Genomic DNA, 58,166 nt, shown 5'->3' with positions numbered 1-58,166 from the left:
CCACAGTGCTTTCATCTGTCGTTTCTCATCGACTCTTCATTGAGGTGGGAGGCAAGGTGGGAGGGCGAGTTTGAAGTCTCCACTTAAAAACAGACAAAACCAAGGCTCAGCACAGTCTAGTCCTCTGGGATGGACCCTTTGGTGGCGTAGCGTTTCTCGTCACTGGGCAACGCTCTACCACAGATAGAGCCATTGAGAAGGGGACTTCCTTGAAAGAGATTCATCCCTGCTGTGGTTTTACTTCCCATCCTACCCTCCCAGCAGCAGGACCATGTGGTTGAGAACAGACTGTGATTACAGACCTGCTCCCAGAAAGAGGGTGTTTTGACATTCCAAGTGGGACCAGGAGGGATAAGTGATGACAGGACAGAGTGGATCCAGGAAATAATGTTTTCCTATCCATTGCCTAAAGGAAATTAGAAAACAAGTGTGTACGAATCACTTCACTCCTGTAAATAAGTTTACTACATAGATGGGATAAGAAATATCACGGCAGTCTGCAGAAATAACAAGGACAAAGCCCCAAGCAAAGGATAGAGCTTTTATTCTTAGGCAGGCTTAGAGTTCCTCTTTGAACATAACTAAGTAAACATTTGTCTTAAACCATGTCTTTAAAATGGTGAATGGGAAGGATTGTGCCAAGAATGCCATTTTAAACAAATTCAGACTTCTCGAGTCATTTAGAAATAACTTAAAAAGCTTCAGACTATTATAATAACTGCCATGAGAGTAGGATTCATATTTAATTGTCTGCGCAAATTATCTGTGTATATGAGACTTCTGTTTACTTTTTCTTTTAAAAGAAATGTACAGGACTTCCCTGATGGCGCAGTGGTTAAGAATCCGCCTGCCAAAGCAGGGAACACAGGTGCGAGCCCTGGTCCGGGAAGATCCCACATGTCGCGGAGCACCTAAGCCCGTGAGCCACAACTACTGAGCCTGCGCTCTAGAGCCCGCGAGCCACAACTACTGAGCCCGTGCGCCACAACGACTGAAGCCCGCATGCCTAGAGCCCGTGCTCCGCAACAAGAGAAGCCACCGCAATGAGAAGCCCGCACACCACAACGAAGAGGAGTCCCCGCTCGCCGCAACTAGAGAAAGCCTGCATGCAGCAACGAAGACCCAACGCAGCCATAAATAAATAAATAAGCAAATAAATAAATAAAAATAATAAAAAGAAATGTGCAGTGGAGCTAAGAAAGTTACATTAGACCGTTTTGTGTAGGGCAAAGAACCCTGAGGGCGTCATTGTGTAAAGGATATTCATAATGTTGACCAAGTCAGAGAAAAATGAGTTAAATCATACACACACAGGCAGGTGTCATAAATTTTAGAAAGATTTCCATGTAGAACGATTAAAAGCGTTATTTCTGAAAATATTAGCAAAAGGTCAATAAATGTGGATTGAATGCAGAAAAATTATTTACAACAATAAATAAATATCCGAAGACTAAAACACTAACATGTAAATGGTTATCTCTAACATATAACAATATATTCCAATAGTCCCGTTATAGACTGGCTTTTGGGAATTTGGAGCTTATTTTCCCAAATAAGTAGTGCTGTAGACATCAGTTATGCTCTCACAAAAGTTTAGATAAAACAGCATGTAGATAAAACCCTGTGCACCTGCAGTGAAAATCAGTAGAAATCCTGGCACAGAAGTACAAAAGGAAAACAATAAAATTGGGTTAGAAATGCTATATTGGTTTGCATGCTAGTTTTCGAGGATTAGAGAACTACTGAAAAAAGAGATTACTTCTGGGGGGATTCTGAGTGAGGTATCTGGGCTTTCAAATAACTGAAGTGCTGGTGGCACCCATGTGATTTCACTTTAATACTTATGGCCTTCTCTTTTCTTGATACACTTATATCTCTGGATTATTGTGAGTCAAATCAGCAGTGATTATTGTCATTTTTAAGTTCACAAATGGTATGAAGAGGGTGAGGGGATAAAGGACAGTGTTGCTTTTTTTTTTTTTTTTAACTGAGGTATAATTGATTTACAATGTTGTGTTAAGGACAGTGTGTCTTTTAAGGTAAAAGGCAAATGATGAAAGATAGGGGCCTGTTGCAGGGACGTAAAGAGGGAGCTTGTGCAGCCTTGTGAAAGGGTGTGAGATGGCATAACTTAATGGTAAGCAGTGAGGGGCAGGAAAAGGCAGTGAGTCATGGTTGCCCTGAGATGCCTCATCACACGTGTCCTTCCGCCTTAACTCCTGGGTTCTGGTCAGCGTCTTCAGGGGTGGTGGATTCTAGGGGTGGGGTGGTGTAGGGGAGGGTGGAGCAAGAAGGAGGTAGGGTGCATCCGGCCACTGTACATACAGAACATCTGTAAACGGAACCCTCGTAACTTGAGGACTACCTGTATCGTGTATATTTCAATCTCATCCACGCCACCCCATTTCCCCCCCCACATGCTTTCCCAATTTCTGATAATTGTGAGTCTCTGCAATAGAACCATAATTATTATCCATCACATCCCCTCCTGAGAAATTAAGAAAAATGTAGCTTGAGGCATTACAAAAGGACCAGAAGAAAACAGTGACCAGATAGTCTGTTTACCTAGACTGCGTGTTTCTGGAATGTGAATAAGCTCATGCACACTCGGTAAACAGAGGGACCGTATCAGTATAAAGTGAAGCCCTATTGTTTCATATACAAGTTTTCTCCGTTTACTGTTTTGAGCTGCTAAAGCACCGGCGCCTGCAAGCAAAGCACACCAATGAAGCTGAACTCAGCAAGGTGCGAGGCAATCCAGAACAGTACTCGCCCCTTCTTTCCCCGTAAGCTCCGCTGGCCACATGCTCTATTTTGGAAAGGCTTATGCACACTTGTCCCTAATCTTTGTGTATTAGCCCATGTCTCCCTAACTCTATAGCCTCAAGCTTTCCTCACAGCCCTTCCATCAAGCTACCTTCCCCTTTTATTTAAAAAAATTCCCCCGGTTTTACTGAGATATAATTGACATATAGTATTGTATTAGTTTCAGGTGTACAACATGATTGATAATATGTATATATTGTGAAATGACCACCACAATTACTTAACACCATCACCTCACATAGTTAACAATTTTTTTTCTTGTGATGCAGGCTTTTAAGATCCACTCTCTTAACAACTTTCAAACATATAACACAGTATTAACTATAGTCATCATGCTGTACGTTACATTCCCAGAATGTCTTATAACTGAAAGTTTGTACCTTTGGACCACTTTCACTATTTTTAGAAGAAACCTCTAGAGAAGGGATTTGTGGCCACACATTCACTAATCCCCACTACCCAGTGCAGAATAAACATTTACCAGAATGGTATTGAAATATTTACTGCTCTCTCTGCAGTTCTCCCCACCCTTCCACCTTTAGGCTTTTGCACCAGCTCTATCCGGAATATCCTTGGCTGGTAGGGCAGTGCCACAGATCCAATTCTTATTCTCCTTCGAATACCACCCCCGCCCCAACCCCCCTTTGCAAAATCTTCAGGATTTGATCGCAGCCGCTGCAGCTCTTTATCGGTATCTCTCCATTATCTCTCCATCTCTCGGTCGTATCTCACATTATATCGACAACACACGTCAGTTCCCTTGCTAGAGCGCCCAGCTCGGGAAATGCAAAAATCTAGTCTGATGTTTATTCCCCCTACACCCAGGCCAGCGCTCAGCTGATTAAGTGCATGTGGAAGAATAAAGAACATGCAAAGCCGAGGGATCCAGCGTGTGTTCTACGGTTCAACAACCTGGATTTCCCACAGGGTCGTTTCAAAAGGAGTTTCTGTGGACTTGGGAGGGGGCGGGGGCGGCCTGAACTCCGCTGCCAGGCTGCCTCCAAGGAGGCCAGAACGAGGGGTCAAACCTCGGACCTACTCCCGCTCCCGCCCCAAGTCTCCGTATGTCCACCCGGGCTGGCTGGGAGCACAAAAGGAGGGCAACACCAAAAATGCGAGGGTAGGGAGACGTGGTGCCTGCAACTGGCCGCCAGGCCTTCTTGGGCCCCACAGGCCGAGACTGGCATCGCGTAACCCGGTACCCCACGCCTTCATCCTGGGGGCCTCAGAGCCACGCCTCACCGTGCAGCCCCGCAGACAGGAGCTCAGAGAACTGACCCCCTGGGCCGCGGTCGACTGCGGCACACAAAGGCCGGAAGTAAGTCGGCGTCAGCCTGGCGAGGCGTCCTCTCTAGGACCCAGGAGGCCCCACACCTCAGTGGTTCGCCAGAATCGCAGGTGGCGGGAGAGGACCAGGGCCAGACCCGGCAAGACCTCGTCTCCCAGGGCGTGTGCCCCACTCCAGGGGCAGCAAAGTGAATCGAAAGAAACAACTTGGAAATCAAATCCAGAACTTTTATGTGCAAGAGAAACTCCCCTTAAATGTATTCAGGCCTGTTTCAGCTAAGAGTTTGGAGCACAGTGGGTTATCATCCTAGCTCCCCGCAGAGGAGGAGGAAACAACATGGAGAAAGTTCTCCGTGGCTCAGGGCTCAGGGCCTCTCACTGACAGAGTGTCTCAGAACCCGGATCTGTGCCACCACAGTCAGTGCACTTTCTGCTGCCCGGGGCTGCCTCTCATCAGAAAGACTCAGTAGGGACAGGAGAGTGTCTTCAGTAAATGGTGCTGGGAAACTGGATTACCACCTGCAGAAGAATGAAACTGGACCCCTGTCTTCTACCACTCACAAAAACTAACTTGAAATGGATTAAAGACTTAAATATAAGACCTGAAACCATGAAACTAATGAAGAAAACACAAGGAAAAAGCTCCATGACTTTGGTCTTGGCAACAATTTTTTGAAGATGACAACAAAAGCACAAGCAACAAAAGCAAAGATAAATAAGTAGGATTGCATCAAAATAAAGAACTGCTCAGGGGAAAAAAATCTGCAAAATGAAAAGGCAGCCTATGGAAAGAGAAAATATTTGCAAACCATCTATCTAATAAAGAGCTACTATCCAAAATGTATAAGAAACTTATACAACTTAACATCAAAAACCTAATAATCTGTTTATTGTATAATGAACAGAGGACCTGAATAGACGTTTTTCCAAGGAAGACATACCAATTGCCAACAGGTACTTGAAGAGATGCTCAGTACCACCAATCATCCAGAAAGTGCAAATCAAAACGACAATGAGGAGTGTCCCTGGTGGCGCAGTGGTTAAGAGTTCGCCTGCCAATGCAGGGGATATGGGTTTGAGCCCTGGTCCGGGAAGATCCCACATGCCGCAGAGCAGCTAAGCCCGTGAGCCACAAATACTGAGCCTGCACTCTAGAGTTCGCGAGCCACAATTACTGAGCCTGTGTGCCACAACTACTGAAGCCCGCAAGCCTAGAGCCCGTGCTCCGCAACAAGAGAAGCCACTGCAGTGAGAAGCCTGCGCACAACGAAGAGCAGCCCCCACTCGCCGCAACTAGAGAAAACCCGCGCGCAGCAATGAAGACCCAATGCAGCCAAAAAAAAAAAAAAAAAAAAGACAATGAGATATCACCTCACATTTGTTATAATGGCTGTTATCAAAAAGACAAGAGATAACAAAAGCTGGTGAGGATGTAGAGAAAAGGGAACCTGGTGCATTATTGGTGGGAATATAAATTGGTACGACTATGGAGAACAGTATGGAGGTTTTTCAAAAAATTAAAAATAGAACTACGATATGACCCAGCAATCCCACTTCTGGGTAGATATCCAGAGGAAATGAAATCAGGATCTTAAAGAGATATCTGCATTCCTGTTCATTGCAGCATTATTTGCCATAGTAAAAATACCGAAACAACCTAAGTGTCCATCTAGGGATAAATGGATAAAGACGATGCGATATCTATCTTCTTCTGGTATATGGGATTATTCAGCCATGAGAAAGAAGGACATCCTGCCATTTTTGACAACATAGAGGGATCTTGAGGGCATTATGTTAAGTGAAGTAAGTCAGACAAGAAGCCTCTGCGTCCAACAGCCAGTTCTGGATTAAGCCAAGCTCTTCTGTTCCTTAGTAGAATGTCCTCAGGTTCATCCACGTTGCAGCATGAGTAAGGATTTCCTTCCTTTCTAAAGTTGAATAATGTTCCATTGTTTGGATAGATCACATTTTGTTTATCTGTTCACCCTTTGATGGACACTTGGGTTGTTTCCACCTCATCTTGACATTTAAGAGAGAAATGACGTGAACTTACCTGTGTTGTCAGAGCATCGAGCATGTTAGGAAAGGAGACAGACTTGTGAGGACTGTGAATAATTGATGGAGGTGCAGCAAGACAGGAGCAGTCTGCGGGAGAAAAGGGCCCGAGTCGGAGCATAATTTGGTGACATCTAGGCTGCCGGGGCTGAAAGGGAAGGGACAGGAACCTTAGCTTGGAAGGTTGGGAGGAGAAACCCAGAGGAGAAGGATCAGGAGGTAGAAGAGGAGGAGGACGGTGAAGATGGAAAGTAGTTTTGGTTTTCTTTGGGGGTGGGATGGAGTGGGGAAGATCATGCTGGAACTGGGACTCGTGATTCTGAGACGTCTTCAGGACATCCAAGTGGCAATGCTGGGGAATAGATGTGAAAACGGAGTGAGATGATCCCATAATTATAAAAGGAATCAACAAATACAGTGGAAGAGAGATGCCCTCCTCTCTCCTCTCACCCAGGGCTCCCGGCCAAAGCCCTGCAGGTTCTTAAAAGCTGCTGGGAGAACCTCTCCGAGCCCGTTAGCTGGACACACAGTGCCCTCTCCTGGCGATAAGTTGAACCTGCAACTGAGCCTGCATCCTAGGGCGGAAATGCCTTTCCCGCTGAGCATCCTGAAAGCCGCAGCTGCGGTCCATTAGCCTAAGAAAGAACTGTGACTGACCCGCACTACGGGTTTTAAGACCCCGCACGTGAGGATTGCGTGCTCAAGGGTCCAGAGAAGCTAACCGCCCCCTCAGGAGGTGCCGTGAGCCTCGGAGGCAGCTGCGGGACAGCAAAGTGGAAATGGGAGACCAATACGGAAGGTTCACGCCTAACTTAAAGGAGTCCGATGCTTTTGCTGTAAACCCCGTTGTTTATTTGAAAGCATTCACACACCGGGAACCTCACAAAGAGGAGAAAGACCCAGGGCGGTGAGAGCTCCTTCATCCCTGTGGTCCCTTGAGGGCGGCAAGGGCAATGTTGTAATTCCATCATTTTTCTCTGCCTGGCCCCTGCCGCAGACCCCGTCTCCTAATCCCACCTTCTTCCGAGGCCTGGGACTTAACACAGAGGGGCCTGGCCTCTTCTGTGTGTCGGGCATCTGAGCAGCTCCCAGGAGCTCCAAATCCCATCCTCTCCCCCATCAGGAAAAGTGCTGCAACCACCCAGCCCCGGCCGGATCCCCGGCATCTGAGTTTTGAGGTGCCCAGAGCTGGCTGCATGGCTTGGGGGTTTGGAGGAGAGGAAGGAAGGGGGAGAAGGCAGCACAACAGAACCCAGGAAACAGTCTAGACTGAGCTTTTCTCGTAAATTCTGAGAACTCTCCCCTGTCCTGTTATCCACAACATACCACGATTTTTTCCTGATTGGGAGGCCTCCCGTGCCTTAGACTAAACACTCCCCTGGTTCTCAGAGCTCCGGGTCTCCCAGTGAATTCTCTGCACAGATGCAGCCCAAGCATTCGTTCCTCCTTCCCCTCTTCCCAGGACAGCATCCTGCCCCGTGCTCCCGGCCACGAGGGCACGCACCCACACTGGGAACCCAGCCTCCTCCCTCCCAGCCATGGACCCCAGGCTCTCCGTCACGTGTGAGCCTGAAACCACGTAATCCACGGCCCACTGGGGACATGGAGTGTGCACAGGCAGGAAGGGTGACATCTTGCCAAGGAGCTGGACTTGTTGATAAAGCAAGATTTAGAGGCTCTGGCTCTGTTTACAGAGCAGAGAGAGGGACCCTCCCCCGCTTAGGGTGGGGAAAGGCAAAATCAAGGTCAGCGATGGGGTGGCGTTGGGGGTACTCACAGCGGTGGCTCCGGGGACAGATTTTTAAAATATGTAAACGTTGCAAAACTGTCACATGGCTTCACTAAGGGCCTTTCACAAGCCTGGTGACCATGGGGAGAGAGGGTGAGAGATGTGAGAAGGAATGCCAGTGAGGGGCGGCTACGTGGTGAACTGCCCCGTCCTGGGCACCCTCCCCTGGCTGCTCTCTGCCCGTGTCACTCACCTGGAGGCCCCAGCAAGGGCTTGTCCACAGGTAGAAGCGCAGAGAAAAGAGCCTTCTGGCCAGAGCCCACCTGAACCCCAGCTCTCCCCCGGGCCCTGCTTCCAGCCACAGCTGTGTCTGTCTCTTCGCTTTCCATTCCCCCTCGGAGGAAAGACCAGCAGCTGGAGGCAGTCCTCCTCCTGCCTGCGTTTGAGAAGCAGCAGAAACATGGTTTCCTGAGCAAGGGGTGGGGCTGGAGAATCACTCCGAAGCCAGTGTGGAGGCAAGGAGGTGATGCCTGGGAGGAGCGCCCTAGGCGAGGCTCTGATCATAGCAATGGCAGGTCTTAGAGCCCAGGGCATGGAGGGGCCCTGGGCGGCAGGAAGGAATGCAGCCCCCGGTTACCTTCCTAACTTTCCTCTGTGTCACCTCTTTGTCCCTGCTGTCTACCACTGTTCAATTCTTAGGCCTTCCAGAAAAAAGCCCTGTGAGCACTGACTATCTCCAGTTCTTGCCGCACCATCACTGCTCAAGCCACTGCAACCTGGCAGCGTTTGGTCCTCTTAACCAGCGGGGTGGAGAGGAAGATGGGAGATGCCTGACAGCTGGAGTCAGGAGAGCTGGGAGAGCCCTGACCCTGGTTCCTAAAGAGAATTGGCACCGAAGAATGTTCCTGAATACAGCTCTGCAAGATTGCAGGTGCTGCAAAGGCAGGGGCTGTGCCTGTGACGCTGACCATCATGTCCTAAGCTGCATGTCTCACACGCGGTACATTTGAAGTAACAAGAAAACACAGTAACTAGGAAACAGAAGATGAGATGAAAGCAATCAATTTAACTGTGTCAGAAATCACAACATATTTAAATAGGTTAATTTCCTATATTAAAATGCAGATGTTTAGGACTTAATTCTCCATTTCTTGGAATCCTTAAGAAGACATACTGTTACCCAGAAGGCCTTTATAGTTTTGCAGTGTGTAAAATAAGCATCAGCCCAGAGCAGAGAAGCAGAAGTTTGCAATCCAAGGGCAATGTGATGAGCTGAGTTGTGTTCCCCCAAATTCATGTGTTGAAGCCCTAACTCCCAGTACCTCAGGATAAGACTGTACTTAGAGATAGGGCCTTTAAAGAGGTAATTGAGTTAAAATGAGGCCATTAGGGTGGGCTCTAATCCAATTTGTCTGGTGCCCTTATAAGAAGAGGAAAGTTGGACACACAGGAGACACCAGGGTGTGCGTGCACAGGGGGACAACTGCGTGACAACACAGGGAGAAGATGGCCGTCTGCAAGCCAAGGAGAGAGGCCTCAGGAGAAACCAACCCTGCCAACACCTGATCTCAGCTTTCTCGCCTCCAGAACTGGGAGAAATAAATTTGTTTTCTAAGCCACCCATTGTGTGGTGTTCTGTTACGGCGGCCCTAGGAAACTAATACAGTCATGTACAAGAACGTTGGGTGCTGACAGGTTATGGGCAGGTTACCAAAGGCATCTGCTACAGGGACCAACTCATTTCATCAGATTCTCAAGGGGGCGATGATCTCCCAAAGTTAGAGTCACAGCGTAGAGATTTCATAACTCAGGGTGGAGATAGAGAAAGGTAGAAAGTGCCCCTCACCCCAGCTTCCGAAGCTGCTCACCCTGACTCATTTGCCCGGCGGGAAGAGAACCCACTAGAAGGTAGTGTGTGGGGCAGAGGCTCATCTCCTATAAACAACCAAGGAGCTGCAATGTGAGGATGTGAGAAAATTTGGGAAGTAACTGCATAAAGGAAAACCCTAGGGGCCTTGAGTCATCGGGCTGATGCTGTGCTGTGTACTTCAGAGTTATGATGAACTTTAACCTCCATATGGGGAAGAGGAAAATAAAATAAAATGAGGCTACCTGGGAGGGGGGGTTGTCTTCTTTCCTTCTGCCCCTTCTGGGGCAGCCGGGGGCATGAGGAGATATCTGCCAAGGGGGCTTCAGGGAAAAATTCAGTTGGGTCTCTTCAGTTTGGGCCACTTTGTTTAAGAATGATCGATAGCAGTTATTAACCTTGCCGGTAGAAAGTATTTCCACTTCCTGGAGCTCTCCTGCTGTCGGGGATATTAATCCAGCCACCTAGGCTGAAGATACAAATTTGAGGGCTTTCAGCAGATTGATGGCTTCAAATCCATGGAAATGGAGTGAAAATCCTAGGAGAGGGTGGGCACAGAAAATAGAAGAAAGTCCATGCATTAATCGTGAAAGACAAACCGAGTTATCAAAAAAAAAAACCCTTCTGCATCTCAAAGGCTTAAAATAAAGGTGTGTTTCTCACTTACTTCACAATTAGTGACCGAGACGTATGGCCCCGCCTAGATGTCAGGGGCCTGGGGACTGAGGCCATCCTGTGTATCCAGGAGGACAATGGATTGGCTTGGTGGACACACAGCATCATCTCTGCCACAGTCCAGGCCCGGGCTTCCATCAAAGGAAGCTGAGACAGGAAGCCCGTGTGCAACGTGACAGCCTGCAGAGGTGGGGCTGCAGGAAGTGGCTCAGAGCAAAAACCTGGGATGCACACTTGAGTGGTCCCTTCCCCCCAACAGCTCATATCCAGCCCATCAGCAAACCCAGTGCTCGCAGATCCATCAGCAAGTCCTGTAGGCTTGATCTCCAGGATATATCCTAATCTGGCTGCTTACTACCTTCTCCACTGCTGCCACTCTGGTCCAAGCCCTTCACTGGGGCCTGGATCTGTTTTCCTGATCTCCCTCCTTGCATCACTGTGGTCAGTTCACACAGCAGCCGAAGGGATATTTTAAAAACTTAAATCAAATCATATTGCCACCTTGGCTAAAACCCTCCAGGAGTTCCATTTGCAGTAGAAACTCTTTTCCAAGGCCTACAAAGTCCGACGTGATCTGGTTTCAACATCTTCTCTTAGGGCTTTCCTCTTGTTCACAATGGTCCAGCCCCACTGGTCTTTATTCTGTCTTTCAAACACCTAGATGTTTCCTTCCCCAGGACTTGGCATTTGCTGTGCCCTCTGCCCCAAATGCTCTTCCCTCAGATAGTTCCAGCTTTGATTTCTTTACTTTTCTTTCTCTTTCTTTTCACTTGGGAAGGAAAAAAAAAAAAGAGCCTCAGTGATGGGTGGTCTGGGATCTCTTGTGACACCCTCAGACGATGTACAGATAGGCTTCACTCAGACTTCTTCTTGAAATCTCCCCTGATATTTCTATCTGAAAGAAATCTCAGCATGAAAAGAGTGCATGTTGGAATTGGTTATCATGGAAGCGGTCGTGGGAGGAGGTGAGATTGCAGCTGGACCTTAACAGTGAGGGTTGTTTCAGTAAGCAGAATTGGGGTAACCTCCACGCAGGAAGGGGCTGTACCTACCTTGTTCTACTGGGTCTCCAGTGCTTATTAGAGTACCAAGCAGAAAACAGATACTCAATATAGAATTCTTGAATGAATTCACCACTAAATGAACAAAGGAAAGAGAGTGAAAACACTAAAAATGTGTGATGACGACAAACAACAAGGTCTATTTGGCTGGAACAGCCAGTTCTAGTGAGAAACGAGGTTGAAAAGCAGCATTCAGCTGAATTGAAGAGAGCATTAGCAGAGAATGTATTTAAGTCCTATACCCGGTTGGTGTCTCCTGCCTAATTCGGAGCATGCCATCCCTCCAATCCCCTGGTGAACGATCCCCAGAGAAATCCTCCATAGAGAGCCGAGGTAGTACTTAGGGACTGAGGAACTGTCGAGAAGGAGATAATTTGTGGCAACGAGCCTCTCCTGGTGGGGGGGACATCCTCAGATTGCACCGGAAGTTGGTCCTGCCCGCAGGGAATCTGTTGGTGGGTCTTCGCTGGGTGGGCAGGAGGTGACCATGGCAGGACCCACATTTGGCTCTCTGGACCCCTTCTTCCTCCCTGCTGTGCCCAGTCGATGCCCATGGCCCCGCCCCACCCTCGGGTTGCTTCCCTTGTCGGGACCTTGCCACCTTCACATCTCAGCTGTCTCACACCCGACTGGTCAGGAACAATTTTTTTTTTTTTTTTTTGCGGTACGCGGGCCTCTCACTGTTGCGGCCTCTCCCGTTGTGGAGCACAGGCTTCGGATGCACAGGCTCAGCGGCCATGGCTCACAGGCCCAGCCACTCCGCGGCATGTGGGATCTTCCCGGACCGGGGCACGAACCCGTGTCCCATGCATCGGCAGGCGGACTCTCAACCACTGCGCCACCAGGGAAGCCCAGGCACAATCTTTTTAACCTCTTCTTGGCAAGCTGTCTTAGGCTTCCCCTGAAGTCTGAGCCCCTCCAGGAAGTTTCTCTGGGTGTCCGAGTGGCTCTGTACCCTCTCTTTGTCCCCACACCTGGCCAGGACTCAGGTCTTCTGAGGTTTTCTCCCCCTTGCCCATCTCTCCTGTTGTAAGTGGGGCAGATCTCACATTGCCTCATCCCTGGACTGTTCACGTGGACTGTTCAAGTGGACTCTGCGTCTCCTCATTGATCTGAAACTTTTCTCCTGTCACGTGTTATTCTTTATTTGTTCAAAGGTCAGAAGTTGCTTTGAAATATGACTGGCTGTGTTATTTCCTTCTGAGTTATTTGGTTCTTCTTCCATCACTAATTATTAAAGACAGCATTTCCACGTATTGTCCACCAAATACAGGGTAAGAAAAAAATACTACCATGAGTGAGAATTATAGAACCATGGGGCTTATCCAGGCCAGTGTCTCCCTGGGGAGCTCAGGACAAGGACAGAATCCAGACTTAGGCCCTTCTCTTGAGTCTCAGGAGTGGGCTGACAATGTCCTTCCCTGTCCCCAACCTTGTCCTGAACCTACAGCTTTTGAGAGTACTTTTGGTGGGTTAAGCAGGATTCTGAGGAACACTATTCCACACCTCTAACCCTTCCTCCTTCTCTTCCACTGAGTCATGCACCCTTTATGTCCCCTTTCCTCAAGGTTTCTTGGCCCTTCTTTTGCTCAGTGCTGATGAGTAGAACATAAGAAGAAGTGAACACTTAGTCCAGGTAGTAGGTGATCCCTCTGAGCATCTCAGGGCACTCCTCCTCCAGGCAGGCCTCAGCCATTTCACTGAGCTGCTCTCCGATTCCCACTTCTGATGGGTGTCTGGGGCTGCAGGGTCCAAAGGGACTCAGGCTGGGATTTCTTTGTTGAACGTGTTGAATCTGTCCATTGTAGGCATACCTCCAGAGTGCTACCCTTCTTTGTTTTTTTATTTGTGTTTTTACTCCAGAGCTTTCAACCCAACATTCCCTGGAAGGTGTGAGACCCTGAATGTATGGCCTTCTGGACCCCGTACACAGTCAGGTGGTCTGGCTTCATTTCCTGCTTCGTTCACAACATCACTTCCATCTCTGTTTTTAAAAAAATTTAATGTTTCGTTTTTATCATTTTATCCTATAAAGCTATAAAAGCAGTTGAGGCTTGAGCCACGTTTTTTTAAATTAATTTTTATTGGAGTATAGTTGTTTTACAATGTTCTGTTAATTTCTGCTGTACAGCAAAGTGTGAGCCACATTTTTTGTTTTAAATAAATTTCCACACAATTACTTCCAATTACATGACCTTTTCACAATTCTTTCCTTTTTCTGTTAATTATGTTCCAGTAAAAATTCTTTGCTTAAGACCATAAGTATTTTTTTCCAATGCTTGGTTTATGCAAAAAGTAATATCGTTTCCAAAATATTTTTTCTTTATATTTCACGCAATGATTTTTCATATCTTTTCATATCTTTCATATCTTTTGGCTGGTTATTTTGTAGATACTTACCTCCATGTCTCTAAATAAAATGCTTTCTTGATATTTCATTATAAAGTCAATCTCCTGGAAGATGATGATTTACCTTCATCCTTTCCCAGCCTCCACCACCACACACATCCATTTCCCATCATCCATCCTCCCAACATAAATACCTTATATGACAATTTAGGTTAGATCGTCATTATTTTCATTATTGTGACTCTGTAATATAGTCACACCTCTGCTGTGTAGTAAACTATAATCATTTTACTTTCCCACACAACTTTTTATTTTCAATGGAGCTAACAGTTTTTACTTTTCGATGTTCTTATTCAACTGCAAGCTTCTCACCAGTCATATTAATCTCATCACAAGACATTCAGAAATCTCGGGTTTAGACAGGTTGCTCTCCACACTTGGGATCTCCCTTCATCATCCTCATCTTGGGAATTCCATCTCTTACCTGTGTGGCACCTTCTATGTCCTCTGTACCATATATATATTCTTCTCTTAGTTTACTTTTTCATTTCGATGGAGCACATTATCAAGAAGCTTCTGGAGGTAAATTTTTAGAGTGCTTGTATATCTGAAAATGTCTATATTATACCCTCACACTTGAGTGACAGTTTGGCTAGGTATAGAAGTTTAGGTTAGAAATTATTTTCTTCAGAAGTTGAGGCATCTCTCTGTTATCTTCTGGCTTTCATTGGTACACTTGAAATGTCTGGAGACATTCTGATTTCTGATTCTTTAGTATGTGACCTGTTTTTTTTTGTCCCCTCTGGAAGCTTGTAAAAAAATTGATTTTTTTCTCTAGCATTTTGGAATGCAAGATATGAGTCTATTCCTCCTCAATTCTTTCTTTAGGGAACTCCTATTGTGTAGCTGTTGAACCTGCCAGCCAGGTTAATTTTTTAAATCTCTTTTCTCCTACTTTCTATTTCTTTTTTTTTTTTACTATAGTTTCTGGGAAATTTCTTCAACGCCCCCCCCATGAGGGGCTACAGAAACAGAATGACCCATTGCTCTGTTCCTGTGCCTCATGGACCACCTGGAGCTTTCCAGGGCCAGTGAGAGGGGCTGGAGGGGGCTGTCCAATTACGGGAGGACCCTCCCTCCCCTTGGTGGAGGGGGATCCCCAAGAGACAGGGGGACCCTGAGCCACACCTCACCAACCATATGGCTGAGGAGGAGGAGGGGGAGGGTCAAGGAGGCAGCAAGAAGAGCAGTCAATCCTCATGGCTATGCCTGGCCAGGAGAGCACTGATCACCGCAAGTGAGGATGTTCCTCTGCTTAATTCATCTGGAAAGCCCAGCTACAAAGAGAGGTGCTTTCCCCACTCCCCAGCCTGATCTGAGAAACAGAGGGGTGCGTCCAGGTTGCTGGGCGTCCAGGTTGCTGGACACCAGCTGCCACCCTCACTGCCCTGGGGTGCTGTGAATTGGAGGGGGCACCTCACAGGTTCTCCCCGCCACCTCCAAACTCACACAGAAGGGTAGAGCTGTGGGCTGCTATAGCCCAGAATCCTGAACCCGTCCTGCGTCCCACGCCCATGAGAGCAACCAGAGATCAGTGTGTTAGCATCATTGCTAACATGCTAACATGATGCAGTTCTGCCTCACCAGCATGAGCAATCAGCTCGTGTGGACAGTGGGCCAATCTGGCATAGAGGTGGGGGTTGGGGACAAGGAGCTGGGGAGGGTGCTGTTGGGAGGGGCAATCTGCCATGGGTTTTGAACTCGCTGCACGTTCTGGGCGTCTCGACAATGCAAAGTCCTGTGTTATCTTTACCCAGGCTGTTTCTCAGGGTACTTCATGGAGCCACCTCCAGGGATGAGGTATTGATCCCCTCTGGAAAAAGATCAGGCTTGTGCCAGCTTGCTGTCATTCCCCAAGCTCTGTGTTCCCTGCAAGCCTACCACCTGGGTCCGGTGGAGTCACTGTCTGGGATTTAGGGGCCATGCTGCTTGCTGTGCCATAATCATCAGTTCTTTGTCTGTGTTCCAGAGCTGTCCTGTCTCTGTCACATCCATGAAACATAACAGGCTAATTTATTGGCTTGCAAGTAGGGTTCAATTCCAGAGTCTGACAAGCACCTGCCCCAGGGGATGGTCTCACGCCCCTCCCCTGCCTGCCTCTGATTCTCTGCTGGCAGTGTGTGTTGGGGGTACTTTGTGTGCTAAGCTGATCAACCCACCTGTGTGCACCCCAGCCCTGGATATGTCAGTGCACTCTTAGGAAACCAGGTCCACCGTTCCAGGGAAAACGGGATGATCCAGCCCTCACTGCCGGCCTCCTGGAGCTCTTGTGGGGGACACCACACACCTTCACTTTAGTAAGGTCCAAACCCGACATTGACACTTGCGTTGGTGTTTCTTAGACTCTTAGAGGTAATATCCCGTTTAGCCACAAGAGGAGCCTATCGGTGGGCTGGGAGAGGGAAATCAGCTCGGTGGGCACTCCTGAGTCGGCTGAATAGAAGCTCTTTCTTTCTTTTTTCATTGAAATATAGTTAATGTAAAAAGTACTGGCTTATATTTTTGTGACCTTCAGATTGTCATGCAACGATGGGCCCAGGACTAGCTTATCTCCCTTCTCTCCAGGTCACGTAGTATCCCCGGCCCAGTGCTGTCGAATCCGATTCTCTGGGGAGATTTTTTTTTTTTTTTTTGGTACGCGGGCCTCTCACTGTTGTGGACTCTCCCGTTGCGGAGCACACAGGTTCCGGACGCGCAGGCTTAGCGGCCATGGCTCACGGGCCCAGCCGCTCCGCGGAATGTGGGATCTTCCCGGACCGGGGCACGAACCCGTGTCCCCTGCATCGGCAGGCGGACTCTCAACCACTGCGCCACCAGGGAAGCCTGTTTTTCTTTTTGTTCTGACACTTTCCTTCTACTGACTGTAACTGAGCAGGGCCCTATGAGGCCTTTCCAGAATAACGCCCGCACCCCCATGTCCTCCGCCTGCCTTTTGTCTGTAGAAAAACTTTAGTCAACGAATAAATTTAATCAGAGAAGTGAGAAAATGCAGAAAGAAAGGAAAACAGTCAAGCAAGACAAACTAATAATACTTTAGCCATTAAACAAAGTCAAGGACCTTTAGTTCTGCCTCAAGGGCTATAGATAATATTCTGAGCCATGTCCTTTGAGCTGTTTTGCAGATACTGAAACCCCCTCCAGGTGGAAGAAGTTAACCGTGTGCTGACCACACAGGTAGACCCTAGACCAGTTGGAACCAGAAGGTTGATGATGCTGACTCCCCATGACCTCACCACCGACCAATCAGAAGAATGTCCACGAGTTGACCACGCCCTGCTCCTAGAACACTGTGAGACTCCTCACTACCCCCTCCAGGGAGGGACACAGTTTTGAGGGCATTAGCCCGCTCTGGCCCCCTTTGCCTGGCAAAGCAATAAAGCTATTCTTTTCTACTTCACCCAAAACTCTGTCTCTGAGATTTAACCCGGCACTGGTGTACAGATGCCCAATTTCGGCAACACGACTCCTTCTCAATCCTCGTTCCTGGTGGTGTCTCTCTCTCCCAAAGCAGATAGACACATCCAGCTGTGGAAAGAGGGAGGGAGGGAGGGAAGAAAGATTTCTCCCCCCATCACCATGAGGGTACAGAGATGCTCCCCAGCCTTGGGTGACCCCTGCACCCCAGGCACCCTGCTGCTCCAGGTCCTGGCACTTTTCGTCAACATATGGCTGTGGGAGGAGCCTGGCCTCATCTGCTGGGAGGAGGGGAGACAAAGAGGGCCTTGTTTGGTGGAATAAAGAAGTGGGAGGAGAGTTCTCTTGACCCTTGGGGGCTTCTTTCCTGGCACCAATCCTCAGAAACTTACTGTGAAAGAGAAGTTTGTCTTGGTGCTTTAGGGTCCTGTCAGAAGCTTAGAAATAATGAGGCAGAAGCCCCCTCCCCCAGGCTCCAGCACCAACCTTAACCTCCTGCCCTGATACCCACACTGACCCAGGCACTGTGGACATTTATAAATGGAGCCATTGAGGAATCAGGAGAAATCCAGGCAACTTTGAAAAATGTGCCTATTCTCCGAGTCCTCTGTATCTCCCCACTTCCCAACCCTATTACAGACAAGTAGTCAAGGACTTTGGTCACTGCGGCCGGACTGTCTGCATCGCCCCGAATGGCGGGCTCACAGTTCTCTGTTTCCAAGGAGGTGATCACATGCCGTCAGCAAAGAGGTGCTGTAGGCACCTGACTCAGTGGCTCCTCCTTGAGAGGGGGAAAGAGTTGGACCGTAGATTCACCCTTGGTTCCCATCCTGCCTCTTCTACTTACTGCCTGAGTGGCCTTCACAAGTGATTCAACCTTTCTGAAACTTGTTTCGTTGCTAGTCACCTAACTCTGTTATTAGGTGTATAAATGCTTAGGATTTGATGAACTGACCCCTTTACAATACCGGAATGACCTCTTTATCCCTGGTAATATCTTTGCTATGAAACCTAATTTGATATTAATATAGTCCCTCAAGCTTTCTTTTTTTTAAAATTTATTTTACTTTATTTGTTTATTTTTGGCTGTGTTGGGTCTTTGTTGCTGTGCGCGGGCTTTCTCTAGTTGTGGTGAGCGGGGGCTACTCTTCGTTGCGGTGCCCGGGCTTCTCATTGTGGTGCCTTCTCTTGTTGTGGAGCATGGGCTCGAGGTGCGTGGGCTTCAGTAGTAGTGGCACATGGTCTCAGTAGTTGTGGCTCATGGGCTCTAGAGAGCAGGATCAGTAGTTGTGGCGCACGGGTTTAGTTGCCTTGCGGCATGTGGGATCTTCCTGGACCAGAGCTCAAACCTGTGTTCCCTGCATTGGCAGGCAGATTCTCAACCACTGTGCCACCAGGGAAGCCCTCAAGCTTTCTTTTGATTAGTGTTAGCTAAGTATATTTTTCCATCCTTTTACTTTTAAACTATGTGTGAATTTATATTTAAGGTGAGTTATTGGCGGGACTGCCTGCCACCTTCTTATAAAGAACCCTGTGATTTCATTGGGCACACCCAGACAATCCGTGGAAATGTCCGCATCTCGAGATCCTTAACTTTTTTTTTTTCCTGCCACACCTAGTGGCATGCAGGATCTTATTTCCCCAATCAGGGATTGAACCCATGCCCCCTGCAGTGGAAGCGCAGCGTCCTAACCACTGGACGGCCAAGGAAGTCCCACGATATCCTTAACCACATTCGCAAAGTCCCTTTTTCATGTAAGGCAACATTCACAGGTTCTGGGGATTGGGATGTGCATATCTTGGGGGGCATTACCCAGTCTACTCTAGGCAAGAAAAGGAGGCACAAATGGCCCCCAAACATATAAAAAGTAGATCAACATCATTAATATTCAGAAAAATGCAACTTAAAATCAAAAGGTTATGATCACAGAAAACTGTTAGGCATTGCCTTATAGGATTGGGTATATTCTATCTAACATTAGCCTACATTCTGGTAATTCCTCAAAGATGAAAACTCTAAGGAAAATCTTGCATGGGTGCAGATATAGAAATGTATGAGAAATGTGCATACCACTATTGATGAAATAACAAAACTGAGAAACAACCCAAATATCATCAATATTAGAACAGATAAATCACTGTGGTTTATTTAAACAATGAAGAACTGCACAGCAGTGAAAATTAATGGACTTCAACTGCATGTATGAGCGTTACTTACATTCATACTCATGTTAACATGTCTGAGTCTAAAAATATATAATACAGAGGCAAAAAGGAAATCACAGAACTGTATAATTCTACCACATATATAAAAAGTAAAAACAGGCAACATTAGAAACAGATTTTAAACAAAGTAGATATGTGTTAAAAGTATAAAAAGATAAAGGTATGATAAATATATATTTTAGGAAGATGGATACCCTGGAGGGTTGGGAGAAGGAGTTTTTTTAAAGGGGCAAACACATCATTAAAAACTCTACAAATAACAAATGCTGGAGAGGGTGTGGAGAAAAGGTAACCCTCCTGCACTGTTGGTGGGACTGTAAATTGGTGCAGCCACTATGGAAACAGTATGGAGGTTTCTCAAGAAACTAAAAATAGAATTACCATATGACCTATCAATTCCACTCCTGGGTATATAGTAAAAGAAAAAATGAAAACACTAATTAGAAAAGATACATGCACCCCAATGTTCATAGCAGTATTATTTACAATAGCCAAGATATGGAAGCAACCTAAGTGTCCATTAACAGATGAATGGACAAAGAAAATGTGATACACACACACACACACACACACACACACACACACACTATGGAATACTACTCAGCCATAAAAAAGAATAAGATTTTGCCATCTGTAACAACATGGATGGACCTGGAGGGTATTATTCTAAGTGAAATAACTCAGACAGAGAAAGACAAATACTGTATGATATCACTTACATGTGGAATCTAAAAAATACAACAAACTAGTGAATCTAACAAAAAAGAAACAGATTCACAGATATAGAGAAAAAACTAGTGGTTACCAGTGGGGAGAGGGAAGGGGCGGAGGGGCAAGAGAGGGGTAGGGGATTGAGAGGCACAAACTACTACATATAAAATAAATAATCTACAAGAATATATCTTACAACACAGGGAATATAGTCAATATTTTATAGTAACTATAAATGGAATATAACCTTTAAAAATTGTGAATCACTATGTTGTATAATATTGTACATCAACTATACCTCAATAAAAAAAAAAGAAGGAAAAAAAGAGAGCTTACCCCTAGACAGTTCCCTAGTAGAAGAAATACTAAAGGTTGTACCTCAAGAAGAAAATTTAGTGCACCTATGTTCATAGCCCATTATTCACAATAGCCAAGAGGTGGAAACACCCCAACTGTCCATCAATGGATGAATGGATAAGCAAAATGTGGCACATACATACACACAATGGAATATCATCTAACCTTAAAAAGGAATGAAGTTCTGGGCTTCCCTGGTGGCGCAGTGGTTGAGAATCTGCCTGCTAATGCAGGGGACACGGGTTCGAGCCCTGGTTTGGGAGGATCCCACATGCCGCGGAGCAACTAGGCCCGAGAGCCACAACTACTGAGCATGTGCGTCCGGAGCCTGTGCTCTGCAACAAGAGAGGCCGCGATAGTGAGAGGCCTGCGCACCGCGATGAAGAGTGGCCCCCGCTTGCCACAACTAGAGAAAGCCCTCGCACAGAAACGAAGACCCAACACAGCAAAAATAAATAAATTTTTTAAAAAAGGAATGAAGTTCTGATAGATGTTACAACATGAATGAACCTTGAAGAGATCACGCTAAGGAAAATAAGTCAGTCTCAATGTTCTATGATTCCACTGATATGAGAGGTTTAAAGTAGTCAAATTCATAGAAACAGAAAATAGAATGATGGTTGCCAGGGGCTGAGGGCAGGTAGAAATGGGTACAAAGTTTCAGTTTTGCAAGATGAAAGAGTTCTGGAAATCCACTGAACAACAACAATGTGAATATATTTAACACTACTAAAATGAACACAAAAATGGTTAAGACCACGGTCACCAAGAAAAAAAAAAGAGAGAGAAAGAAGGAGAAAAAGATTTAATCCGGAGGAAGGCATAAAATTGAAGAAGCAACACTGAGCAAAGAAACTGGTAAACATGTTGGTAAATCTAAATAAGAATTGAATTAAATATTGTCTGCAATGCAGGGAATGCATTAGAGGTGGACAAGTCTAGAAACAGCGACGCTAGGGTGACATTTTGGTAATTCAGTCTTTTTTTTTTTTTTTTGTAAATTTCTTTCTTTATTTTTGGCTGCATTCAGTCTTCATTGCTGCGAGCGGGGGCTACTCTTCATTGCAGTGTGTGGGCTTCTCATTGCGGTGGCTTCTGTTGTGGAGCACGGGCTCTAGAGCGCAGGCTCAGTTGTTGTGGCACATGGGCTTAGTTGCTCCTCGGCATGTGGGATCTTCCCAGATCAGGGCTCGAACCCATGTCCCCTGCATTGGCAGGTGGATTCTTAACCACTGCGCCACCAGGGAAGTCCCGGTAACTCAGTCTTGAACTAAGGCACCTTCTTAATTCATGGGACAGAAATCTGTACAACCAGTAGAATGATAAGATGTGTTCAATGAAGGAGAAGTTGTCAGTGATGACACCTAAGTTTTTGCTTGAAATCCAGGGTTGATGGCATAGCTGGTCATTAAGATGGAGAAAATGCCAGCAGAGGATTTTTATTTTCTTGAAGGTATGAAATTATAGTGGATTTACCATCAAAAGGTCTTTAAAGGCTGGTAATTTGAAATACGATGAGGCTAGGAGTATAATAGTGTTTAGGGGTTTGCTATCTGCAGCCAGACTGCTTTTTCAGATCCCATCTCCTTTACTCACTAGCTGGTCAACCTTTTACAAGTTACTTAACTTCTCCATTCTTCATTTCTCTCCTCTGTAAGAGGGCAGTAACAGTATTTACTTCATAAAGTTGTTATGAAGTGTGAATTAATAACCATTTAGCACTTAGAATATCCATCATTTATTAAGCAACTAAATAAATGTTGGTGTAACAAGGTATTGGAAATTTGGACGGGGATTTCAAGATGGAATATTTTAGAAAATACAACACATACGACATTCTAAAGTGATTTGTTAGTCTAAAATGCAATATTTCAAAGGAAAACCAAATAAATAAGTTATGTCGCTCAAACTCTACACCCACGTCTAAGTTGTATAAAACGGCAGAGCTGTTGGAAATTAGAGGGAGAGAGGATTAACTCTGGAGGGAAGCTGCCTTGGAAAGAGATGTGCTATTAGTTCTCCCCAAGGGAAGGCAGTGAGGGTGCTGCCTCCTGTATCTCATGCCTAGTGAGAGGGGCTCCAGTGTGTTGATTCCTCTGACTGATAAATCAAAAAGGCAGGAGATAGGATATCCAGCAGATGAATGGAAGGAGATGTGGCTGTGTTGGAAATGGCCTGTATGCCCAGAGTTTCTTGGCCCTAAGGATGCATCCCTATTTCCTGTGTACCAGATGTGAACAGGAAAGAGCCAGTGAGAGATTTCTACGTCTAGCTGAATAGTATCCCCTGGAGGAGTGAACAGGCTTCAAAGGTAAAAAATCATCCATTTGGCAAACTGTCAAAAAGATCAAATCACTTAAAAGATGAAGACTATTGAGGTGGATTTGAACTTCTCTACAACGATGTGAAATGCTAGAAAATGGTGGAATGGTACTCCAGATCTCCACAGGGCCAGTATCTGGAACTCAGGTGCTGCAATCTTCCCTGGGCCTGGTGGAGAGGGGCTGGGCTCCCTGAACTGCAGAGAGCCCGTTTCTCCCAGCCAAGAAGAGAGGAAGTCCAGAGAGAAATGTATGGAATTCTATCTGTTGTTGCCTGCAAGTCCCTATATTGAAAACATGCCGAAGCCTTTGCCCCCCTTTCAGATGATCTGAAAATCCCCATTTCAGTTCACTTAGAAGACAGAGCCCTCACCCTCGACAACAGAGGGTTATTCTCCAGAGCCCATTCTTTAGCAGCTGGGCTGCCTGCCCCTCTGGCTGCAATTCTTTGACCCTGCGCTAAGGCTGCCAGGAAAGACAAGGGGCGGGGGAAGGAGTGGGTGGAGGCTTGGAGGCAGGGCCTGGAGGAGAGGGGGGACCTTGCGGGCTCCAGCCTGAGGGCTCTTACCTCTGCCTCTTTCCCCGGCTGTTGGTGCTTCTGCTTGAAGCTGCCAGGTGAGTGCCAGGGCAGAGCAAAGCTGGGCTGGCACAGGGCCTGGGGTAGTGGTGGTGGGGACCGCCTGGGGCTCTGGGCTGTGCATCTGCAACTCTAATGCACACGCCCACGGCCTGGGGATTATTATTAAAATTCAGACTTGACTTGCTAAGCCTGGGATGTGGCCTGAGGTTCTGCACCCCTGGTGATGACAGGGCTGCTGCACCATGGACCGCACTTTAGTAAAAGATCTAGAATGTTTTCTAGACCAGGTGGGGTGAGCTGGAAGCAGGGAGCTGCTCTAGTGCTGGCCTCAGTGAACAACCTTCCTTCACGCCTTAACTCTCTGAGGTGGATTCTGCCGCCCATAGTATCCTGAAAGTTTTCTCCCAAAGAACAAGAGATGCTTAGAAAAATTCTTAACAAAATTGCTATGGAATTTTAAAAAATCTGTTTACGTATTCGAAAATCCCCTCAAACTCTGGGTTTTCCTCCTTCTCCCAACTCTTGAGCTCATAGGAACTGCTTCTAAAATCTTGACAGAGCTCAGATCCTGCCAGCCCCCTCCCGAATAAATTGATTTGCAAACTTTCTTTTTCTTGGAGAAACAGTGGTCCCTTGAATTTTCTCAACAATGCTGATCCCTCAGCTCCCTAGGCCTCGACGTTTGGCCTGGGGTCTCTGGCCCCCTGTGGGCAAAGCTGCAGACGTGTTTGTGGGAGGAGGACGCAGGTCTCCGAGAACGAGAGGGGTGGGCTGGGGACGGCTGGAACAGATGGGGAGACCACTGGGTCTCAGGAAAGCAGGGGAGGAGGGAGGACGGACAGCCGTGTTTGAGCTTCGGTTCATGGGAAACTCCCTTTGGTCTGCAGCCCTGGGGAGATGGAGCAGGCTATTTATTGTCTGCACCCTCCAGGAGGCCCTGGAATGTGTGTTGAATGAGCATTGTTTTGGTTATAACAGCTGCGGGGCAAAGGGCAGGAAGGGTGCTCCAAACCAAGGGATCTCAAGCAAGCCCTCTTGTCCTGCTTTTTCTGTTCTCTCCCTTCCAAATCCCCGAAGCTCTGTGGTGAGCCCTGGAGACCTCAGTTCAGTTCTGAGAGCCTCTCAGAGGACATCTGGGTGTCTGGCTGCAGGTCTGGGGTGGGCACGGGAAAGAAGAACCAGAGAGAGGGCTTCAGGAAGCTACTCAAACTCCCGACACTTGGAATATGCCAGGGCTGCTCTGTGTTAAATTCCAGGTCTGCTGGGGATGTGCTGGCAACATGTGCATACAGTGCTGGGCCTGCACTTGGAAATGAGACGAGGCGGAGAGCTTGACTTGAGAATTTACCAAGTTAACATTTAGTCTGGTGACTCGCCAGGAGGGCCAGGGCAGAAACCCCCAGAGCCCAGGGCTCTCCCCCAACCCCAAGTGCTGGGACCCTTTGAACTTATGAGGTGGGAGAGGCTGCAGGCATCCTCACAGGAGGATGTACAACCAGCCTGGAAATGGGCTGATTATCATGCCCTACAAAAGCCCTCTGAGATGCTCTGGTGCAGACATCTTGCTTTACAGAGCTGGCAACTGAAGCCAAGAGTGGAGAGGTGATGGACCAGTGCTACCCTAAAGCAGTGGTTCTCAACCAGGGGTGATTTTGACCCCAGGGGACACTTAGCAGTATCTGGAGACAGTTGTGGGTGGGAGGGGAGAAGTGTGCTACTGGCATCTAGTGGATAGAGGCCAGGAACGCTGCTAAACATCTTACAAAGCATGGGACAGCACCCCTGCTACCCCTAAACAAAAATTATCAGTCCCCAAGCATCAACAGTGCCAAGGTTGAGAAACCCAGGACCAGCCTTGAAACTTGCTGTGGAGCTCAGTTTTCACCAAACAAAACTGAAACATTTATGGAGAAAACACTTCTTTCCTAGTGTTTCACTTAATGAAAGCACTTCATTAAGTGCTTTCTCACCAATACGTAAGCTAGTGACTTTGTTTTACTGTTGTCTTGATTTCCAAATTAGAAACAGATTTTGTTCCTTATCTATTTATCTTTTTTTTTTTTTGTACCCGGGCCTCTCACTGCTGCGGCCTCTCCCGCTGCGGAGCACAGGCTCCGGACGCTCAGGCCCAGGGGCCACGGCCCACGAGCCCAGCTGCTCTGCAGCACGCGGGATCCTCCCGGACCAGGGCACGAACCCGCGTCCCCTGTATCTGCAGGCGGACCCTCAACCACTGCGCCACCAGGGAAGCCCTATCTTTTACTATTTTCAATTATTCATCTTCTTCCTTTGAATTCTGGGAGAATTATCCAGTGTGCTTTCTAGCATCCTTATCTAATCTCCCCCAGAATCTCTTATTGCCTTCAAAGATCAAGCTGATGATCTCTCTTCTACTCTATTTATAGTGGGTGTACACATGTAAAGATCCACTGACTCTCATTTTTGAGGAGTCTTAGGGATGAGAAGGGATAAATCTTTATCTTCAATATGCCATCTTTAATCACGGGACCAATTCTGCATCTTTCTAGAGACTGGAAATAAGTTTCTTCTAAAAATTTTAACCCAATTTTATAGAAAAGAATTTTCAGCAGCCTGATATACTTCTAAGTTTTCACAGTCTATGAAGGAAGAAGAAAGACAGGGACTGAGGGGCAGGCAGAGGTTCAGACTCTGATTCTCAGTGGCTCAAATATGGTTTCTCACAGTTGGTGGATGGTGACATAATTCTCTGGTCAACTGAGGCCCTTAGAACTGTTCCTTGGAAGCATCTCAATCCGTCTCTTTTGATTGCACAAAAGTGACCGTTCTGCCTAAGTTTTGGCATGTGGTCCATTCTTATCTATAGTTTATAACACTAATACTCATTTAAGATTGTTTTGTGCATCTCGCTGGGTATTATAATAGGGAAGCCGACGTGAGATAAATTAGGCCTGTCTCGCTGCCATGTTAACTTAGAAATTCAGGTTATTATTATTAGACTTAACAGGAAGAAACCTAAGCAAGTTCAAGGTCAGAGCAGAAACAAGGATGGTCTGAATTACAGAAAAGATAATTAGGGGGTCAAATGCTTGAAGAAGCTGGAAGTTGTGCCCCAGGGACACAGAGTTGAAAGGGAGGGCAGCCTTGCACAAGTGGAAAGACACTTCTTTCTCTGAGATGCTACAGCAGGACGAGACTGTGAAGATACGAGAAGGAGGAGCTTCAGGGTTTCACACTAACGAGTCTATTTTCTCTGGAATAAGAGCTTTGCATGGTCTTCTGAGAGTGAGGGGAACCAGGTATGTAAGAGTTTGGGCTGAAGGGGAAGGGTTAGGAAGAGAAGCTTAGCGTTGAGGAGGGCTGCTGAGGACAGAGAAGATGGCAAACTGGGCTTGTAGCATGATGGCATTTTGTCCAGAGAACAGAAGAATTTCTGAAGCCTGTCCTCGACCATGGTCACCTCTCACCACGAGGGAGATGTAAACCCAAGGAGCAATGACAAAGCAGAGTTGAATTTTGAATTTTGATCCAGTCACCTCTGGCTTTGGCCCAAACACCATTACGTTTAACCAGTAGATTCTGCTGGGTTTTCTTCAAAGTATTCTCCTTTCCTAAGCTGGTTAGGTCTGAAGAACATCAGGCTAGAGCAAGCCTTGACATTCACTCTGTTCACTGGATCCCCACCGAGTCCCTTAACCTAACCTCACCTCAGTCTCACCACTGTGATGGGGGCCAGACTGACACACCTGTGAGCACCTGGGGGCCTGAAGCCAGAGAAGGCAATGCACACCCCTCCCAGGGGCAGCACTGATTTCGTTCAGGTGACACTGACAGTAGCACCAGACCTAGCAGCCATCACCTAGGGAAACAATGGTCTTCAGAGGACTCGGGTCTCTGACTATTTAGCCTTTGGGAAGCAGGAGCGGGAGGGAGGGAAAGAGAGAGACAGAGACTGACCCTGGCCTCCCCGCAGGCCGAGAGTTCCTCTCCCCTCCAGCAGTACAGGAGGGGGGACAGAAGAGAAAGCCACACCCACACTCACTCACTATTAATATTCTACACAGATGATTCCGTTAACTATAAAGGGGTGCCCTCAGGTCGTGGTATTCGATCAGCCAGGTCCTAGGAGAGGAGCGAGGAAGCCTGCCTTAGCCACCGTTGGATTGGGGGTGAAGAGCTGGCCTGGCACTACTCCCACCAGACAGTGAGCATTACACCTACACTCACCACTGTCCTCTGCTCCCTAACAGGATGTGCGGCAGGTTCCTGAGGCGGCTGGTGGTGGAGGAGAGCCGGCACTCCACCCCCGTGGGGCGCCTCCTGCTTCCCGTGCTCCTGGGGTTCCGCCTCATGCTGCTGGCCGCCAGTGGGACGGGGGTCTACGGCGACGAGCAGAGCGAGTTCGTGTGTCACACGCAGCAGCTGGGCTGCAAGGCTGCCTGCTACGATGCCTTCCACCCTCTCTCCCCGCTGCGCTTCTGGGCCTTCCAGGTCACCCTGGTGGCTGTACCCAGTGCCCTCTACATGGGTTTCATTCTGTATCATGTGATCTGGCACTGGGAGGAATCTGAAAAGGTGAAGAAGGAAGAGGAGACCCTGATTCGCCAAGGGAAGAAAAGCAGAGATGCCTTGGGGCCTGGAAGCCCCAGGGTGATCTGGGCCTATGTGGCACAGCTGGGGGTGCGACTGGCCCTTGAAGGGGCAGCCTTGGGGGGGCAGTACCATCTGTACGGGTTCAAGATGCCCAGCTCCTTTGCGTGTCGTCGAGAGCCTTGCCTTGGTAGTATAAGCTGTAATCTGTCTCGCCCCTCTGAGAAGACCATCTTCCTGAAGACCATGTTTGGGGTCACTGGGCTCTGTCTCTTGTTCACGCTTTTGGAGCTTGTGCTCCTGGGCCTGGGGAGATGGTGGAAGATCTGGAAGCACAAATCTCCCTCTTCTAAGTACTTCCCAACTTCAGAGAGCGCCCAAAGACACAAGGAACCGACTGATAACTTCCCAGTGGTGGAAACAAAAGAACGGTTTGCAGAAGCAGGTGAGAGGGGCACTGATGTCCCTCTTTCTACCTGTCCCTGATGTATGGGTCCTGATGATCCCCCACGGCAAGCCCCTCACCCTCCGGGAAGTACAACTCCCACAAGTTACAAAGTAGAAAACCAGGTTCTACGCAGATGTGTCCTAACCACTCATCCCACCCCATCGCCCAGCTGCCTCCCCATCAACTGGATGGTTCCTTCCAATGAACCAGGACCCAAGTGCTCAGTTGATTGTACCTCCTGCCCTTCCATTTAGGTCTCTTCCCACTTAGGAAAAGGCTCAGCTTCTGCTTGATCCTCTGCTTTGCAGAATTATGAAGACACCTGGCTCACCTCTGAAGGAAACCCTCTGACTGCATCTTTGTCCGAACATCCAGTGAGCGGGGTGTCTATCTCCATGGTAAATTAAAGGCTGTTGAAGCGTATCCAAGAGCCTTGGGGGGCCACGGTGTCTGAAGCTTTTCCTTGGAGATCTCCTGCTTGTGCCTCCTCACCAGAATTCCCTGGTGTCAGCATCACAATTTTCATGGGCTTGGTTCCAGAGTCAGCCAGCAGAGACCTCCACAAAACCGTGCCTCTCTGTCCTGCGCAATAAATATTGACCACTGTTGCTGGCATTCCTGTTGCTGAGGACAATCCTCTTTCCTGTCTCAATGAGTCTACTCCTCTTTCCTGCTGTCCACATCTCTGCTCCCCCCACCTTTAAAATCTTGTAACCTATAAATGCACCCAGCCCTGCAATATATGTCATATTCAGAAACTCTGGCTTTCCAAGCATATGTAACCCAGGGTCCTTTAATATATAGATTCAATGTATTCAAACACTCAGCCACACTCTTCTGGAAGATTCCTGTGAATTCAGAGGCTTACATACCCTGGACCACTGACAGGTCTGATTTCTGCTCAATCCTCATCCTCTGCTTTGTACGTTGCAGCTGCTCCATTGTTTCATATGGGGGGGAGGGGCCAAGTCGTTACTTTTTAAACTCATACTTCTCAGTATCACACAGAAAAGACAGCAGAGTTTTATTGCTGATTCAGGGCTAACAGTAAGGGACATTTATATCACAGTGTGATTCAGCAGATGATCTAATGCTGAATATCAGGTTTCTCTTTTCTTGTGTCTCTCAGTCATTTCTGTCCAAAAGCATCCCAGCTTCCCACCTTTTCTGCAGAAACACTTCCCTTCTCAGTTCTTCCTTGCCCTCAAATTCTCAACAAAGAGCAGTTTCCAGGTTTGGTTGTCTCCTCTGAATCTCAGATGATCCCCAAGTAAATTAGGAAGGCTCATTCCTAAGGAAAGATACTTGATTCCCCAAAGACACTTTGGCAACAACTAGCAAAGTAACAGTTTTCTTTCTGCTACAGTGTTTCATAAAGAATCCCGTATCTAGCATAGCCAGAGCCCAGCCAAGTGACCAAGGACAGAAAAAAAGCAAATGTCATCATTCTGAATTCCTCCTTGATGGTGTCCCTTTTAAAATAGCTTTATTTTTTAATTAATTTATTTTAAATAAATTTATTTATTTATGGCTGCGCTGGGTCTTTGTTGCTGTGCGTGGACTTTCTAGTTGTGGCGAGCAGGGGGTACTCTTCGTTGTGTGCGGACTTCTCATTGCAGTGTCTCTTGTTGTGGAGCACGGGCTCTAGGGGCGCGGTCTTCAGTAGTTGTGGCATGCGGGCTCTAGAGCGCAGGCTCTGTAGTTGTGGCACACGGACTTAGTTGCTCCATGGCATGTGGGATCTTCCCGGGCCAGGGCTCGAACCCGTGTCCCCTCCACTGGCAGGCGGATTCTTAACCACTGCGCCACCTGGGAAGCCGTCAATGGCTTTTAGTATAGTCAGAGTTGTGTATCCATTGACACAATTTTAGAAAATTTTCAACAATTCAAAAAGAAACCCTATAGTGCTTAGCTGTTACCCGCAAATCCCCACGCCCCCAAACATAAGCAACCACTAATCTACTTTCTGTCTCTACAGATTTTCCTAGGCTGGGCTTTTCATACAAATGGAATCATACAGTATGTGGTCTTTTGTGACTGGCTTCTTTCACTTAGCATCATGTTATCAAGGTTCATCCATGTTGTAGCATGTATCAGCACCTCATTCCTTTTATGATTATTTCATTGTATGGCTATACCACATTTTATTTACTCATCTTTCAGCTGGATATTTGGATTGTTTCCACTTTTGGGCTATTCTGAGTAATGGTGCTACGAACATTCATGTACTAGCTTCTGTTTATGTTTTCAGTTCTCTTGGGTAAATACATAGGAGTGAAATTGCTGGGGCATATGGTAACACTTTAAATTTTTGAGGAACTGCCAACCTTTTTCCCACAGCAGCTGTACTATTTACTATTTCACATTCCCAGCAGCAATGTACAAATGGATTCCAATTTAATCTGCATCCTTGCCAACACTTGGTATTTTGTTTTTTTCTGTTTGATTTTTAAATTGTAGCCATCCTAGTGGGTGAAGTGATATTTCATTGTGGTTTTGATTTGCATTTCCCTAATGACTAATCATGTTGAGCATCTTTTCATGAGCTTATTGGCCATTTGTAGAGCTTCTCTGGGGAAATGTCTACTCAAATCTTTGTCCATTTTAAAATTGGGCTGTTTGTATTTTTATTGTTGAGTTCTTCATATATTCTGGATACTAGATCCTTATCAGACTTAAGGATCTGATATTCCAAATATTTTCTCCCATTCAGTGGGTGGTCTTTCACTTTATTGAGTGTCCTTTGATGCACAAAAGGTTTTAATTTTGATGAAATCCAGTTTATCAATTTTTTCTTTTGTTGCTTATGATTTTGGTGTTATAGTTAAGAAACCATTGCCTAATCCATGACTATGAAGATTAGATCTATGTTTCCTTCTAAAAATTTTATAGTTTTAGCTTTACATTTAGGTCTTTGATTTTGAATTAATTTTTGTATATGGTATGAGATAAGGGTCCAACTTCATTCTTTTGCATGGAGATATCCAGTTGTCCCAGCACCATTTGTTGAAAGGCCTATTTTCCCTACATATAATGGTTTTGGCACCACTGTTGAAAATCAATTGCTTGTAGATGTATGGCATTGTTTTTGTACTCTCAATTCGATTCCATTCATCTACGTGTCTATTCTTATAGCAGTACCATGTTTTGATTACTGCAGCTTTGTAATAACGTTTGAAATTGGGAAGTGTGAGTACCCCTAGTTTGTTCTTCTTTTTCAAGATTGTTTGGCCAATTGGGATCCCCTGGAATTCCATATGAATAAAATTGTAAATCAGGGAGCCTCAATATTTTCAGTAAAGAAGGATGTTCATTTCAGGAGTATGGCAGGATTGAAGACACAAAGACATTAAGGAGATATAGTTCAATACAAAGGCAGACATACAGATACAAAGACACTCACACCACAGATGCTCATGGCAAACATCAGTAACTGATAAGAGCACCTCATTCTGCTTGGTCCATATTTAAGACTCAGATTCCTTCTCTCTCTCTCTCTTTTTTTTTTTTCCTCTTTTGGCCGCACCGTGTGGCTTGCGAGACGTGGGATCTTAGTTCCCCCAACCAGGGACCAGGGATCGAACCCGGGTCCCCTGCAGTGGTAGCACAGAGTCCTAACCACTGGACTGCCAGGGAATGCCGTCAGATTCCTTCTCAAGATAGTATTCCAATTTACAAGGAAAACGCAGCTATCTGTTGTAAACATTTAAAGACATTCTGTGGAACTTTCACCAAAACCCCAAAATAGTGATCTCAGGAACCCCCTTTCCAAATCATTTAATCATACATTCAGTGACCACTTACAGAGCATATTACAGGAAAGGTGGTATCTGATTTTGGGACACAGGAAGAATTAAAAATTTCTTTCATAATTAAAGGAATAGAGGGAAGAATAAAAAACCAAGCACCTCAGAAACACAAGCTCAAAAATCCATTGACGAGGAACAGATAATTCCCTGAAACAGGCAAGCACACTGCTTGTTGAAAACCTCAATGGATGTGCCTTGGGATAGCAAAACGGTTGCCGTCTTCAAGTTTGGTACCAAAAAGCAATGCATCTGTGCTTCTGAATCTTAACTTAAAACACCTGATTTCCTTCCCACCATTCTCCCGGTGCTGTAAGTTTTTTCACAATGTCCTCAGAACAACTACAGCTTCAGCTCCACTCTCCAGGTACTGCTCTCACAACCTGGTGTTGACCTTCTCAGGTAGGACGGTCAGGAACTGCTCCAGCACCAGCAGCTACAGGATCTGCTCCTTCCCAGCATATAGGATGACAGCCGCTCATAGCAGATCACCCAGAGCTGGCTTAGAGCATCCTTTAGCCGACAGTCCTCCTCCGCACTGAATCACCTAAAATACTGGTGGGAAGTCTCAAACCTGGGGAAGACCATCTAACCCTAGATTCTTTCCCCTAACTTAATTATTAGACCCTCTATCTGCACTGGGTGAGTGAGGCCCCTGCTCTAAGAATGGGCTTCCTCTACCTGGTGTGTCTCTTGTGCTGGGGAAGAAAGAGAGGGAAATCAGAGTGCAGAGTGATCAGACAGCTCCCCACTAGGTCGTGGGGCTAAACACTCCCTTCCCTGGTCGCCTCGTAGAAAACTGGCTCTCCAGTTCGCCTGAATCCTCGAACTCCAGGAGAGCCTGTGGGCTTCGAGTTGGTGGGCTTCGTGTGGGGAGCCAGAAATCCTGCCTTTCTAGAAACTCAACTAGACCTTGGGGTTGGAGGACAAGAACGGCTTCCTCTCCTGGAGAATGAGGCTGAAAGAAAAAGGAGAGACTTCAAGAAGAGCCAGCCTACGGGGCACGGCGCCTCCTTAACCGCACTCCAGGCCCGGCTGCACAGATGCGCCTCGTTCTTCTGGCCCTTCTGGCGCTAGGCTGCTGCCCGCCTGGAACGCCCTTCTGGGCAGCAGCTCGCCTAGGACTCCAGAGCCTAAATCTTCCGGAGCGGACGGCGAACATTGACCTCACCCCGCAAACCTGAAGGCCAGACGAAGTTAATGAGCGCCTGACCGTTTTGCTTCAGCAGCTGCTGCAGCTGCGCAGTCGTCGCATTCCGGCGCGTCCCCCGAACTACGGGCTCCTCGAGGCCTCTCTAGGCTTCTTGGGGGACTTCCGCATCTCTACTGTTCGTCCAGTTGCAGGCCGCAGTCCCGTCACGCCTAGCGCGCAGCCCTCGCGAGGAAACCCGGAGGTTCGCGGGGTTGGCGGCCTCAGTACGCGTGGGAAAGGGCCGCCGCCCGGCGGTTGCGCGGCCCCGCTCGGTGCCGAACCCCGGAAGAGGCTGCACTTTTCCCTCCCTCTGGAGGCGGTGGCCGCGGGTCCAAAGGCCACCACCCGCAGCCTGCAGACCTCTCATCCAACCACGACTCCGGCTCTGGGGCCGAGGAGCAGCATGGAGGCCGAGGACTTCCAGGAGGAGCTGACCTGCTCCATCTGCCTGGACTATTTCGAGGACCCGGTGTCCATCGAGTGCGGCCACAACTTCTGCCGCGGCTGCCTGCGCCGCAGCTGGGCGCAGAGCGGCAGCCCGGTTCCCTGCCCCGAGTGCCGGCAGCCGTCGGCGCCCGCTGCGATGCGGCCCAACTGGGCCCTGGCCAGGCTGACGGAGAGGATGCGGCGCCGGCGCCTGGGCCCCGCGCCCCACGGCCTATGCGGCCGCCACTGGGAGCCGCTGCGGCTCTTCTGCGAGGACGATCAGCGGCTCGTGTGCTTGGTGTGCAGGGAGTCCCAGGAGCACCAGGCCCACACCATGGCCCCCGTCGACGAGGCCTTCGCGAGCTACCGGGTGAGCCGGCCCTTACGGGGCTGCTGGTATTGCCTGGGAACGTTTACTGTTCACGTTGGAAGCATGAACCCCCATCCTGTCCCCACCAGGCTCAGAAAAGTTAAGCTACTCACGGATCTCAGAGCTGGAGTTAAAACTGGGATTGGGAGGGCCGGTGCAAGGCTCAGTCATCACCGCAGAATTTTCAAGGGACTGGCTTCCGGGAGCTTCTAGTTTAAGACGGTTATCCTGAGAGGTTATACACCAGTGCTGTCCAATAGAAACAAAAATACGAGCCACATATGTTATTAAAATTTTTTCTAGTGGTAAAAAGAAACAGGTGATGTTAATTTTAATAATTTATTTAACCCAATTATCAAAAATATCATTCAACATTGATTTTTTTTCTTAAAGCTCATTCTGTTTCCTCTTTATTGTGAAAATGAACCAAATATAATCAGAAAATGGAGAACTCAGGTTCTTCTTACAGCTGTTCTCTGACTTGGATGGGCACAGATAGTGTGATTTCACATATACATTTTGGAGTATAGTTGCTTTACAATGTTGTGTTAGGTTCTGCTGTACAGCAAAGTGAATCAGCTATACGGATACATCTGTCCCCTCTTTTTTGGATTTCTTTCCCATTTAGGTCACCACAGAGCACCGAGTAGAGTTCCCTGTGCTATACAGTAGGTTCTCATTAGTTATCTATTTTATACATAGTAGTGTATATATGTCATTTCCAATCTCTCAGTTCATCCCACCCCCCTTCCCCTCTTGGTATCCATACGTTTGTTCTCTACGTCTGTGCCTCTATTTCTGCTTTGAAAATAAGTTCATCTATACTATTTTTCTAGATTCCACATATATGCAATAATATACGATACTTATTTTTTTCTTTCTGACTTACTTCACTCTGTATGTCAGTCTCTAGGTCCATCCATGCCTCTGCAAATGGCACAATTTCGTTCCTTTTTATGGCTGAGTAATAGTCCATTGTACGTATGTACCACATCTTTGTCCGTTCCTCTGTTGATGGACATTTAGGTTGCTTCCATGCTCTGGCTGTTGTAAATAGTGCTGCAATGAACATTCATTCAACATTGATTGATATAAAAAATGATCAATGAGATATTTTACCTTTTTTTTTTCATGATAGGTCTTTGAAATCTGTGTACTTCACATTTACACACATCAGTTCGGACTATCCACATTTCAGGAGCTCACATGGCTAATGGATGCTGTATTGGACAGTACGGGTTTATACCTACAGATGTCATAGACAACTAATGATTTGGGAAAAACCTGGCTTGTAGGGATGAGTCTGGATTTTACTAGCTTCCTTCATCAATTGGGAAAATCACTTAATGTTTGAATTTGGAGATTATCTGTTCTGCCTTATCTTATGGGTTAAGAAGCTTCAGTCAAGTAAATCGGTTTATCATATTCTGGTCCAGCCACACTGGCATTCTTGCTTTTGTTTCAAGCCTGTTCACTCTCTACTCATACCTTCCATCCTTTAGATCCTTTTAGACTTTAGCTTGAAGACCTTCCTTGATCATCCTTTCCAGAGTAGCCCCACCCCCTTCCATTACTGACGGTGTCACTCCGGTGGTCTCCATCTGAATTGGTATCTAGTAAGTACTTGTTGAAAACATGAATTTAATGATACAAGTTAAAGTGTACTGTGAACTGTGAAATGCTGTACAGTTTTATCAGCTGACTACAAACAGGAAACAGATGGAAAGTTAGACTAGAAAGTGTACATTCGTTTTTTTTATTCAGTAACCTTTATCGGTGCTTCCTGTATGCTAGTCATTGCTCTAGAATCTGGACGTAAATTGATGAGAAAGACATGGGCCTTGTCTTGTATGGGGCATAAGCATGTAGTCCTGTAATTTCAGTGTGTGTGAGAGTTATTGACGTTTGTACCAACACACAGAAGGTCTGAGGTTAGAGTGATCAGACAGGAGTGAGGATCGCCTTCACAGAGGAGTGGAACATGAGTCCACTCTTGACGGATGAGTGCAGCAAGGTAGGGGAGAGGATGTTCAGGCCAAGGGAACAGCATATTCAGTAGTGTGGCAACGTGGAATAGCATGTGATAAATAGGAAGACCAGAGGTCGCTCTGTGCTTCAGGAGGGTAGCGCATGGCAGGGAGGATGGTGGGAGTTGAGGCTGAAGACAGAGGCAGGGTTCATGTTGTGGGGGATCTTGTTGACCATAGTGAGAAGACTGAGCTTTCTCTTCCAGGGAATGGGGATCATTGAAGGATTTTAAGGCACGAGATGACATGATCAGTTCTTTTGTTTTAGAAAGTTCATTGTGGCATCCACGGGGATGAATGGAGAAGACCAATTGGGCTGCTGTTGCACTACTTCAAGCAAGAGGTAGTAAGGGCCTGAATTAGTGCAGGGCAGGGGTGATGGAGAAGAGGAGGGCGTGGAGTTATGATGACCTGGAGCTGAATGACATTGTGACTAATGGGAACTGATGGGTCGGGGAGAGAGAGGAGTCTAGGACGGCAGTCTGGATATCTGGTGCTTATTTGGGACATGTTGAGAGTAAAGTAACTGTGACAGGAAGTCCAAGGAAGAGGGACAGGAGGCAGGGGTATAGGAAGCTAGAAACACAGTATTTTAGATTAGAATCATCAGCCTACCCTTGAAGTCTTAGAAGAAGTAAGCTGATTAGATTTTCCGGGAGGGACCACATAAAAGGTAAAAAAAAAAGAGGGGCATGAAGAGAAGCTTGGGAAACACCAATGCTTAGTAGCCAGCAAAAGAGATGGAAAGGACCCATCAGAGAAATGGAAGAGAAAATATATGGGACTTCCCTGGCGATCTAGTGGTTAAGACTCTACGCTTCCACTGAAGGGAGCGTGGGTTCGATCTCTGGTCTGGGAACTAAGATCCCTCATGCTACACTGCACGGCCGAAAAAAAAAACCCCAAAAGACCCCCCAAAAAAATTTATGGGGGAGGGCTGAGGCAAGTGTAAGTCGTTAGGTATGAAAGGGGAAAATAACCCTTAAAGCTTCAACCTTTGGCAATAATCATAATATTAATGATAGCTATCAGGTGTTGATTACTTATGCATCACTGACAGTTCTAAGCATTTTTCGTATAGTAATTTTTAAATTTCCATAGCAGCCCTGTTGAATGGATTCTGTTTTCCCCATTTTGTAGATGAGGCAGCTGAGGCCCAGAGATGTGAGACCACTTACCCAAGGTCACAGAAGCTAGGAAGTGGCTAAGCTTGGACTGAGTTCCTCTAATTCCTATAGCCCGTGTCACTTGTCACTCTGCTACAGCTAATCTAACTGAGAAGACTAATCGGAAGAGGTGGGATTTCAGGATTAAACAAAAACGGGCCAACAGGTAGGGAGTGGGTGAGAGTAACGCTGGGGAGGGTTGAATGTCATGAGGTTGACTGGCCAGGTGTTCCGGAGTCAGGTCATTAGGCACAATTGCCCGTTGTCTGTCTTTTTCTGCACCCTCCTCTGCTTCATCGCTGCTCAGTTTATCCATCTCCACACCACCCCAAGTTAGCTAGAAAAACATTAAGTTGCTCTTGGGTGGAGCAATTCTGTTTCCACCATCCTATTGCAAGCACATACTCAGGTGGGTGCACCGTGACTTAAAAATTTGGAGTTCCCTAAATCCATGGAAAATATCCCCCATCCTATGCCCACACCTGAGCCCTGCAGACGGTGTGCTAGATGCTTTCTCTGAGGATCTGAGCCCCTGAGTACTGCATCCAGGAGACCTGCTTTGATGAATTCCTAGTCCACTCTGCTCACCCTCTTGGGCCCCACCAGTGGCTCAGTATACACCTGGAAGCACTTTTAAGCAATACTACCCCCCAACCCCTGCGAGTGTTTGATTCAGTTGGTGGGGCCCTTGGCATCAGCATTGTTTAAAAATTCACTAGGTGATTCTAGTGTACAGATAGGATAGAGGATCATGGACCTACGTCTTAGTATCTTCACAGAGGGAATCTCAAAAAAATCTTTCAGAGCAGAAGTTGTCTTTAATGGAGTCATTGGTGGTTGGAGAGAAAAAGAGAACAGAGAAAGAGAATAGCGTCCTAAGCTTCAGGGAGCAAACTCTGCCTGGAAAAGGCTTCCAGGCACAGCTCTTCTTTCCCTCAAGCCAATGTTTAGTCTGTGACTCTGGGAGCTAATCCCTTCATTGCTATTAACTCATTTAACAGATACTCAGTATTTCTTGAACCACCTGTTTTGTGTCACTTGCTGTACTACAGTACCAGACTCAGCACTGGGCAGACAGTGGTGAAAAGACCATGGGGCTTACAGTCTGGCTGGGGTGGGGGTGAGAGGCACACCATGGACAAGTAAATGACCGCAGATGATGATATGTGCTGTGAAAGAAAGATAGTGCCGTGCCAGAGAAGCGACACGGGCTTTAATAAGGGAACACGGTAGCCTCCTCTGAGGAGATGACATTTCAGTTGAGACTTGATGGATGAGGAATCAGCCATCTGAGGAACTGTGGGAAGAACATCCCAGGCAGCGGATAGCAAATTCAAAGACCGTGAGGCAGGGAAGAGCAGGACCTGTCAATGGAACTGAAAGACCTGTACACCTGAAGCATCACGAGCAAGGGGGAAAGCAGCACGAGCTGGGAGATGCAGACAAGAGGGGGGTTATGTCGGACCGCAAGGTGTTTGAATTTTCTTAGTGATGCGGGAAGCCAATGGAGAATCTTAAGCAGGGGACTGACATGATCTGACTGGTCTTTAGAAGATTATGCTGGCTTCTCTGTGGACGCTGGATAAAAGAAGGACAAGATTGGAAGTAGGGAGCCCAGTCATGAGGTTATTGTAGTTGTGTAGACAGGAGGTGGCTTGAACTAGGAGGTGGCTGGGGACGGCAGATAGGCAGATTTGATATGTATTTTGGAGGTAGACCTCCCTGCTTGGATTGGATACAGAGGTTACAGTGACTGAAATTCACAGAACCTAAGTGCTGGGATGGTGTTTAAGAAAAGACCATCTAGTCTAGTTGTCTTCATCTTCTAGGTAAGGCAGCTGTGGCCCAGAAAATGTGTGAGGCTGACTTGACCACAGATCCATAGCTAGTTTGTGAAGGTCTAGACTGAAACTCAGACCTGATTTGAAGTTTCATGTCGTTTGAACTACATGATCACAAGTCAGCAAATGTCTTCATGGTATAAATGTCTGCTCTTTTATTATAGTTTTATATACACACAATTGTCTGATGTTAAATGAAGAGAGTGATTTTCAAACTTTGGTGCGTCCACCCAGCTTTGAAATGCTTGTGTTGCCGTCCTGCCACTTCGTGGCAGTCTCTGTTATTGCAGGGAAGAAGTTTTCTACTCCCAGAACGTTACCAAGTTTACTCAGGGGACCACTATAAGAGCCCAACTGTGGCAAGATACAAAAAAGCTTAGGTAATGAAACAGGAAAATTCATACATACTGAAAATTGTTAAGGGCTTTTAAAAACTGAAAAGTTCTATTTCAAATATATTTGAAAGCTTAAAGAAAAATCTTCGTCACATTCAAAGGAGCTATTTATCTCATGACAGCCTTCACACGTACATCAGATTTGACAGTGATTTGTGCGTGTCTCTTACCTGTCTGCCTCTGTCTCTAAGGTCATCCCTGAGATTCTGCTGTTAGGTGCTTCCCCTCTGCAGCCCACTGTGTTCCTTCTGATCGACTCAATTTTTTTAATAGCTTATTTGTTTTTTTCTAATTATAAAAAGATATGTGCCTCTTGTAGAAATTCAAACAAAACAGAGATTTATAAAATTTCTAGTCCTCCCCCTCCAACTTTCAAGCCATTCCTATTCCCCAGAGATAAGCAGTGTTAATAATACTTAGGTATATACCCTTCCGGATTTTCCCTCTGTTCAGATACAAACGCACACACTTGCACAGACACATGTATATTTGTTCTTTTCAAAACGGAATCATATAGAGAGCTACCTGAAATTGATGTAGAGTATCAATATACCATAATTTAATGATTTCACATTGATGGGTAGTGAATAATGCTGCAGTTAACATTCCTATACATATTATTTTTGCTAGTGTTTTTTTGTTGGATATTATTAGAAATAGGATTATGCATATTTTAAATTTCGTTAAATCCTTCCAGTTGCTCTTCAAAAAGATGGGACCTTTACTCTCCTACTATTATGGTGCCAGAGGCCTCTTCCCTTGCCAGGACTAGGCATTTATTAATCTTCTAACAATTTTAAATTTTTGTCTATTTAATAGGCATACTCTATATTGTATTATGATGATTTTAGAACAGAATAATTCTTTTTTTTTTTTTTTTTTTTTTGTGGTATGCGGGCCTCTCACTGTTGTGGCCTCTCCCGTTGTGGAGCACAGGCTCCGGATGCTCAGGCTCAGCGGCCATGGCTTACGGGCCCAGCCACTCCGCGGCATGTGGGATCTTCCCGGACCAGGGCACGAACCCGTGTCCCCTGCATTGGCAGGCGGACTCTCAACCACAGCGCCACCAGGGAAGCCCCAGAATAATTCTTATGCATTAGCCTGTAGTCATCTTCAGCATTTTCTCAATCTCATCCCCTGTTTGAATTAGGTGACTTTTAGCTCTTGAACAAGGAAGATGCTGGGAGAGATGATTTCTTACTTATGCGTGTTTCTGCTGACAGGAAAAACTTCTGAAGACTCAACATAGTCTGACAGCCAAGATGAATAAAGCCATGCATTTACAGGACATGGAAGTGAAGAATGCTGCAGAGTGGAAGGTAAGAGCAGAAGTTGGTTGGGTATTTCTTGCCCTTGAGTCCTTTCAGTCTGAGGCCGCTCAAGGGCTTTCGCTGGGAAGAGCTTGTGGATCTCACCAGTTGTTAGGCCCCTTTCACATAAGGTGATAGAACAGGAAGAATCTACCTCTACTGACCTGTGTCTTTGGGCAACATGAGTTCTACACACTTCATCCTCATATCTCAAGGGTAGTGTTCCTTTCTTTCCTGCTTTCTCCCTAGGTTGGCTTCCTACATTGGAGTTGATTTGGGTCTGTGGCACTGTGGAAAGCAAATGGACTTTGCTTCCAGAGATGCTAGTCTAGTTGGGAGGCATGATGTGGGCGCACATGTGCACATCTAAGATTTAACTAAATGGTAGGTGATCTGAGGGCTAAATTAAATAATAGATATGCAAGTGCATTTTAGTTTAAAAAGTGTACAAACAAGGCATTGCTATCATAGCAGAGACTCAGATGTTACAAAGAATGAACTAATACTATATAGACTAGTACAAAGATACCAAGTAGATGTAAAGAAGGGAGTAGGGAAATTTGTGAGCGCTGGGCAGGGACTTTTCTGGAGGAGGTGATTTGGATGGAAGGATCATGGGTTGTTAGGGAGTCATGTGCAAGGAATTTAGGAGGAAGGACCAGGCAGAACAAGGACTGAGCTAGTCCCCTGTGGCTATAGGAGAAGATGAAGAATAAGCGAACGAGAGTCAGTGCGGAGTTTGCAAAGCTGCACGTCTTCCTGGCTGAAGAAGAGCAATTGTTTCTTAAGAGACTGAGCCAAGAAGAAGAAGAGACAAAGAAGAAACAGAATGAGAACACATTAAGGCTCAATCAAATGATCACTTCCATGAAGAAGCTCATCTTCGAGGTGGGGGAGAAGAGCCAGAGCTCCACCCTGGAGCTGCTCCAGGTGAGACCGGCAGGGAAGGGCGTAGTCTTTGTCTTTACAGAGTTGTTATTTAACATCCCTAACTGAACTCCCTCTTGCCTTTAGAACTGAATGTCCTTCCTGGTGAGTGGGTTTAGTAGAAGACGTGTTTTCTCTGTGTTGCTGTTGTGTTATTATTTTTATTATACAATTAAAGAGTCAAAAATTCATCTTTCAAAGGAAATTAATGTGAAATTTAGGCCTGATGAGCTCAGGTAATATGAGATACTTAGATTCCAAGAACTGTCTAGAACTTTTACAATTTGAGCAGTGAAGTTCCAATTTCATATCTAAAGATATACTATAGCAGAATCTTTGAAATAACACATTTCTTTTGTATATGGATTCTTTCATTTAGTGTAATGTTTTTGAGGTTCATTCATGTTGTAGCATATATTAGTATTGTATTTGCATCCCTTTTTTAAATTCCAGAATAGTATTCCATTGTAGAATATGCCACATTTTTATATCTGTTCACCAGTTGATGGACATTTGGGTTGTTACCACCTTTTGGTTATTAGGAAGGATGCTGCTTTAACATTTGTCTGTCATTCTTTGTGTGGACATATGTTTTCATTTCTCTCTGTGCTAGGCTGTATGCTATATTTATATTCAACTTTTAAAGAAACTGCCTTTTCCCATTTTATATTCCCACCACATCCTCACTAACATTTGTCTGTGATTGAAAGAGTGTAGACGGAGAGGTAAGCAAAAAGCCAGGAGAGAGCTAATGTCATAGTGCCAAAGGAGAAAGAGGAGGGCTTCAAGGAAAGGATTGGTCAACATTGTGAAATAGTTCAGAGGGGTCACATGAAACAAAGACTACATTGTGTTAATGCATTGGGTTTGACAGCATGAGAGCATATGTGACGTTAATAAAAGCAACTGACAGAAAAATACCTGCTCACAAAGTTGAGTAACAGATCTCTAGGGGAAGGTACATAACTTATTTCTTTCTTCTCTTCACAGAATCCAAAAGATGTGTTGACCAGGTACAAAATCTTGCCTTCTTATGGGGGCTTGAGGAGAATGGTAAAGATACAGGCCAAGCAGAGGGGAAATGAGGCCTGGGCTCCATAGATCAGTGTGGACGTTGACGTGAGGGGGTTGTCGGGGAGGAGTTCCACTGTTCACTTTTGCCAGGAGGAGCGGGAGAGAAGTAGTCTGAGCTTTGGGATTTGAACCTTCAGTTGGGAGTTGGGGGTCTTGGGTGTCCTAGTTGTCTCCTAAGCAGAGCAGCCTTCTGCACTTCTCTTAGGTGTGAGAACCAGGATGTGAACTATTCCTTTGAAGTTCTAAAGGTGAAGACTGTGTGCCGGCTACCAATGATGAAGGAAATGCTGAAGCGATTTCAAGGTGAGCAGAATTTCTGGGAGTTGGAGCTCAGAGAATGAACGAGAGAAGTCTGGAAAGGAAAGAGAAAACAGAGCATGCAGCTGACAGGAGGGCCAGGAAAATGGTAATAAGTACTTAGGAATAAATGGATATATGCTTCATTCAAGAAACATCCATTTAACACATACTGTGTGTTATAAGGTACTTGTGATACAAAAAGAAAAAGACCTATTTGCTTACAAATTGGAGAGACAGACACGTATCACTTTACTGTAATACAGTGGGATCCAGTGTTTATCAGTGGTATGAATAAAATACTGCAAAACTACAGAGGAAGACCTCTGTTGGGGGTGAAGTGGGAAAGTTTTCACAGCAGAGGTGATGACAGTTGTTTGGGAATTTGAAGGATGAGTATCAGTTTGCCAAGTGGAAAATGAGGGAATCCTGTTCCAGGCAGAGGCGGCAGCATGAGCTAAGGTGTGGAGAAAATGGAGGAGAGGGTATCTGATGTGACTCAACCATAAGGTGCATATGGGGAAAGGCAGGAACTGAGTTTGAGAAGATGAGTGTAGGAAAGACTGAAGATAAACTTATTAGATCTCCAGAGAAGTACCAAGGCATGTACGTGATGTAAAGGTATGCACTCAATTCTCATGTGCATGTACCTGATTAAGCATCATGTTGTGGATGTCTACTTCCAGCTAAAATGCAGTAACAGGGCCTGGATTTACTCCTGAAACTTAGTTGACCAAAAAAAAAAACAAAACAAACCCAAAACAGACAATACATAAAGCAGCAGTTTTTAAAACACTGGACCTCAGGCAGTGAAGGCCAGTGATCCATGGGAAATGTGAAACAAATGAGGTGCGCTCTATGATGGCCCCAGCCTACAGCCTTGAGAGAGTTTCCAGCCCACCTCAGAGAGGGTAACAGAGGTGGAGCCAGGTGGACTTCCTGAGTTGAGGAGTGGAGCTGAGAGTCCAGGGAGAACAAAGCACTGAGCGTTTACAGAGCACTGGACAGAGTACTGGAGAGGAGAGAGCTGGACAGAGAGAGAACCCAGGTGATCTACAGAGACACGCCGTGAACATTCAGCAGAATGCTGATCAGTACATGCTTGTGAAGAACTAACCGAGTTTGAGGAAGGAAATTTCCAAAATGAGTAGAAGAAACAGTTCCTGGTGCTCACACAGGGCCAGGAACAATGCCTGTTCCTACCAGCCTCTGGAAAACTCTTAATTTGTGGGGTACTGGGTAGAGTACTCAGGAAAATCTTGCCTCATTAGTGGGGAATAATTAACCCTACACTGAGCACTGCTTTGGACCCACTTTACAAATCATGAAATAAGACCCAAAAGGATGAAATTATTTCCAAGTAACTGCATCCCAGAACAAAGCTCAACAAGATGGATAGGAATTTAAAAAATGAGTACCCAACAATGTAAGACCACAATGCCTGGCATCCAATCAAAGTTTACTAGGCAGGCAAAAAGATAGGAAAACGTGACCCATGATGAGGAGAATAATCAATTGAAACTGATCCAGGATTTACCTGGACGCTAGAATAAGCATGGAAGAACATTAATACAGTTATTGTAGCTATTTTGTAAAGAGGCATATGGGGACATGGAAGATATAAAAAAATCTCAGACAAACTTCTAGAGATGAAAACTACTGTAACTGAGATGAAGAACAAGCTGGTTGGGGTTAATGGGTCATTGCAGAAGAAAAGCTTAGTGAGCTTGAAAAGATAGAGCAGTGGAAACTATGCAGAATGAAACACAGAGAAAAAAACTTAAAAAATGAAAATAGCATCAGTGAGCTGTGGGTCATTTTCATGCAGCCTTGTGTCTGGTCACTGGTACCCCTCAGGGAGAAGAGTGGGATGGGGATTAGACAGAAAAAACATTTGAAGAAATAATGACCGACAACTTCCCAAAGTTGATGGAAACTATAAGTACACAGATCCAAGAAACTCAGCAAATCCTAAGCATGATGAAAACTACACCAAAACCAGTGATAAAGAGAAAATTTTAAATGCAGCAAGTTGAAAAGGACATGTTACAGTGGAACAAAGATAAAGATGACATCACATTACTCATTGAAAGCAATGCAAGTGAACAAAATCTTTAAAGGAATGAAAGAAAATAACTGTTAACCCAGACTTTTATTCCTGGCAAAAATACCCTTCAAAAACAAAGTGAAACAAAGATGTTTGCTGATATCCAAAACCAGAAAGAGTTTATCAGACCAACACTGCAAGAAATGTTAGAGGAAGTCCTTTAAGCAGAAGGAAAATGATACCAGATGGAAGTCAGATCTACACAAAGGAGTAAAACATTTTCTGAAATGGTAATGACATAAAGAAATATGTACTTCTGTCATTACTTAAATCTCATTAAAAGGTAATAGGGATGGCTAATTTATGTGTTAATTTGACTGGGGCACAAGGTGCCCAGATATTTGGTCAAACATTATTTCAGGTGTTATTGTGACAGTAAGAGTGTTTTGGGATGAGATTAATATTTAAATCAGGAAACTTGGGCTTCCCCGGTGGCACAGTGGTTTGAGAGTCCTCCTGCTGATGCAGGGGTCACGGGTTCGTGCCCCGGTCTGGGAGGATCCCACATGCCGTGGAGCGGCTGGGCCCGTGAGCCATGGCCGCTGAGCCTGCACGTCCAGAGCCTGTCCTCCGCAACGGGAGAGGCCACAACAGTGAGAGGCCCGCGTACTGCAAAAAAAAAAAACCCCAGGAAACTTGAGTAAAGCAGATTGCTCTCCATAATGCTGGTGGGCCTAATCTAATCAGTTGCAGTCCTGAATAGAACAAAAGGCTGACTTTTCACCCTGAACAAGAGGGAATTCTACAGCAGACTGCCTTAGGACTCCATCTGCAGCTTTGGTTCTTCCTGCCTTGTGGCCTTTGAACTGGAACATCACTTTTCCCTGGGTTGTAAGCCTTCTGTCACACACAGTGGATTTGGACTTGCCAGTCACCATAATTACATGAAACAATTCCATATAATCTCTTTCTCTATACACGTACATCTTATTGGTTCTGTTTCTCTGGAGAACCCTGACAAATACAGTAATTGACTGTTTAAACAGACAGAAAAGAACATATTATAGAGTTTATAACGTATTTACAAGTAAAATGCACAACAATAATAGCATGAACGTTGGGAGGGGAGAAATAGAAGTATACCATTACATAGTTCTTTGTTTTAAAGTATTTGTTTATTTGGCTGTGTCGGGTCTTAGTGCGGTGTGCAGGCGCTTCATTGAGGCGAGCGGGCTTCTCTCTAGTTGTGGTGCGTGGGCTCTAGAGCACGTGGGCTCAGTAGTTGCAGTGCACGGGCTTAGTTGCCCTGTGGCATGTGGGATCTTAGTTCCCCGACCAGGGATCGAACCCATATTCCCTGCATTGGAAGGTGGATTCTTAACCACTGGACCACCAGGTAAGTCCGTATTATACAATTCTTATATGTGAAGTGGTATAATATGTCTTGAAGGTAGGCTGTTAAGTTAAAGGTGTATATTATAAACCTTATGGCAATCACTAAGATAAAAGAGTTGTAACTAATAAGTCAACAAAGGAGATGAAGTGGAATCATAAGAATACTTGGTTAATCAGAAAGAAGGCAAAAAAGAGGAAAAAAGAATAGGACAAATAGAAAACATAACAAGATGATAGACACAAACCTAATCATATTAATAATCATATTAAGTATAAATGGTCCTAATCAGAAGGGAGAGACTGGTTGGATTGGATAAAAAAAAAGCAAGACCCAACTATATGCTGCAAGGAACGCACATTAAATATAAAGACCCATATATTTTAAAAGTAAAACAATGGAAAAAGCTATACCATGCTAACGTTAGTCAAAGGAAGTCTGGAATGGTTATATTAATATCAAGAAGATTTCAGAGCAAGGACTATTACCAGAGATAAAGTCAAGTGCTAATGATTAAGGAGTCGTTTTATCAGGAGGACATAACAGTTCTAAACATTTATACACCTAATAACAGAGCTTCAAAATATATTAAGCAAAAATTAATAGAGCTGCCAGGAGAAACAGGCAAATCCACAATTATAGCTGGAATTTTCAGTACCTTTTAAAAATAATTTTTAGAACAAGTAGGCAGAAAATCAGTAAGGATATAGTAGACTGAATAACACTATGAATTTGAATAGCAGTGTCAACCAACTTGACCACCCTGTTATTTACAGAATACTGCCCCAAACAAAAACAGAGTACATATTCTTTTTGACTGTACATGGAACATTTTCTAAGGTAGAACAGGGTGGGGCCATGAGACATATCTCAGTATTCAAAAGGATTCAAGCCATACAAAGTGTGTTCTCTGACCCCAATGCATTTGAGTTCGAAATCAGTTAAAAAAAAAAATCCTTGGAAGTTCCCCAAATGTTAGGAAACTAAATGACACACTTCTCAATAACCCATGAATTAAAGGTGAAATCAAAAGGGAAGTAGAGAGTGTTGATACTTTGAACTGAATGAAAAGGAAAACACAACATTTCAGAATTTGTGGGATACAGCTAAAGCGACACAGGGAAATGTATAGCACTAATCACCTATATTATAAAAGAAGAAAGTTCTTAAATCAGTGACATCTGTATCTACCTTAAGACACTAGAAAAAGAAGAGCAAATAAAGCCCCCCAAAATGGAAGAATGGAAATAATAAAAATCAGAGCATAAATCATTGCAATAGAATACAGAAAACAAAAGAAATGTTAGTGGAACCAAAAGCTCTTTCTTTGAGAATATCAATTTTATTGAGATACTTTAAGCAGAATGACCAGATACATCACTAGTATTAAGAATGAGAGAGGCATCATCACTACAAATTCTATAGATATTAAAAGGATAATAAGGGAATATTACAAGCAACTTTATGCTGATATGTCAGACAATATAGATGAAATGGACAAAGTCCTTAAAAGACTCAAGTGACTAAAGCTGACTCAAGAAAAAATAGATAGCTGGAATAACCTTATTTCTATTAAAGAAATTCGTGTTAGAAACCTTCCCAAATGGCTTCACTGGTGATTTCACCAAACGTTTAAAAAATATTTATTCTACGTAAACTCTTAACAAAAAATTGAAGAGACTATTCCCAGTTTGTTCTATGAGGCCTGCATTACCATGATAGTAAAATCAGACAAAGACATTATAAGAGAAGAGAATAGATCAGTGTCCCTCATGAACATAGAAAAATTCTAAAGAAAATTTTAGCAACTTGAATTCAACAATGTATAATACATCACAACCAAATGGGGTTTATTGTAGAAAAGCAGGTTTGGTTTAACATTTGAAAGTCAATATAATTCACGACGTTAGCAAATTAAAAAAAGGAAAACTATTTGATCACCTAGTAGTTGCAGAAAAAGTCCTTGTCAAAATCTAACATTCAGGACTTGAGGACACGGGGAGGGGGAAGGGTAAGCTGGGATGAAGTGAGGGAGTGGCACTGACATATATACTCTACCAAACATAAAATAGATAGCTAGTGGGAAGCAGCCGCATAGCACAGGGAGATCAGCTCAGTGCTTTGTGACCACCTAGAAAGGTGGGAGGGAGACGCAAGAGGGAGGGGATATGGGGATATATGTATATGTATAGCTGATTCACTTTGTTATACAGCAGCAACTAACACAACATTGTAAAGCAATTATACTCCAATGATGATGCTAAATAAAAAAAAAAATCTAACATTCATTTCTGATTAAAAAAACAAAACAAAAGAAAACACAACTCTCAGCAAACTAAAGAGACATGGAGAGTCTGGGAGGGAAGAGAAGTTGGAGGCAGGCCAGGGAGGAAGTTATAGACACAGTTACAGTGAAAGATGCAGAAGGTCCGAGTGAAGACAATGGCGATGGGAAAGGAGAGGAAGAAAAGAATCTGAGTGGTATTTCAGAGGTAGAATTGATAGGACTTGGTGATTAATTAGCCACCGAGGGTCAGAGGGAAAGAAGAATCAAATAACCTTAAGATTTCCAAATGTGAGTGTTTGGGTGGAGCTAATATTACTCGACCCTAGAGAACATAGAAAACAAGAAGTCTGCATGTGAGGGAGGATTAGTCTCGAGAGTGGAAGGGGACTTGGGATGCTCTGAATTTGGTTTTGAGTTACCTGCTGGAGGCTTGCAGAGATGCCCAGTGAACAGCTGGAATCAGTAAAGAGATACCTTGTTAGTGATGATATCTGTGTGTTCCTGTACAAAGAACCAGCCAGTCGACAGCTTTGGTTCTGGTCCTGATTCAACAAGGCAGTATTTGTTACTGTTTCTCCAAATTTTATGCTGGTGGTGAAGACTTGGGGCCATGAAATAATGGGCTCCCCATTTTCTAGATCATAGTCTTTGAAAGCAGAAGGGGAATGAAGATTTCAGGTTACTAACACACACTATGGCCTGTTAGGCCCAGCTGACGGTCAGTTGAAGGACAATGAGTCGTCTTATCCCTAACAGTATGTGATAGGAGAAGGATGGCACTGAAGCTGGAACAGACGGGTGTTTCTGGAGGAGGGTTGGTGGTAAGCTCTTGCATTATTGATCTCAGCTCTCATTTTCTCTGCAGTGGCTGTAAATCTAGCTGAGGACACTGCTTATCCCAAACTTGTCTTCTCCCAGGAAGGGAGATATGTGAAAAATGGAGAATCAGCCAGTTCTTGGCCACTGTTTTCTACCGCGTGGAGCTACTTTACTGGATGGAAGAATCCTCAGAGGACCGCAGACTTTGTGGAGAGATTTCAGCACTTACCCTGCGTTTTGGGAAAAAACGTTTTCACTTCAGGGAAACATTACTGGGAAGTTGAGCACCAAGGTAGCCTGGAGGTTGCTGTGGGGTTGTGTCGGGAGGACATCATGGGGATTACTGGTGGTTCAACAATGTCCCCCCGCATGGGAATCTGGGCTCTTTGTTGGAGTTCTGCTGGCTATTGGCCCCTGACAGACATCTCTGTGAGGCCTACCAAGCTAGAGCCAGCTCTTCACCGGGTGGGAGTTTTCCTAGATCACAGGGCTGGGGAAATCTCATTCTACAGTGCTGCGGATGGAGAACACCTGTACACTTTTTCCTGTCCTTCCATCTCACGTCTCCGGCCGTTTTTCTGGTTGAGTCCATTAGCATCTTTAGTCATCCCACCAGCAACTGGCGGGAAATGAGGCTGTTCTTCTCCTGCCCAAGAATCTTTGCCTTGTGCCCCAGCCCTGGGACATACATCCCTTGGCCCTCATCTTTGACTTCATATATAAATCCATCCTGGGTGGTCCCTCAATTCTGTCCATTCAGATTCCAACTTCACATTTTGTTCAGCCCCCCTGGACATCATGTGCGTAGACAGATGTGGGAGACCCTGCTGGGTATCTCTCCAGTAGCCACTTGGCCCACTTTCTCTCCTTCTCCTCTGGTTCTTCCTAAATGCACTGCTCAGGATGTGCCCTCCACATGCCTCAGGGAGACACAGGCCCATAGCAGGGGCTTCTGGCCAGCGAGGCGGGGTGAGAAATTCTCCAAGGTGCCTCTGAGGAAAGTTTTTTAGCTTTTTAGAAAGAGATGTTTGGGAAGACACAGCCCCTCTCCTGATGTTAGTAGGTATACTGGAACTGAGAGGAGCACAGTAACCGTGGAAAAAGGAGGAGAAATGTGGTCTTTGTTGGCATCATGAAATGGTCGGAATTTCCCTAATCATGAATTTCTTGTTATATGAGATTATTGCTTCTTTATTGTATAAGGCAGTCTAGTTGCCTTCTGGCCACTTGCAGGCTGAAGTATCCTAACCGGTGCTCTAGGCGCATAGCTTGGACACCTCACAGTACAGGCCTGTCTCGTATCCTAACCGGTGCTCTAGGCACATAGCTTGGACATCTCACAGTACAGGCCTGTCTCACTTTTCTTCCTGAAATTTGACCGCTTTATAGAATCCCTTTCTGTTTAGTCATGTAATTCCTCTTCTTTCCAGTAAGTACTGATATTCCTCACTTCTTGGATTGGAAAATTGAGGCAGTCTTCCCCTGCTCTGCCCGTGTTGTTACTCTTCACCTGACCGTGTCTCTGCCCTCAAGGGTTCATTATGCTCTCCATTCGTCAGAGTCGTATACTGTGTGCACAAGGTTATTAACGTCATCCTGAAAATGTTGGGAAACCCTTGTTAAGTATTTACACTGTGCTAGCCTCTTCACATAATGCTCCCACGTGACTCTTGCAACAGAGATGGAAATGAGATGGAAATTAAAATCCTGTCTTTACAAAAGAAAAAACAAACCTTGAGATTAATTTGCTCAGTCCTGCCCAGCTGTCAAATGGGCATGTTGGGATTGAATCTAGATCTGAGAGGAAAGTCCTGGTCTTTGCTACTCTACGTTCACCTTACGCTCACCTACATGAGCACTTACTGAATGCTGATTGTGGTCTCCAACGCCTTTGTTTCAGGTTTTTATTTTGTTACATGTTTTTACCCTGTGTGAGTGTCCTCCTCTCTTTACCTTCCTGCGCTAGATTGTATGCACTCAGAGGTTTGTGACTGTTACTGGAGAGTTATTTGAAAAATAATGAATGTTTCTCTCTGGTTATAAATCACGTACTTATTATAGAAACTTTGGAACATATAAAAAGCGTGAAGAAAATTAAAGTTATTGATAATCCCACCACCACTAACATTTTAATGTGTCTCCTCCCAGACTTGCAATAGGCTTTCTGGCAGCTTCTTACAAAACTTCCAGTACCCTCCCTAATCCCTCCTCCCCTTCCTGTGTCCCAGCCCATCCTGGCTTGTCTTCCTTTGCAGCTGGAGCAATCGCCCTCATTCAGTGATTTCTGCTGAGTTCTCCTTAACTCTCCAAGATCCTTGCTGTTATGAGTTGAATGAATTCTGTCCTCCAGAGAAAAAGATATGTTGAAGTCCTAGCTGTGAATGTGACCTTATCTGGAAATTAACATGAGGCCATTAGGGTGGGACCTAATCCAATATCACTAGTATCCTTAGAGGGAATTTTGTGCACACACACATACACTTACACAGAAATGCGATGTGAGGACACAGAGGGAAGATGGCTATGGGAGAGGCTGGAGTTATGCTGTCACAAGCCAATGAACGCCTGGGGCTGCTAGATGCTGGAAAAGGCAAAGAAGAATCCTCCCCTAGAAGCTTCTGAGGGATCATGGCCCTGCAAACACCCTCATTTCAGACTTCTGGCCTCCAGAACTGTGAGACAGTAAATTTCTGTTGTTTTAAGCCACCCAGTTTGTGGAACTTAGGAATTTAACACACTTGCCCATCAGGACTTCCTTCAGTACTGTGAAATAATATTCATATTTTATGGCAAGACAAGAAAAATTTAAACATAAAAAAATTTTCTCTGCCCATTGGTCTGTGTCCCTGCACTGTGCATCGTGTGTCTGCATTATGCATCGACCAAACCTCCCCCATCAGCAGAAATACCTGCTCAACCATAAAGAGCAGCATTCTCCTAGCATCAACAGGACAGCTCCCTCGAAGATAACATTCCTTCTTGATAAGGGGTCACATGGTGCTTAGATCCGATGTAAACTGTCATTAATATGTCATTTGATGTACAGCCCCCATCTCAAAAAACTTGTATAACTGTGCCTTGACTTCTAACGGGTGGAATGGTTCTCAGAGCTTTCTCAGCTACTCTTCCTGGATTATAATCCTCAAATTTGGCTCGAATAAAATTTTCCATTTCCTTCTTAGATCGATTAGTTTTTTGTCGACAATACCTACATTGTTAATTTCCAGTCCTTGGGAAACTCATTAGTACCTTTCCTCCACTCTTCTTTCTGGGCTGTTGAACCAGCTTGGTTGGTTCTGCTACAAAGACTTGTTCTCTGACTTCGAGTAGGCTCTTTGGGCTGCTTGGTAAACAAGCTTGATCTTAAATTCCTTTTTACATCTTCTGATGGCAGTGATTCCAGACCTTTTCCTCTTTTCTCAAAGAAAAGGCCTTTATAAGCCTCCCTTTATACTACTATAACGGAGGTAAAACTTTGCCTCTGCTTATCTGAGGTTTTCAGCTGGGACTCTAACGAAAAGAAAGATTAACAAGAAAAAGTTTAACACATGCAACACATCATGCAGGAGAAACATAAAATGAATACTAACTCAAAGCCTTGGCTTAGAATTCTGGCTTTCATAGTATCTTCGACAAAGAACAATAAAATTGTGGAGAGATGATAGGACAAAGGTAAGCAGTTTTAGTCTTGCAAGGGTGGCAGACTGTGTGAGGGTAACTCTATGTGTGGAAACAAATGGGTCAGTGTGTGTTTGCAGATTCTTCTGGCACTGCCTCTGGGCTGAGTCTGTCTCCGGTAAAAGAAGAATTTATATCCTGCCTTTAGGGTTTCTGGGTTTGCTGCCTCTTAATTGCCTTCAGCTCAAAATGATTTTTATGTCAAAGAGGCATATTTTGGGGTGACACATTCTGGTTTCCATCACTACTTATTATTGCAAAGAACTTGCATCTTTTACTGAGAAAAAATTTTTTCTCTTCTACCCATCTGATTAACAATTTTTTGCCTCTATTTTGGGTCTTGATATTGGACTGTCTCTCATCTCTTCAGGTATGGAATGGGACCCAGTTGTTGTATTGGTTAAAAATAAACTCTTCTGATGCTTCTGATGTACAAACAGGATTGAGAATAAATGTGTCCCAGTCAGTTTCCTATTTTACTTAGTTTCTCTGAGCCTTTACTCTATTAGTGTGTTATATGACTCTTTCGGAGGGGTATTTATTCACCATTTCTTAAGTTCATTTCACCACAGAAACTTTATTTTTTATTGAAGTATAGTTGATTTACAATGTGTTAATTACTGCTGTACAGCAAAGTGATTCATGTATTTATGTATACATACATACACATATGTGTGTGTATATATATACATATATATAATATATGTGTGTGTGTGTGTATATATATATATATATATATATATATATATATTCTCTCTCTCTCTTTTTTAAATATTCTTTTCCATTATGGTTTATCATAGGCTACTGAACACAGTCCTCTACCGCAGGAACTTTAGCTCTGGGAGCAGCACTGAAGACCCCCCAGAAGATAGTTTGGCAACTACTGTCTAGCCTGCACTTCCTTGAGGTGATCTTGGCCACCTCAGATTTCAATCTAGCTTGCACCCCCTAGCCTCCAGAGCTGGTGGGTACATGCATTGGTGCTGTAAGCCACCCACACTGTGTGGCCCTGGATAAGGTTCTGCTAAAGTCTTTTCCCCTGGATTGGGACTTCCCTGGTGGTTCAGTGACTAAGACTCTGCTCCCAATGCAGGGGGCCTGGGTTTGATCCCTGGTCAGGGAACTAGATCCTACGTGCTGCAACTGAAACAGGAGGGAAGGGGGCAGGGCACGACCTTTAAAAGAATGACATAACCTGAGGACATGACATAAACTGATTAGAACCAAATAGGTCCAAGATGGCAGATGAGTCGACTTCCGCTAGACTTTGAGCCTCATGGTAGCACATCAGCATGCTAAATGACACACCCACAGGTGCCATGACAGTTCCAAGGCTGACCATGAGTAACTGGGGGCTGGCCCAATTCCTGGAAATCCCCACCCCTTCCCCAAAATAGCTGGGATGCCCCTCCCACTGATTAGCCTATGAAATTACCCACCCCTATAAAAACTGACAACCCCATACCCTGGTGCCGCTCTTGACTTCTGAGATGGCCCACACTCTGTCTGTGGAGTGTGTTTCTCTCTAAATGGATCCACTTTTTTTTTTGCGGTACGCGGGCCCCTCACTGTTGTGGCCTCTCCCATTGCGGAGCACAGGCTCCGGACGCGGAGGCTCGGCGACCATGGCTCACGGGCCCAACCGCTCCGCGGCATGTGGGATCTTCCTGGACCGGGGCACGAACCTGTGTCCCCTGCATCGGCAGGCGGACTCTCAACCACTGCGCCAGCAGGGAGGCCCGATGCTTCCTTACTTTAAAACTTTCTAAGAACTCACATTCTACTTTGAATAAAATTTACTAGACCTTGCTTTCCTCCTTTCCCTTCCTAACCCTAACCTTCCCTTCCCTCCCTCCCTTCTTTCTCTTTCTTCTCTTCCTTCCTCCTCCATCCCCCTCCTTTCTTTCTTTATTCCATCTTCCTTCCTTCTTCCCTTCCTTTCTCCCTCTCTCTCTCCCCCTCGCCTGCCTCATGCTTATATCCATCATGGCTTCTCCTACTTTGCTCTTCATTGCACCTACTGTCATACTAGCTTCCTTTCAGCTGCTTAATTACATCAAGAATTTTCTCAGCTTAAGGATTTTGCACGTCTTTGACGTCTCTGGACTTCTTTTCACTTTCAATTTCCTGGATAACCCTTACCTCAATTTAGAGATCTTAGCTTAGTTGCCGTTTTTTAAAAGAGGCTTTCCCTTATGACCTGGTTTACTGCAGTGACCTCCCTGTTTTACTCTAGCATAGTAAATAATTCTTCATCATAGTTTAGCAGTGGACATGCATTGTTTTGTCTGTCATGCACTCCTTCCCTATTTCTGCTAAAGTCACCCCTTCACAACCACACTTTCTTTCTAATATTACGCCATTCCAAATCCATTCCAAATCCATGTTTTTCCTTTTTCTAAAAGTATTTGTTTATTTATTTTGGCTGCACCGAGTCTTAGTTGTGGCATGTGGATTTAGTTACGGCACGCATGTGGGATCTAGTTCCCCGACGAGGGCTCGAACCCGGGCTTCCTGCATTGGGAGCGTGGAGTCTTATCCACTGGACCACCAGGGAAGTTCCCCCAAATCCATGTTTTTCTTATTCTATCACCACCCTCCCTCTCCAACCCCTGCAAGAGATGGGCATGTGTCCCAGGGAGGTCTATCCTTTCACTGCAGGCTTTGGCACACAGTGATTGCTCCAAGGTGTGGCCACAGGGCTGAACTGTTGAACAGATTTATTCCCTGGAGTTTTCGCAACTGGGGGTGGAGGAGTATTAGATTTCAAGCCAAAAGTATGGCATCAGAGCTTCCAGCTGTATGGGTACCCTGCATCTAAAAACGCCTGAGAGAATGAGATCAAAACAGAGACCCAAGCCAAGATGAGAGATGGAAAAAGAAGGCATTGACATGATTCAAGTAACTGGCTCTAGCTGGTTCTGAGATTAGTTCTACCCTAGCCATTGCTGTGATTCCACACCCTTCCCTTAAGATAGTATAAGTTTTGTTTTAAAGTCATTGGCATTTGAAGAGTATTGCTTAATACAAATTATTAACCCAATATAGTATATTTGTTTATTTATCTGTTCCATCTCTAGGTCCCCCTGGGGGAAGGGACCATGCTTGCTTGTCACTGTACACAATGCAGTGCTTGGAACTTAGCAGATGATCATCAAATATTGGTCAAATAAATTAATGCATTATATAAATGCCATAACTGCTTTAACTAGAGGGATATCATATTCTGGCAAGACTGAGAGCACCAAGTAAATCATTAGAAGTTTTGTTTTGTTTTGTTTTTTTTGTTGTACGCGGGCCCCTCACTGTTGTGGCCTCTCCGATTGCGGAGCACACGCTCCGGACGCGCAGGCTCAGTGGCCATGGCTCACGGGCCTAGCCGCTCCGCGGCATGTGGGATCTTCCCGGACCGGGGCACGAACCCATGTCCCCTGCATCGGCAGGCGGACTCTCAACCACTGCGCCACCAGGGAAGCCCTAGACAGAAGTTTGAGGAAAGTGATGATACACTGAATCTACTCAAAGAATAAACAACAAGATAAACTCAGTGAAATAAGACATTTTAGTATCTGAGTTGAGATAGCAAAGAATAGCTCAATAGATCCTTTAATGGAGAAGAGAGCAGGGCATAAGACTGAGATGGGAGTAAATAAGGAGGAGATGTATAGATACATCACTTTCTTTTCTTACTTCTGTATCTGAAGTCTTTGGACATGTTCTATGAATGTAGTCTATAAAATTGGAGTATGACCAACAGCGAGGGTGGGAAGTACTAGTGGTAATCACCTGCCTCCATTCCTTGACTTTTTCCCTATGATATGGCACAGAAGGAAACCTCCACAGGCTCCTGTGGGCAAGAGTGACTATATCTTTCTCAGATTGTCTTCTCCAAAGGGTTGGAGGGAAAGGGGCAAGAGTGATCTGGGTTCCAGGATGAAAAACAAGCCAGGGACTCTAGGAATTGTTTCTCTCCACGGCTAATTGGCCCTTGGAGAAGATATTCCCATGTTATCTTCAGAGCCACAGTCCTCAAAATATCTCAGCCCCCTGACCCCTACAAACAAACTTCAAGCAAAGCCCTTTGGGAATGCTTATCTCATGCACAATGCAAGTCTAACTGGCATCTTGAGTAATAGTTTCCAGAAGAGATTCAGGATGTGTCCTTTGGGGGGCAATCCCTGATGCCATATATTTAGTGTCCCCAGTTTGCCTCAGCTGACATAGGTCCTCTGGGTTGAGGGGTGTTTCATTTCTCACAGGTGAGGCCCCTCTTCCTTCATGATTGGCTCCTGTCAGGCCAAGTCTTTCCTCATTCTAGCCCCTATGATTCCTGCTGAGGAAACATTCATGCAGTCAGGAAGGGGCTTATTCTATTTTTTTTTTTTTTTTGTGGTACGCAGCCCTCTCACTGCTGTGGCCTCTCCCGTTGCAGAGCACGGGCTCCAGACGCGCAGGCCCAGCGGCCATGGCTCACAGGCCCAGCCGCTTCGCGGCATGTGGGATCTTCCCGGACCGGGGCACGAACCCGTGTCCCCTGCATCGACAGGCGGACTCTCAACCGCTGCGCCACCAGGGA

At 45.5% G+C, this 58,166-nt stretch overlaps 2 protein-coding genes across 3 annotated transcripts; both read left to right on the top strand.

The window, feature by feature from the left end:
- The first annotated feature begins 23,471 nt into the window (after positions 1–23,471).
- GJC3 (gap junction protein gamma 3) lies at positions 23,472–29,462 on the top strand. The gene is made up of 2 exons (XM_030846061.2): positions 23,472–23,553; positions 27,748–29,462. The coding sequence occupies exon 2, from the start codon at positions 27,749–27,751 to the stop codon at positions 28,571–28,573; it is 825 nt and encodes a 274-aa protein (XP_030701921.1). The 5' UTR covers positions 23,472–23,553; position 27,748; the 3' UTR covers positions 28,574–29,462.
- A 4,251-nt stretch (positions 29,463–33,713) lies between these two features.
- TRIM4 (tripartite motif containing 4) lies at positions 33,714–54,069 on the top strand. 2 transcript variants are annotated; one of them, XM_030846129.2, is made up of 7 exons: positions 33,714–34,329; positions 36,625–36,699; positions 40,982–41,077; positions 41,768–41,998; positions 42,986–43,008; positions 43,275–43,372; positions 49,959–54,069. In XM_030846129.2, the coding sequence occupies exons 1-7, from the start codon at positions 33,937–33,939 to the stop codon at positions 50,543–50,545; spliced, it is 1,503 nt and encodes a 500-aa protein (XP_030701989.1). In that variant the 5' UTR covers positions 33,714–33,936; the 3' UTR covers positions 50,546–54,069. The 2 variants fall into 2 exon arrangements, with proteins under 2 accessions (XP_030701989.1, XP_030701988.1); XM_030846128.2 differs by lacking the exon at positions 36,625–36,699.
- The last annotated feature ends 4,097 nt before the right edge of the window (positions 54,070–58,166 follow it).

The sequence above is a fragment of the Globicephala melas genome, chromosome 15 (assembly GCF_963455315.2).
Source record: "Globicephala melas chromosome 15, mGloMel1.2, whole genome shotgun sequence".
Taxonomy (NCBI): Eukaryota; Metazoa; Chordata; class Mammalia; order Artiodactyla; family Delphinidae; genus Globicephala; species Globicephala melas.
Note: the sequence above shows the minus strand (reverse complement) of the source record. Positions and strands in the feature narration are given on the sequence as shown.

Excerpts from the sequence above, each read along its gene's own strand:
- GJC3 (XM_030846061.2), top strand. The coding sequence starts at position 27,749 with ATGTGCGGCAGGTTCCTGAGGCGGCTGGTGGTGGAGGAGAGCCGGCAC.
- TRIM4 (XM_030846129.2), top strand. The coding sequence starts at position 33,937 with ATGGAGGCCGAGGACTTCCAGGAGGAGCTGACCTGCTCCATCTGCCTG. Across the intron at positions 43,009-43,274 it reads CCAAAAGATGTGTTGACCAG|GTGTGAGAACCAGGATGTGA; the intron begins GTACAAAATCTT and ends CACTTCTCTTAG. Across the intron at positions 43,373-49,958 it reads AATGCTGAAGCGATTTCAAG|TGGCTGTAAATCTAGCTGAG; the intron begins GTGAGCAGAATT and ends TTTTCTCTGCAG.